Source organism: Miniopterus natalensis, chromosome 13 (assembly GCF_054644295.1).
Source record: "Miniopterus natalensis isolate mMinNat1 chromosome 13, mMinNat1.hap1, whole genome shotgun sequence".
Taxonomy (NCBI): domain Eukaryota; kingdom Metazoa; phylum Chordata; class Mammalia; order Chiroptera; family Miniopteridae; genus Miniopterus; species Miniopterus natalensis.
The window spans coordinates 39,451,462-39,507,952 of NC_142093.1; the positions used below are offsets into that span (position 1 = coordinate 39,451,462).

General features: G+C 42.0%; 2 protein-coding genes across 3 annotated transcripts; one reads left to right on the forward strand and one right to left on the reverse strand.

The window, feature by feature from the left end:
- The first annotated feature begins 5,538 nt into the window (after positions 1 to 5,538).
- NAGK (N-acetylglucosamine kinase) lies at positions 5,539 to 14,099 on the forward strand. 2 transcript variants are annotated; one of them, XM_016202609.2, is made up of 9 exons: positions 5,539 to 7,157; positions 7,313 to 7,411; positions 8,196 to 8,337; positions 9,101 to 9,211; positions 9,932 to 10,044; positions 11,447 to 11,534; positions 12,460 to 12,557; positions 13,030 to 13,108; positions 13,767 to 14,099. In XM_016202609.2, the coding sequence occupies exons 2-9, from the start codon at positions 7,352 to 7,354 to the stop codon at positions 13,955 to 13,957; spliced, it is 882 nt and encodes a 293-aa protein (XP_016058095.1). In that variant the 5' UTR covers positions 5,539 to 7,157; positions 7,313 to 7,351; the 3' UTR covers positions 13,958 to 14,099. The 2 variants fall into 2 exon arrangements, with proteins under 2 accessions (XP_016058095.1, XP_087679753.1); XM_087823627.1 differs by having other exon boundaries at positions 5,539 to 7,411.
- A 3,013-nt stretch (positions 14,100 to 17,112) lies between these two features.
- Positions 17,113 to 41,172, reverse strand: PAIP2B (poly(A) binding protein interacting protein 2B). The gene is made up of 5 exons (XM_016202608.2): positions 41,035 to 41,172; positions 40,334 to 40,409; positions 26,126 to 26,274; positions 23,660 to 23,836; positions 17,113 to 22,722 (listed from the first exon to the last, which is right to left on the reverse strand). The coding sequence occupies exons 3-5, from the start codon at positions 26,261 to 26,263 to the stop codon at positions 22,666 to 22,668; spliced, it is 372 nt and encodes a 123-aa protein (XP_016058094.1). The 5' UTR covers positions 26,264 to 26,274; positions 40,334 to 40,409; positions 41,035 to 41,172; the 3' UTR covers positions 17,113 to 22,665.
- Between the last annotated feature and the right edge of the window lie 15,319 nt (positions 41,173 to 56,491).

Genomic DNA, 56,491 nt, shown 5'->3' on the forward strand with positions numbered 1-56,491 from the left:
GAAAAGTCTTGAGCCAGGGAGAACTGGGTTCGAACCCCAGCTTGGCCCTGAGGGCCCTGACTTCTGGGAATTTCAGCCCTTATAAAATGGGCGTAGAGTTTATCTTATAAGGTGTGGTATAGTTAGGTAACGTGATGCTCCTTCTCTTTTTTTTTCAGATTCCTGGAAACGACAGCGTGGAGGGAAAGTCCTGGAGCCTGGGAGGAAGGAAACATAAACCACCCCTGACACTGGACAAGGGTACAAGTTCCCCAAATGGCACTGGGGCCTAGAGAATCTCAAGGGCTGTCAGGAAACCGGAAGATGTTAGACCGTGGGCAATTATTAGTGCAGATGAGCAGAGGCCCTGATGGGAAAGCTGCACATCTCACCAACTGCACGCGGCTGCCCCTCCTCACGGCTGCAGTGCTGTTTGACCCCAGCCCTCAGGGGCAGAGCTGGGAGCCAAGAAGAGGGCGTGTTCAGTCTAAGTTGAAACCTGAAATGACCGAGTTCACCTATAAGTGATTAGATCAAGAGTGGAGGACTGAGTCAGAAATTCAGTTTAGTTGTAAGAAACCCATTGCATTTTTCATCTCTGAGTTTGTGGTCTATAAAAAATTGGACTGGCTACATAGGTACCCACTTTCATATTGTACTTCCACACTGATAGACACAGACCACGGACGTTCTCACATCAGTAAAACAGCTATTCAGTGTGTGTTGGGATGTGTTTAAGAGCCAGCTTTCTGGAAAACAATCAACAACCTGATTTGTAGCAGCTGATGACTTCTGTGTTGCAAATACTCCCACCATGGCCATTTTGAGCTACCAATGTGATATCACTGAATGGAAGCTAGAAAGATGCGGACCAGTGTGAGCTAGTGCGAGCCGGCTCTGGCACGATGCTGCAAAATTCCATTTATACATCTGCACATCTGTGAAAAGGTGCCTAGAGTTGAAATTCTAATTAGTACATACATTAGGACAGAAAAATGCATAAAGACATTATCTCAGATACACACACTTGTAGGTACATTTAATCACTTAGAAATATACAAAGACAAGTTCAAATATATAAATACATATACATCTACATATAAACCAACACAAGCCAAAACATGCATATAAATGCACACATGGCCACCTACGCACTCAGGAAGGGGAAATAAAGCAGCCTGATTTTCTGAGGTTGTTGGCCTATGGCCGCACATCTTTCAGGGCCACTTGGGCTCAAGGCAGAGGAGACCTGAAGGGCACATGGTTTACAGTCAGCGATCTGTAGCTGCTAGTAGACTCTGGGGCCCCCGTGCAACCCCTGTTCTTTCTGGGTTACTCCTGGCAGTCCTGCAGGTCTGGGAGAGCCCTTCCCTTGCCTTACAGTTACCAGCCCCAGAATCCCACTCCACCTCAGTCAGGCAACCCCTTACTCCTTTCTTTCATTGTGGGAAAGCCAACTCCAGCCTCTGTCTCTGCTCTCATCCCAGATCTACAGAGCGAGAGGTCAACATGACCCCGCTTGGCTCCATCCCCATGACTTCTGCTCTTCCCTGTCCCTTATTACTTCCTTGTTTATTTCTTGCCTGGGCCATTGCCCCAGCCTTCTAAATGTCTTCCTGTTCCAAGCTCTTCCCTCCCATTCTTCTTGCTACAACAAACCTGCCAGATAAATTATCCTAAAGCACAGCACTGAGGCCAGACATGTACTGGCAACTTCCCCATGCAGGACAGATTAAGGCTAGATCCCTTTGAGGTCCCCTAACCACATGTCCAACTCCTTCCCCAGTTTAATTTTCACTTCTACTTTCTTCAAATGTCTTTCTGTCCCCAGTCTGGTCTACAAATGGTCTCTGCCATAGAATCTGCTAGCTGTCTTCTTTGTTCACAGTGGGGCGTATACCACCTATTATGGTTGTGGTACAGTGCTTTTATAGTTTATAAGCACTCTCAGAACTATTTGTGGACCTCCTATCCTGTGCCCCGTACTGTGGTTAGCTCTGGAAACACAGTGGTGAGTAAAAATGGACGTGGTGATGCTTTCACAAAGCAAGACAACATAACCTGTTGACATCCTCTGCTCCAAATCATAAGTGGATTTAGAAGGGAAGTATTTTTTTCCACTGTCCCTCCTACCTGCTTCCCTACTCCCATGGAAATATGGCCTCCCTGGGGTCATGGGGACAAAGTAGAAAAGACAGAACAAGACTTTGGCCTCCAGATTCTTAGAGGACTTCACTAACCTTGTGAGCATCACAGGTGCAGTGCTGAGATGTTGCAAGCCCATTGCACAGAGGGCAGTGAGCTCTTAGAAAGTTGTATAGAAGTTAACACTTGTCTGCACTGCAATATCTTTATTTCCTTCCCATTACAGTAACTACCCATACCCATAATAAGCAACAACTATTATTTGTGTGAGCCTTTGCTAGTTACTTTGATTTCCTAGCCTTAGTTTCTTCACTTGTAATATGTGGTCAGAAATCTCTGTCATTCTCATAGTGTTGTTAGAATGATCAACTGAGTGTCTGTTTATGAAATAAATAATGGCATAGGATTGACTTAAAGAAGAAATATTCTGGTCTGGATGGATAGGAGACAAGACAGAGACCCACCACTGTAAAACAGAAATATGTGAGCCACAAATATGTGTCATCTAAAGTTTTCTAGTAGCTACATTTAAAAAAGATAAAAACAGCCTGGCAAAATTAATTTTAATAATACATAATTTTAACCCATTATCTCCAAAATATTATCATTTCAGTATGTAATTCACATGAAAATTATTGGAGCTATTTTCACATTCTGTTTTGGTACTGTATCTTTGAAATCCTGTGTGTATTTTACACATATAGCACACGTCATTTGGGACTAGCCACACTTCAGGTGCTTGACATTCACATGTGGCTGCTGTGTTGGGCAGCACACACTAATCAGTAATGCATATAAAAATTAAAGATCTCTATAGTACTTAACAGTTTCCAAAACTCTTGATATTTAAATCCCATGTTAGCCTGACTAGGCCGAGGCTTATCATCTCCATTTTGTAGATGAGCAGAAGCAGCAGCAATTATGTGTAACTGACTCAAGATCATCAGCTAGTAAATGGTGAACTCAATCCTTGTCTTCAAACTTGACACTTTCTCTTTTGCTTCCTTTTCTAAACAAGCAATACAAAGGGAAACTTGAATATTATACACACAGCTCTCAAGACTCATTTCACTAGTGCATGAAAAGGTACAATTCTTTCAAAATCCACCTATAATCTCCTCCCTTCAAAAATCATGCCCAGTTTAATCCCACTAGAATTGGTTAGCATCATTGTTCTAAAAATATGTGTGTACTGGATCAAGCACCTTTCAGCTCTGATGTGCTATGGATGTAAATAATATAAATGGGTATTTAAAAAGCCTACCTCTCTCTGATATTCTCTATGATATAGTGATTTACTTCTTAATTACCCTTGAGGATTACATTGTGGTGTTTCAGCATCGCAAATAAGTAAGAAATGATGTAAAGACTCCCTCTTCTAGTTTAAAAAGCACATACATGCCAAATGTTTACACCAAGGCATAACCAGACCCAGATGGATAACAGGGAGAGGCTCCCAGTGCAGGATTTCTCTATAAGAAGATAGCAGGCACGTGAGGGTATGGGCGAGGGGCAAAGTAGGGGACAGGCTAGCTTGAGAACTGCCCTGTTAAGGACCAGTCCCTAAATTAATGTTCCCAAAGAGGTGCCAAGGGCAACTGACCACCCTCCTGACCAGCAAAGCTGCCCCTCACGAGCCCAGAGCTGCTGGCAGGAGCTCCAGCTTGACTTCCAGACCTGGCTAGTTTCCCCCTCCCTTCACAGGGCGGTGGCTGGAGGGCAGCAAAAGGCTTGTGAAGCCGTATCTGCTCGTTTATCTGGTAGTCTATGTCCCCACAAATACCCTTGTCAAATTAACTCAAAAAGAGCCTGAGGCTTTGCTAGAAATAAATTATAGAGATTTATTCAAGGTCCTGGAGTTTGCAGACTGGGAATACAGCCAGGCAAAACCCCACAAGCATTTCAAAAAAGAAAAGTTAAAAGTTCTTATAGAACTATTAACTTGAGAATTATCAGTCCTACGTTCTGAGCCCTAGGATTGGTCCAGACAGTTATCAGACAGATGTCAGGCAGTCAGGATGATGGATGCCAGGTGGTCCAGAAGATGGGTGTCAGGAGGTCTGGTCACACCCAGTGGTCTGGATAATGGATGTCAGGTGGATATACAGGGTATCCCCCCAAAATGCATATACACTTTGAATAATTATTAACTCCAATGGGTTATATATCTGAAAAGAAGGAAACATCAATTGAGCTACCAGCTGTTAAGCGTGTATACATTTTTTTGGGACACCCTGTATATGGGTGTCCTTCAGGGGTAATTAGAGGGTTACCTGCAAGTCCAGATATGTATCCAGGCATTGATGCAGGATTAGAAAATTCAAAACAGTTTAAGTTCCCAGGGTAGTTAGAATTAAGAATGAACTCCTTTCTCATGCCTCATCCTTCATAACGTTACTAATTTTAGCAGCTTGGTTAAAGTGTCTCTATTTTATATATTCCCTATCTTCACTGCTCCCTCCCCCCTCCCCCGCCAAGAATAAGCTGGACTGGCAGTAGAAGCTAAAGGCGCCTTCTCTGGGCCAAGGACACGGACAGCCCCAGCGCTCCTCTCCTCCAGCCCGCGTCTGGGTTCTCCAGGTGACGCCTAATCACACAACTGCCGCGTCAAGTCCGCGGGGGGTTAGTGTGTGCACGTGTGACTTTTGCCATCTCCAGACAGCTGCTGGGCTGAATATTATAATAATTTCCTAAAGGCTTACGCGAGCACCTAGCCGACCCCACACTCTGCGGGAGCGGGTCTCCCGCGGCGCTCGCAGCACCGCACGTCACAGTCTACGTGGCTCACCAGCAGTGCGCACGCGCGAGGCTGGGCCGCCAGCAACTTCCGGGCGCTGAGGGGCGGGTACCTCAGTGTCCCGCGGGTCCCTCCCAGGCACACCTCTATGGCGCTTCCGCTTGGGATCGGGTGTCCCTCTCCGGAAGCAGGGGCCAGCAGGTCGGGAGGGGCCTGAGGGGCCCGAGGAGCCGCCCGGGAGCGACCTCCCCCGCCCCGGGAGACCTGCCCACTCGGCCGGGCCAGCCAAGGGCGAGCGGGCCCTCGGCGCCACGCCTCCCCACGCGCACTCGCAGTCAGCTGGACGGCGCTGGCGCTCACGTGACGCGGGGCGGGCAGCGGCGGGGGATCGCCGGCCCGAGGGGAGCAGACCGCGGAACCGGCCGCAGCGGTAACGTCGGCATGGCCGCGCTCTACGGGGGTGTAGAGGGGTGAGTGCGGCCCGGTGGAGGGAGTCCCGGAGGGGCGTCCTGGGAGGAGCTTGGGCCTCCCCCGTCCGAGGGCGGGGCGGAAGGGAACCGCGGGCAGGCTGATGACTTCCCACCCTCGAGTCCGACCACTTTGGGCTTTTGAGCTGCGGGGCCTTGCGGAGCGGGGCTCTGCGTGTGCCACGGCCACACCCCGGGGGGGCGGGGGTCCTTTGTGTTTCACGGCGGAGCCACGCCCCTTTCTCCCAAGAACGACCCACTGCTCTGTCACCTGCTGGAGATGCTCCTTGTCCCAATTCCCGATCCCATAGAGAGTTTTGCTCAACAGGTGTCAGGTGTGAAGTTGCTGGGGTGGGGGGTGGGGAGGAAGAACGTAGTGAAAACGGGGCCAAGATCTTTGCCGGAGGGTATCTGGGAGCTGGAACAGCCGCGAGCCAGAGGGCTAGCCGTCCTGATCCCTGAAACTCCTTCATTCTTGGCACTCCGGGCTCCTCACCCTAGATAGAACTCTGCTGTTCTTGCATTTTTCCTGCTTAGAAGCTTGTCTACTGGACTTTTGTAATAGCTCTTCCCCTCGGTACGAATATGGGCAAGACTTTTGCCCAGTATAGGCTTCAGTTACCACATGTGTATAAAGGAGAAGAGAGATGAAGGAGATGATCTCCAGGTCCCCTGCCAGTGACAACATTTCTGTGAATCTGGGTGCGTCAACTCAGAGCATAATAGAAAGGGCTGTGGTCTCAGCCAGGGCACTTCTGAATCTGAGATTGGATTACTTCCATGGCAGCCACATCTGCTGACTCACGGACCCCAACGTCTTTTTTTCACATGCATTGTTAAAGTTGATCTCCCCCATCCTGTAACTATTGCCCTTTTTAAAAACAACGACTAAGTACAGGAGTTTGCATTTATCCCTGTTATATGTATAAGATATGGCCTTTTTTTTTTTCTTTTCCCCCAGTTTGTCAAGAGATTCTTTTCTGTGTTGAATCTCATGCATTAATTCTCCCTTGAAACTTCTTGTCATTTTTGAGTTTGGTCAGCAGGTCTTCAGTGTCAGCTTCTGATATTCCTAAAAGTACTGATCAGTAAAGAAATATACATCACACCACCACAGACCTCCCTCCAAACTACCATTTCCCCCAGTAATAAGCATTTCACCATTTAGTTGCTTAAGTGGGTATAAACTCTCCCTGCCATCTGGTCAGTGTTTCTCACTTGGGTGGCTTGAAGACCTTGGCAGCTGGAGCTGGATCTTGAAAGGCAGCCTTTAGCTTTTGTGAGAAGCAGAGATATGCCGTTCTCTTTAGTCAACATTTACTGAGCATTGCCTGTGCTAAGCATGAGGATAGTAAATGACCTGGAGCTTGTGTCTAATGAGAGGCTGACAGAAAAACAACTAAATACTCTCAATACAGAGGAATCCTTAAAAGTTATGGGGGGCACTGACTTGGCTTAACTAATGGAGCTATGTGGGTGAGCCACACATCAGAGGTTTCAGGGACTAGCTGCTGTATAAGTAGGGCCTTGCATGATAAGTAAGATTTCCCCAGGGGAAGCTGAGCAGGGCCTTTGTACAGTCCAAGAGCACAGCAAACACCAAACCACAGAGGTGGGTTTGGGGATGGTGACTGGGTTTACTGAAGCAGTCTCCATCATACTGGGTTCTGACAAGGACTGCACCAGCTTAGCTGTATCTTCGGGTTTTTCTGAGCAATACTGAGTGCCCCCTTGTGTTCTGTAGGGGAGGAACACAGTCCAAGGTCCTTTTACTCTCAGAAGATGGGCAGATCCTGGCAGAAGCAGATGGGCTCAGCACAAACCACTGGGTAAAGTCCACACTGAGGGGACCAGTGGGCTTGGCTGTGTCTTTATTCTCTGTAGCTCCTGCTAAAGTGGTGGTGGGGGGCTAATGTAGCAGCCTGTCGGGGCAGCACAGGTTGTGCAGGCCTTTGTAACTCCTCCTTCCCTTGATTGGGGCTAGCTGATCGGGACAGACAAGTGTGTGGAGAGGATCAACGAGATGGTGAGCAGGGCCAAACGGAAAGCAGGGGTTGACCCTCTGGTACCGCTTCGAAGCTTGGTGAGTCTGGGGTAGAGCCTGGGAATTAAGTCACAGCAACACTGAGAAGGCGAGTTTGAACTAGATGAGTTTGATGATCTTGACTGCAGAGGGAAAGACCTTGGGGGCTTAGTGTCTGGTCTAGAAACTCGCATGACCTCATCTATTCTTGTGGCTTCCATTATCGTCTACAAATCACAACAATTGGAAGAGCACAGAGCTTTGGAGAGCCACTGAGATCTTGATTTGTCACTCAACATCTTTGTGACCCTAAGCAGGTTATTTACCTTCCCTAAGCCTCAGTTTCCTCATTTGAGAAGTGCAGATAACAGTAGCTACCTCAGAGTTGTTGGGAAAGTAAAATGGCATGACACATCTTGAAGTAGTTAGCAGAGACCCTGACCCATAAGCACTCATTAAATGTTCGCTATTACTCCCAGCTCAGGCCTTTCTCCCAAGTTGATGTTGCTCTGGCTACTCCCTGGACATGTCCTCAGTGAGATGCTCTACAGGCACAGCAAAACCCCATGTATTCCAGACCAAACTTGTCTCTCCTCAAGTTGCTCCTCTGCCTAATTTTTCTGTTAAGGGCACTAGCTCCAAACTTGGCATTGTTGAATCCCCTCTCCATCCATTCCCAGCCCAGATTCTTCTTACAACCACAGCCTTCTGAGGGTGGAAGGAGGACTGGGGCTGGATAAGCAGGGCCCAGATGTAGAGAGCAGGGGGCAGAAAGGAGGGGAGGGGTTGAGAAAGGAGTTGGATCTGGGGCCTTGCTCCCTCACTCACCTCCCCCGTGGCCTAGGGCCTATCCCTGAGCGGTGGGGAGCAGGAGGATGCGGTGAGGATCCTGATGGAGGAGCTGAGGGACCGATTTCCTTACCTGAGCGAAAGCTACGTAATCACCACTGACGCCGCTGGCTCCATCGCCACAGCTACACCTGATGGTGAGGAGGTGGAGGGAGGGGTGAGGTTGAGAATTGTTTTTCTTGGGAAAGCTTAGATGTAGCTGGTAGAACTTGTCTTGCAAAATATCTGGAAGGCATCCTCCATCATACCCCACCCCCTTTTAATTAGCTTAAGTCCCTGCCAGCTCAAGGACTGGACAGGAGGGAGGGCAAGAGGGTATCTTGTTGAGAAGCAAGGAGTGTAGTCAGACATAAGACTCCCCCCCCAAAGGAAGGGGGTCCTGAGTCTGGCTGAGGAAAGCAGAAAATGCTGAGCAGAAGGTGGGAGGAGCTCTGATAGGAGTGTAAAAGCACTGGCACCACAAGATTGGCATTTGAGTCTCAGTTCCTATTTTGCCAGCTGTACTATCTTGTAGAAGTTACAGAACTCTCAGAATTTCAATTTCCTCATCTATTAAATGGGGGTAATTGTATTGATAAGGTGGTTTAGGGTATTGAGTATCACTGTGAATAGGGTGTAACACCATCCCTAGCACATAGTAAGTACTCAATAAAGCAAGGAGACACAGTCTCATATTCCTCTCTGTCCCCCAGAGAAGGGCTGTCTGTGATTGGAGTTTCTCTGAGAGCCGCCCCCCTCACCTTCAGCAGGAAACTAGCTAACTCCATTTTCTCTGCAAGACTGGGTGGTGATTCCTTGGCCTGGGGCTGGTTTTTTGTACTGTCTTTCCTTAGTTGAAAGCTGTGTGCTTGCCCTGTGCAGGGCGTCAGCCACACTGAACCTCCTGTGCCCTTTCCCCAGGTGGGATCGTTCTCATCTCTGGGACGGGCTCCAACTGCAGGCTCATCAACCCCGATGGCTCTGAGAGTGGCTGCGGTGGCTGGGGCCACATGATGGGGGATGAGGGCTCAGGTGAGATCACGCCGACTGGGCCTGGCTCAGGGTCCTGGGCCCTGCCCTTCCTGCAGCTCTCTATCTTCTCTCTCTTGCCCTCAGCCTGCTGACCCCTTGGGGCTTTCTGGGGACAGCTCCTGAATCTGATGGTCCTGAGTACATAATAATGACTGAGGGATCATAGAGATGCAAATGCTGGACAAGTGGCTGGCCTTGCTCTTCAGCAGTGATTTGCACCCAGGATTCAGGTTCATGCCTCAGCATAATAGCTGTTGACTACCTCTGTTGACTTTTGGAGCCCTGGGGAGAAATCGACACTATGAAGGTTAGGGCCACAGAGGCCAGGAGATGCTATACTATTCCACTAGTGGGAAAAGGCTATAGAAGCTTCTCCTGCTAGCACCTCATTACAGGCAGCAGGTGTACATTTTCATACGGGCCCTTGGGATCCAGTTCATGGCGGTGGTTCAGTGGTTTGTGGGATAACTGATTTACCTTGTCTTTAGTTTTGGGTATCATCTGGTGTGACACATCGTCACCTGTTCTTTCTTCCCTCTCCAGCTTTCCCTTCTGTGAATCTGTCAGATACAGTTTAATTAGAGGCCCCCAGGCTGGGAATCGGGACACCTAATTTGCTGTAATAAACAAGCTAATCACTAACCTTGTCTAGGCCTGAGTTTCCTTCCTTGTGAGCCGGGGGAGATTACCCCATCTTCTAGCCCTCTCTGCTCTCCACAGCCTACTGGATTGCACATCAAGCAGTGAAAATAGTGTTTGACTCCATCGACAACTTAGAGGCAGCTCCTCATGACATTGGCTATGTCAAACAGGCCATGTTCAACTATTTCCAGGTACTTCCCCTGTCCCCCGTAAACATGCACACCTGGGATAGGGCAATGGGAGACTGAGCAGGAGTGAATGTAGGAGAGGGACTGGGTGAGCCAAAGGAGAGTCGGGGTGAGTCAGGGTCAGAGCTGGATGATAGAAAAGTCATAGGTGAGGACAGGATTTGGATTATGGGCGTTGTATTCCAGGAGGGCATCAGGCCTGAGGGAGGGGTAGGTTGGGGACAGGTGGTTAGCCAGACTTCATTCTTGGGCAGCTAGACCCTGCTGGGAGTTAAAGGCAGATGACATTCTAAGCTGGAATGAGAAATGCAGGGTGAGATCAGGAAATAGTGCTTACAGAGACAGCAGCCATTAAAAGTGGACAGGGAGAGTTCTTCCAGAGGTGTAGCCTTCTACCCAGGGTATCGGGGATTGACTTTCCTTCTTTCTGAGCCATGCTTATTTGTAGTGGGTGTGGAAACAGCTGTCTTTATCTGAGCCAGAGGTAAAAGGGGAAGACGAGAAGGAAGAGAATGTTTATGTGATAGACATCTCTCTGCGTGACAGCCACTTAGGCGAGCTGGGGCTGGGGCCAGGGAAGAAGACTAGAAATGCTGGGAGGCAGGACCTGTATTTTCAAGGCTGAGGGGTTGATAATTATAGAGAAACTGGCCTGGGCCAAGCTGAGGAACAGGGAGAGAAGTCACTTCCTGTTGCTGTAGGAAGTGGAGTTAAGGTATCCTGACTCAGCAGATTGGTTCTAAACACCAGTAATATCTACCACTCCCTCTCTTATCCTTTGGTCATTTTTATAAGGTCATTACAAAGAGTCAATGAGATAGTCTGTATAACATGCTTAAAACATTGCTATAGGTGCTCAAATTTTAGCTCCCCCTCCCCCCCTTCCATCTTAGTTTTGTATCTGGGGAATCACTGTCTGCTCAGGACCTTCAGAGATATTACTAGTGTGTTAAGTTTGTTGGGGTGGAAGAAGGACCTTCTGTGGTCAAACGAGTTTGGGGGAAACAAATAGATTTCTTGGTTCAGGACTTCTCAGAGCCTTTAACTTGCTAATGTGCATTGTGAATCTCTAAGGGACAGTTACAGGGTGCAGTAGTCTTTAGATTCCTTTGACCAAAGAAATCTTTTCATGAGCACCTCAAGGAACTACAGAACACACTTTGATGAGCAGAGATATGTGTTCTGTCCAGTCTAATCAGTAAGGAGCCATGGAGTTCATGTTGGGAAAACAAAGAACTTTTCTTGATTGAGAAATCTCAAATCCTCGTACTCTCTAGAGCTTAAAAACAAACATTATTTTACCTTTTCAAACAGTAGAGACATGAGGAAGGCCAACTTGGGTGGGAAGACTGGGAATTTTCCTTTGCTTCTGGTGACTATCTTGTACCCTTTTTCTGCCTCTCAGGTGCCAGATCGGCTTGGAATCCTCGTACACCTGTATAGGGACTTTGATAAATGCAGGTTTGCTGGGTTTTGCCGGAAAATTGCAGAAGGTACTGTAGGTGGGGCAAGGTTTTATCTGGCTTTGTTCCCCAAAGACCCTCCCAGATGGGAAGAGGGGTGTAGTGGAGTAAGGTTCAGATGGGGCCTGGAAGCCAGTTTAATCTCCCTTTGACCAAGTGACCTCAGTTCTCTGCTACCATGGGTCTTGGTACTGGTGGCCCTTGAGGTGGAGGCAGAAGGACACGCGGGTTGTACTGACAGTTGTTTTATAGTGCCTATGTTTCTCTTCTTGGCAGCTATCATGACTTATGCAGGCTGTATGTCTGCTTCTGAAATTTATGAAGCAGTTGTCCTTTGGGTGAATCTGTAACTTTTTTAAACTGATGATTCCCAAAGAACTAGGGGATCCTGGAGAGGTTAGGCATATTTGGTCGGGTGCCAGGAGAGGCTGAACCATAGGGCCTACTTGTCTGCACATTACTCTTTCTCCGCTGTATGGTCCACACTTCCTTAATTTGGATTCCTGTAGCCTCTGGGCACTGGAGGGACTGAGGCCCCTTCAGAGCAGAGCTGGGAAGGGGCTGACCAATAGCAGACTGTTGGAGGTGGGGCCCTCACAGGAGCACCATCAGCTGCTCAAGTAGGTCCTGGGTCTCCAGAGCTGAGGGACCTTCCGAGACAGACTCAACTCTGTGTAAGCCGGAGTATGAACTAGGTGCCAGTGTGCTTCTCTAGTGGGGGGCTTCCCTGCTCAAGTGCATCCATACCGGACACCCTTCCTACGGTAGATGTGCCAGGTGGGGGTGGGGGAATAAAGGGTGGAGTAGCAGCTTTGGAGGTTTACTTACCCACATGCCATGAGATGGGCATCCATTCCAGATTTAGACCTAGCTGTTGCTGCCCTGCACCAGAGAGAGAACTGAGCATTGGCGGCTCCCTAGGTACTCACCACTCCTTCCCTCTTGCCTCCCCCAGGTGCCCAGCAGGGAGACCCCCTTTCCCGTTACATCTTCCGGAAGGCTGGGGAGATGCTGGGCAGACATGTTGTGGCAGTGTTGCCTGAGATTGACCCAGTGAGTTGAGATGGGAGCTGCTGGGCGGGGTTTGGCCCTTTCCCATGAAGGGTGAGACTGTCCCATCAAACTCTGTAAGCTGGATACAATTTTAAATGAAAACTTGGGTTTGAGAAAAATTTTGTAGAACGTCTATAACACAAAATAGTTCTTTGGTCCAGTGCCTTCCCTCTGGCTGGTCTGTAATCTTTCTATATATATAGTAAGTTGGTTTAATGTACATGTGCTCTCCCCTTTCAGTCATGTTTCTGCCCCCTTCCCTCTCCTTCCTCCATTGTTGCTCAACACGTTTTCCTTTCCCCTCTTCCCTCTTGCCTTTACAGATCTCCTTATTTTCCTTCCTTTTTATCTTTTCTTGAGTTCACGTCTGGTTCTTGACTAGGAGTGTAAGTGGGATAGGGAGCGCTGGTCTACCCACCACAGCATTGGAAAGACTGGTCACCCCCACTATCCATTTCTGCTCCCTGCCCAGGTCTTGTTCACAGGGGAGCTTGGCCTCCCCATCCTGTGTGTGGGCTCTGTGTGGAAAAGCTGGGAGCTGCTGAAGGAAGGTGAGTATGGGGTGGGGCCAAGGGCAGGGGATGGTGCTGGAAAAGAGGTGGCCCAGAGAAACTGCCTGCTTCAGGGAGGACTTAGAACCTGAGGCCTGGACAGGCCACTGATGCCTCAGCTCAAGGCCCTCAGCCTTCAGTCTGCCAGGGAGCCCTTTTACAAGGTCCTATCCAGGGTCTTTGAACTCTTAAAAAGATGTTCTTTTCCAAAGGATTTATTAAATAAGCACCACTTTTTAACAATTAAAGACAAATCTAACAAGATCAGAGCTTCAGACCAGCATATGGTGACATCCCTAGTCTTAACACTGTGCTAGCCTGAAGGAAAGAAATATGCCTTCTCCCTTGCCGCCTTGTTTTGGGCAACTCTGGTTTCCATTAGGCAATTAGACATTCTGAAGTAGCTCAAGGACCTGTTGCTTTCTTGAAGCTCCTGGCATTGGGTGCTGGGAGCAGCTGGCTCCAGTACCCCCGTCATTACTGGGCCCACATACTGGTGCACCACCTGTTGGGGATTTGGCATGTGGGCCCCTTTAGCACCTCTGCAGGCACACCTCAGGGCTTGGGTATTCCTTCTTTCCTCACTCTGTCTCCACTCTGGTCTCCATCACAGGCTGCTGGTCTCCTCTTATCTCTGTCATGTGCTCTTTTCCTCCAGGTTTCCTTTTGGCGCTGACGCAGGGCAGAGAGATCCAGGCTCAGAACTCCTTCTCCAGCTTCACCCTGATGAAGCTGAATCACTCCTCTGCTCTGGGTGGGGCCAGCCTAGGGGCCCGGCACATTGGACATCTCCTCCCCATGGACTACAGTGTCAACGCCGTTGCCTTCTACTCTTATACCTTCTCCTAGGGGGTTGGCCCTGGCTCCACCCCCTCCATGCCCAGTGGACATTGGGTGCTGGAAGGGAGGGGACTCTTTTTTCTTTTCCTTTTTTTTTTATTAAAAAAAAACACATATAAAAGAAAATAAATGCACTTTACCCACTCTCCAATTGGATTGTGTTGTGAAGCACACTTGCTGTGTACATTCAGTGCATCTGCCGGCAGGGAGCCCAGAGGACTCTGGAATGGTTTTGGCCTAGGGTTTAAAGCCCTACTCCCAGGTGCTCGGCCTGTGGATTAGAGTCTGCTTCCCTGCAGTTGGATGAATAATTGATCCGCGTGCCACTCCCCCCATGTTAGCATACTTCTGCCAGTTAACCTGTGACCTCAGTTTTCTGTCAAAGTGGGTAGTCTCTGCCAGAGCATTTTCAATGAAATTAAATGTTTTCCATGCAAAACATCACGGGGAATAACCTTAGACATACCACACACTCCTCTACTGATAGTCCCAAGTAGGATTTAGGAGACAGGGTGCAAATCTCATCTGGGAGAATTTTTACCTCACTGGATTTGGTACTTATGGGTAACCAGCACATTTTGCAGTTTTTCTGCATGAATGAGTTCTTGGAGAGGTTATGAGAATGGCTGAGATTCAAGGCCAACTAGATACAACTAGGTGGCCTACCTATTTTGGGACTACTAGCCTGGCTCTGGTTACAGCATGACACTGTATTTGTTGTGTGGCACCAGGAAAGATGAACGTCGCTGAAGAGCAGACATGATTCATGTCCTCTGGATACTGCAGTTTGACTGGTGAAGACAAGCCCAAAGCTTCCTGTTCTGCTGTCCATGCTGCTTAGTGAAGGCCAAAGACAGCCTTGACTAACAGTGGCTGCCTTTCTAGGTGTTTAGAGTATAAGTTGTTAGATGGCATGGATTATTTCCTGGACATCAGTACTCAAACTTACATGTATCAGTTATTCTAGAGCTTGTTTTAAACTGAGATTTCTGTTTTCTTCCCCCTCTATAAGGTGTCTGATTCAACAAGTTAAGGATGCGATAGGGACTTTTATTCTAAACACCTTTCGTAATTTCTGCTGCAGAGGTCCAGGATCTGCACTTACGGGAGCTCTACCCTACAGCTTTTGAGTTCTGATTAGATCCTTGAAGGGGTCTTGGGTATTTGTTTCCCAGGTCAGATGACACTTACTTCACAGAATGGTAGCAGCTCTCATTCCATCAGCTCTTGCCCAACAGTAAGGTGGAGCTTCGAGCAATAAGAACTCATGCCAAGTCCCTTCTGAAGGGACAGCTAGCCATCTTTGCATCTATGGTCCAAGTCACTGGGGTCCAGCTCTCAGCAAGTCTCCAATACATCATCTGGTAAAAGCAAAGGGAACAGAGACAGTGGAAGCGCCTTTGCTATCCCTTTGTCCTGATAACACTTAATGAGCAGTGAGCTTTGGAGGTTTTCACATGATATCAGGATCAGGATCACGCAGTATTTTGGATTTAGAATCTGAAACTTTACTGGTGAAGAATTTAAAATAGAGGCCTCACCCTCCTCACTGCTGCCTAGGCTCTACTCTTCCAACTGGACAGTGGAGGATTTTGTTTCAGTGCCAGCACGTAAGTTGAATAAGTCTTAGTTATTAAAGTACACCAGATGTGTTCCTACTTCCTTTGGCCACAGGAGTGGTGCTGAGGTAGCTTACTCATTAGTAAAGTTCTATGGCACACAGGTGGTAGTGCAGAAGTGATTTTTGATGAGTTTTTCCCTTTCAATTTTAAACTTACACTCTTCCCCAACCAAATATCAGGAGCAATTAATGGGATTCCACACTACCAAGGCATTGGAGATGCATATATTCATCTCATCTGAGCCTGTAATACGGGAGAGAGCAAGAGAGCTTAGAACAAGAACTGGAGGGCCTGGCCGGGTAGCTCAGTTGGTTAGAGCGTCGTCAGGATACACCAAGGTTATGGGTTCAGTCCCCGGTCAGGGCACATACGAGAAGCAACCAATGAAGGCATAAATAAGGGGAACAACAAATCTCTCTAAATTCAATAAATAAAATTTAAAAAAGAAAACTGGACTTGGATGAGGCCAGCACTGCCTTATCTACCTGTGTGATCTTGTGGACAGCACAGCCTCATCTGGAACATTCTTTCAACAAACATTTATCAAATTTCTTCTAGCTGTGATGGCTGCTCTAAGGATTAAGAAAGTATACCCTTACACCTTGTGCCAACTGAAAGTTGGTGAAAATTTATGGAACTGCATGTTTACAATATCTGTGCTTTTCTGTTACATACTTCCATTAAGTTTAATGAAAATTTAAAAAATGAAAACACCATTCACATCTTCAAGGATGTATTTCAGTCCCTGTATATACATAACTATAGTACCTCAAAAAGCTATAAATTGGCAAATCAGCTTTTTTTTTTGCTCTCCTGGTTTAAGGAAGGAGGCAAAGAAATGACAGCACTCAAAGCAACATCCATGGACTATGGTCTGGTCCCATGATCTTTTTTACCGCATGACAAAGCCCCTCAGAAAACAACTGGTTCAGGCTAGGTGTAAACTGAGTAATAGGAATAATTAACCTCCGAACAGCAGGGACAGCACCTTGTTACCACAGCAGCAACGGCAGCTAGGACAGGGCTTGGGACCTAGCAGGCTCTCAAACATGTTCAATAGTTGAAAGGCAGATATAGAATCCCTGTATTTTAGGTAAGAGTCAGTTTTACCCAGAAACAGAAAAAATAACAGCTAACCAATTTCTTTTCAAACCCAAGGACTTCCTGTTACCACTTCTTTGTTCAAACCTGTACATATTATTGCCACTACTGCTACCATGTATTAAGTGCCTATTATGTGCCAGGAAGTATTTTGAAATTAAATTCAGCCTAATTGTTGTATTATCCCCAGGAAGCTTTACAAATAAACTGAGGTCCAGAACGAAAGCACAAAGAAAGTGGTAGAGGTGGAATTTACTCAGGTCTGTAATATCCAAGCCAATGCTTAATACTGTTTTGTAACATTATTTAGAATGGAAAGTTATGCACCTGAAAACTATGATTGATCTTGAGACAAAAAAGTCTCTCACAAACACGCACCACATATACACAACCTGTATAATATGACCCAACCTTAGGAAAAAGGGTCCCACTGCCAGCAAACACATTTTATTCTCATTTTATTAAGATTTTCAACAGCTGCCATTTGGTTTGTATAGCAAATTTCTTAAAACATAACTTTTTTTTTCTATTTTTGACATTTTTATGAAAATTATTTTCAATTTTAAAACCCTGCCCCTCCCCCAAAGTAGTATTAATAGCTACCATGTAATGTTTATTTAGGGGGAAAAAGCAATAAAAACAGCTTTTAAACACTTGTGAAACAGGGATAAAGGTCCACAAGTCAAGACCCAGGCCAGCTGGAGGTGCTACGCTGCCTCTGGACACCATCAGCACTTCACCATCCACACCAGCAGAAGGGCAGGCGTGCCCAGACCTCTGGGGGCTTCTTGCTCCACAAGCTGCGCTCCCCTTCTATGCACTTCCTCTGCTGGCGGTCCTCCTTCGCCCAAAATCTGTCCAGCGAAGGCAGCATGATCTTTAATAAAGGTCCCGCTTTGTGTGGGAGATACTGTATTTATAAAGTTCAGAGACTCCACCATCCAGTTCAGGAGGAAAAAAATTTCCAATACAGTATTATTGATGGTTCACTTTCTTGTCCACTCAAATACATGCTCATATGTTAGAATAAATTAATATCAGATGCTATTCCTGTAGAGAGCAGGTAGTTCCTTATAAAAAAAAGTTGCAAAATTACAAAAATTTCTGCAGCAGTTCAGGCTCTTAATGCGGAGCTTCTGATGACAAAGCTGGTTCTGATAAGCATTTCCTTTGATATGCAGAGCACCTTCCCCTAGAGTCCTATGTTCTGAGGGTTCCTTTAGACCACAGGAGATTAAAGTCCAAGTTTAAAAGATTCCTTGCTGACAAAATGTGGTATATCCATCAATGGAATACTATGCAGCAATAAAAAGGAACGAACTACCAACACAAGTTAAACATCATGGACAAATCGTACAATATGCTAAGTGAAAAAAGCCAGAGGCAAGAGACCAGATTTTGTATGATTCCATTGATATAACGTTCAGAAAAGGCAAATTTATAGAGACAAAGATCAGTGTCACTTAGAGCTGGGAACAGGGATGACTGTGCTATAAATGAAGGATCTTACTGGGGTGGGTAAAAATGTTCTAAAACGGTTATGGCAGCGGTACTCAGGAAAGTTACTAAAATAACTGAATTTAACACTTGAAATGGGTGAATTTTATGATAGGTAAAATATGCCTCAATAAAGTTGTTCAAAAAAAAAAAAGACCCTGTCTTCCAAACCACCCATCCAGCACTAAACATTCCTGAGGTTCACAATCAAGAGGGCAGATTATCACTTAGTATTGAGTTACAGAGTGAAAACATTGTACCATTTTATAGTAAATTGCCTAGAATGTTTCTTCACTATTATAAAATCAAAGGTAGCCAGTAGAAGGTAGTCTCAAAAATGAGACTCCTAGTAACAAAATCTAAGGGGGCATTTTCTTTTGGAACAATAATGGTGCCTCTGTCCCTTTACAGATTTCTATCCCCTGGGGTGGGGTGGTGACTCTTGGCTGACACCTTGTGGAGTTCAGTGTACTAAGCTGTCCGATTCCTATGACTCCCATAAAAACTAGACTGATGGGGGCAGCAGTACCGGGGTGGGCAGAAAGTCAAGTAGCAAGCACAAAATTTGAGTGTTGCCTTCAGTCACCCTCCTACTGCCCTGTCCCTTGCCAACAATTACAGCTGCAAAATGGGAGAAATAAAGACAGAAGATTAAAAACAATGGGGGAAAATCTTTCAAAGTTGTGACTAACCAAGTCTGTGGATGAAATTCACATGACAGCAGAGCAGTGGCTGCAGAAAGTACTCTGTGAACTACAAAGGGCAGTGGGACCAGAAGAATGAAGGATACTGTGGGCAATGAAGGAGCAATGATTCACTTGGGAACCGCAAGCAGAGGTAGGAGGAGATGAGGGTTCCCAATGCACACCAGATCTGGGTCAACCCTCCTGTTTTCCCCACCCACCTCCTAAACTAATAAGGTTTGCAATATCCCCAAGGAGAGGGATATATAGTCTTTCCCAATAGGTGGGTATCTCCAAATCTTAGTTAAATGTAGGTCTCTTCTGCCTGTTCCCATACCTCAACATCACCTAAACCAAGAAACATTAATAACCTGTGCTGCTAGGACCCTTATTGAAGAACACTTGCCCCTTCCAATCACAGTAGGTAGATTCCTGGGCTCCTAATGTTTCTATGTGGTGTTCGCAGCAGCACTAATGTAAGAAGATTCAGTTAAGCTGTTTCCTTTGACTACTTCAAAAGATTTTCCTCTCTGATATATAACTGCCAGAGTATCCAACTGACCTTACTTCTCAGCCTCTCCAAAATCAAGACAAAACTTTGACATTGTAGCAATACACAATTGGAAAACTGCTTAGTATTTCACTAAAAACAGTTTTAAGCCATAGAGTTAGCATCAGAACCTTAATTTAAAAGATCCCAGTTATTTTGATTTTGGAAACTGAAGTGCTACAAAGGTCCAGCCTTTTATTTATGATCTTTTTCGGTTTGGCCTTATATGGCCACCAAAGTCAACTGCTACAGTCAGAAACTGGCCCAAAGACCCGAAGTTACAGGTGCTTAGGCCTAGACTGTGACCATCAAGTTTTCTGTTTAGTTCTAAGGCCCGAAGAAACTGAAAAGGCATTTCCTTTGTTTCATGTTTTTCTCCTTGAAAAGCAAGAGATAAAATAATTTTCGTCTTGGAGTTTTAGAGTTCAATAACCACAAAAATCAGAAATCAATCACTAATAAACGAACACTGAGACCAGCAGGCATTGGCAACTGTTAAAAATACATGTTTTTTTCTATACAAATTCTCCAACTTCCAGTTGCCAATAAAAAAAGTTTCAACAAAATAGTAACTTAAATTCAACATCAAAGTGGTCACTTTAAAATAACAGCCTTGCCTTTAAAGGATAAAGGTGTCCAGCTTGGCTTGCACCCAGATCCTCTCCTAAGAGACAGACAGAGGCTCCCAGCCTTTCCCAGTCAAGGTCCAATGAGACCCAAAAGCATTTTCTGCTAAGAAGTTGGCAAACTCTAAAATAGCTGAGCCTGTGATCTGGGTAACAGCTGTGCTCCCACCTCACAACAAAATGGATTGAGAAAATTTGGGCTGTAAGAGGAGCCATTGGAAGCATCAGCCTAAACATTTAAAAAGGGGATCACACTGCTAGCTGCTTTCTGATCCTGGAATCAGCACACTCTGTCCGAATAGGACTGGAAAGTCCAGCCCTCAGGTTCACTGCTCATTTGGCAGGAACATTTCTTAGTCCTGACTAAATATGCCTTGTGAAACCACACTGAAATTGACATCCAAGATGGAACCCCAAACCAGACAGAAGGACAAGCCCTTTAGACTGCACCTAGAATCGGAGCCTGCCCTGTGTCAGAAGAGCAAGTCTTCAGGATGAAGAAATGGCTAGATCTGGATCCCTGTAGCACTTTCCAGACTGGAGCCACACAGGAATCCATTGTACTCTTTGTGACGGTGATACCCACGGTCTAGAAAATGGCTCTTTCTGCAAGTGCAACACATTTCCAACAGCTTTTATAAGTCTGAGCTTGTGCAAGCTACTGGAGACCAAAGAAAGAAAAGCAGCCCCAGAAGAAAGAGATACTTCTATTTCTGTACTTCCAAGGCCCTCTCCTTATTTAGGCAACAACTGCAGCTGAAAGCTGAAGCTGGAATAAAGAATTTTCTTTGCTTATACACCTCCCTAAAAACAAGTCAGAGTTCCATTCTCTCAAGGTAAAGGCTTGGGAATCAATGTACACATCTGGCAATACAAGCTCCCTAAGATACTCTCCTATGACATGTGAACTAACAAGGAAGGCCAGTTCAAATAATGCCGTCCAATAGACTCATATAAGAAAAAGCTGTCGGTTACTATTTTAAATCTGACCATAGGCTGTGGCTGTTCAAAAAGTCAACATGGAACTCATAAGAAAAAGTAGTTCTTAAGCTCTCCAGACCCTAGTCCTTTCCTTCCAACCGCTCTCCCACATCCACATACTGAATTTACAGACTTTATTTCAAGTTACAAGATCTCGCCCTGATATACCTATCACACAACACAGCAGCAGTCACACAGAAGCCACTGTCCTCAGGCCTCTGCAAGTCCTCATCCTGGGAGAATGGTCAGGAATTGAGACACTCTTTTAGACCTGACTGCACCTATATCTCTATCACACAAAGGCAGCACCTGGTGCCCAGTTTAGTTCCTTATGAGTATCAACAAAAAACCACTGTGACTTACAGGCAGGGAAGACAAAAGGAATGTACCCAAAGAGCCCAACCTAGAAAACTCACAATCTCGCAAAGCTGGGCATGTTGGAAGAGCAAAACTTTATAGCTGCTGAAATTATCCTGGTGGGGAGCACAGTCACCTAGGTCAAGTTGGACTCACTCCACTAGGCTTTTTTTTTTTGTAGTTCTTTTGCATAATTCTATAAAGTGGGAGAAGCATCAAAATTGTGAACTGAGCTTCTTGCTAGTGTTCTAAAAAATATATATTTACTTGTAAAGGTGCATAAACCTTTCCAAGGGAAGTAAGATACCAAAAGAACAAAGTCTTCATGAGGCTGGAAAAAAAACTTGTCAAAAATAAACTTGGGACACACTAACAGGATTCAAGGATGACTTCTCCAGGCTGAAGCTGATGGCCAGCACAGCATGCCTTTCACACACCTTTGGTAACAGTATCTTTTCTTAAAATCAGAGTAGGGTGGGGATGGAAAGGGATAGGGGACTAGACACCATCAGAGACAAAGAGGCAAATCTACCTTAGTGTTTTTGTACCTTGTAAATGATGAGTTTGATGGTAGCTGTAAACAGAGGCTTAAGAGTAGGCCAACAGTAACCGTATGATTCAAGTGACAATAATCATCACAGTTTTCCCCTTATAATTTACAACTTTCATCAATCATCAAGAGTTACCGTAAACCAGTACTTTAAGTCTGTGTTTTCTTGAATGGGGTTCAAGGCAGGAAGACATGGGCTCAGCAGGCCAAGGATAATCCCAGTTCATTGCAAAAAGCCCCCAGGGGTCAGGAGAGCTAAATTGCATAGTCTGGTTTAAAACACCTACTTCTTCCACTCGTCCCTCTTCCCATCCAGCTTAACAGACTCGATAGTAGTTTTGTAGGTGTTCACTGCCCTTGCAAGTATACAGCAGGGTGTGAAAGGGCATTCATAAACACCCAGATTTTCTTGGTCAGCTTATTTTGTTTAAACACACATAGCAGAAGGTTCCTGATGAAAGGGAAAAAAAGAAGATTGCAATTTCTTTAACTCAAAAAGCCAAAACCTAATAATAATAATAGGAAACTGATCAAAATGAAAGTCAGTAGAACAAAAGAGAAATACTCAGAGGCTTGTAGAGTAAGACTGAGCACGTTAGCTACTCCAGTCACAGTGTCAAGTTAAACCACTATTCCCCTTCCCCGCTGTGCATCCCTAGCCCACCCCACCCCCTTCAGCTCTGCATTTTTGTGCAGTGATGTCCCCAGATGTGGGGACATAGAAGTCCTCCTCAAAGTTTTTCTGCCAGCTCAATACTTCACTCCTGGAATAAATTCCTTGGCATCCGGGTTCAGGTTACTTTTGCTCTGAAATAAGAACCAAGAGATAATAAATCCCATGGCAGGCTGCACTTTAAAACTTATTTTCTCCCTGCTTCCATATATTACCAGTACCTTCCTCTCAACCTCAAGGAGAGAAAAACAGAATTCCTTGCAACTCAGGCTATTACTGCTGGGCTGGTCTCAGTGGCTCCTGACATACTAAGCCCTGACCAACCTCACTTTCTCCTTCTTGCTCAGACTCTTGCTCCCTTCATGATGCTTCCATTAGGGGCTTGTGACTCCAAAAATAATTCAACTCATTAAGAGCCCTAACTTGATGAGCATCCAAGAACTCCATCAAACCAGTTTGGTTGCCACAATCCCTATACACACATATCTTTCTTCATCCTGCTGGACTCTCTCTGCAAGAGAGTCAAAACCTTAGCAAACTATGGGGCATAATCATTCAGAACATGAGCTGTGTGAGAACTACATCACTCAGAATTTCCTAAGTACACATGGAAGGCAGGGAATTCAATTATCTGGTCTTCTAATTTTAAGTGGAAAATGGCCTCTTACGAGAATGTTTCCTCCATAATGAACAATTTTTGTAACAGCATCATTCAAAATTATAAATATAGATTTGAGGGATAGTAAAAGAAAAGGACAGCAGCAAATGATAATTTAAAACCAACCCTTCCCATGTTCAAATTTTTATCCTTAATCCCAGTTCTACTTTGAAAAGCCCATTGGGGAAAATGAAAGTTGGTGATGCTGCAACATTAATGTTTTCACAGTGCTTTATGAGGTGAATGCATCTTCAATGTACCTGCTTATTAATGCCCACGTGATGAATGACGAAATAGTGGCTTACAGGGCTCCAGAGACTTGCCCAAGGTAGTAGGGCCAGAAAATAAGTCTGTGACTCCAAATCCATATTCTTCTCACTATGTCACATGTGGAACTACTTAATGGCTCTTACCAAAATATCTTCAGAATCATGGCCATCGCTGACAGACAGTCCATTTAACTGTTGTTGCAACTGTCCCATGGCCTGAGGCAGGTCTCGTGATGGAATAAACCAGTCTTGGTCTTCTTCATCCAGCATCTCTTGAAAGCACCGGTCCAAAAAGTCCTGCTCCTGCAGCTCCTCCTCAACCTGGCAAGCAAAGATGAGGAGCTCAGACTTACCGGCCCCGTGGCACTCATCCCTTCCAGGTTTTTCTCCACCTCTTTCTTTCAGAGGTTATTACTCCAAGATTAAGAATGATCTTGCATGAGATCGACTAAGAATTAAGATACTTCTAATGACTGGCTGGAGAAAACATAATTTTTAATTTTTCAACCAAATTCCATCAACAGGACTGAGAAAATAGTTATTCAAAATAATAGAAATTCTTCACAAGTCTTCTAAGACCTCTAATATGTGACACAGATATTTTCCATTCATGTGGTACTTACTGAAAATCATTTTTAAAGCATAAAATTATTTTCTCAATCTTGTTAAGAAGCAACTCTTCCTAAATTTCTCATTTTACAACTATGAAAAAGGTACAGGTACTATGTAACTAGACCACTACCTGGATAGCAGACATTAAATCAAAACCAACTCTCAGCTTCTGGCCCACTTTGCAGGTAAATGAGGCCTCTAAGGGTGAAAAATACTTTCAGAACCTTAGAAAGATATAAAGAACACCTTTTGGCATACCAATAGAAAATGATGTCATCAATGTAGTATTCTTTCAAAACAAGGAAAAATATTAGCCCTGGCCAGTGTGGCTCAGTGGGTTAGAGTGTCGTCCTATACACCAAAAGGTTGCAGGTTTGATTCCTGGTCAGAGCACATACCCAGGTTGTGGGTTCAATCCCACGTTGGGAAGCAGTCAATCAATGTTTCTCTCACATTGATGTTTCTCTCTCTCTCCCCCTCACTCTCTCTCTCAAATCAATGAAAGCATGTCCTCGGGGGTGAGGATTAAAAAAGAAAGAAAGAATATGAATATTTAAACAACTCCATATTTCTTAAAGATTGCCCTAAACTAAAGCAGTATGTATCTAGGATATCTTATACCTGTTTGCAGGCACTGTTAGCTTTTACGAAAGAGTTCATTCTGCACATTGTGATTTTTAACAGGCCTCCTGCTTCACATTTGGCCATCCCTTTTCTCAAAGCTGGCCTGGTGACATATTCACAGCTCACTCAGGCCACCACCAGGGTGGTCAAGCAAAAATAATCACCCAAACTAGCCAATACAGCTAACCTCACAAATTCAAGGAAAAGTCAGTGGGGTAGCAAGACTCAAAAATAGTATTTCAACATTATAATTAGGAACATTTAAAAAAAAATTTTCAAATAAATTAGAAAGTTATGAAGTACTTAAACTAATAATCACAAAATATTTCCAAGCCACGAGATTTACTGTGAGTGCTCAAGATCTGCTCCAAAACCATAAAAGTGTGCTCCCCTTATTAAATTTACCCTTGCCTGACCGGTGTGGCTCAGTGGTTGAGCATCCACCTTTGATCCAGGAGGTCGAGGTTCGATTCCCGGTCAGGGCACATGCCTGGGTGGCGAGCTTGATCCCCAGTATGGGGCATGCAGTAGGCAGCCAATCAATGACTCTCTCATCATTGATGTTTCTATCTCTCTCCCTTCCTCTCTCTGAAATCAATAAAGACATATATTTTTTTAAAAAATTAACTTTATTCATAGGCACAACCCTAAAAAATGGTGACCTGGGCATAGGGGTGTGACAGAAGCATGGTATATATGCTATTCACACAAATCACAACACAGTGAGTCACTGGGAGTGGAAATTGCTGGCTGCATCCCCACAGCTTTTCTTCTTCCCAAAGCAACAGGCTGTTCAGTTAATACTGAATTTCCAGTCTCCCATGCTAGATAGACTTCTAGTTATCCTTCAGCTACTCAGCTGATAAAAATGCCCTGGAGGTGGCAAAGCAACACCATGGAAGGAACTATGTGGTCACACCTGTCTACCTGGAATGGCTTACCTTGGGCTATTAACCTTACAGAGAAAGAAAACAATGAATCACTCCTCAATCTTTGTTGAAGCTGTCTAGTCTTCCCCCACCTTACTACGCACTGTCTCAGGCTCACATTCTGCCAGTCCCTGAGCTGCTGTTTGGGGCATGCCAAGCTGGCCTGTCTGCACAAAACTACTGTTTCTCAGCAGTCTATACCAGTTCACCATGCCATTAGACCCTCTTTTAAAACAATATGGTAGAAAAATATCACGCTCTTCCTCTAAAGTATTGTCTGGTCTCTTACCAGTTGAAGGTGCTTCCTGGTCAGCTCAGACCAGGCCTCCATGTATTTTTAAGTTATTCTAAAGCCAAGGAAACCATTTCTTTTGTAACAGAAGTATTATAAAATATTATAGCTGCTGAGTTACAGACATCATTGTCCTTCTACTTCCTTCTTCACCTGTCTGTTGAAATCCTCTTCATTCTCCATCCACATGTACTCTGCAAATGGGTTTTCCTTCTCATCGTGCCCATTTAACCCCTGGTCCTCTTTGGCTTTTACACTGGGTGATGTATTTGCCACACTGGATCCATTCATTATGGTAGAACCTAAACAGAAGCAAAAGAAAGGACAAAATGTTACAAGGATTAAGGAAATGAAACCTATAATATCCAGATTCTTCCAGAAGCTTCTGAAGTTCTAAGTCAAAGTTATTAACTATACATGAACACGAACTGCTAATCTGTACCTGTTACAAAACTAACAATATCCTGTAGTTATCAACTATACAGATGTACAATTCTTTAAGAGTTAAAAGAAAAAAGAAATCCTCTTTTTGCCATCTTGGAGCCTGTGGAGGCTTCTGGGAACAGGACTTCTATAATAGAAATCTATGTCTGGAAGGCTGTGGTCCAAGACCATTTTTGCTGGCTGTAAGTGGGGTCTCCGGAACCAGAGGGAGCATACAGCTCTTAAGATTGAAGGTATTTATGCTTCAGGTGAAACTGAACTATCTAGGCAAGATATGTGCTTATGTGTACAAAGCAAGAACAGCACAGTGACCCCTGGTAGCAAATGGAGCAAAACCAGAGTAATCTGGGGAAAGGTAACTCATGGAAACAGTGGCATGGTTCGCACTAAATTAATTCCAAAGCAACCTTCCTGCTTTGACTATTGGACACAGAATCTGTGTAATGCTATACCCCTCAAGGATTTAAATTTATTGAAATATAAATGGATTTGTTCTCTTGTAAAAAAAAAAAAAGAAAGAAAGAAAAGAAAGGAGAAAAAAAGAAAAACCTGTCTAGGGTTAGTTAGCATTTCTAGGTAAGTGGGAGGGGGGTGAATCCTTCCAAGGCAAATTCTGTAGGTTCTAGAACCTAATCAAGATCACATGGCTTTCTTGATACTTAAATAAGCAAAGAAAATGCATTCTTAATGAACATTGTAAGCGACTATCTCTAATTCTGATTCTCAAGCTTGTTTTTCTTCAGAACGTATTTCAAAAAATAATACATGTTCATTGTATTGATAAGCAAAGAGGAGAAAATTAAGGTCATCAGTTGTCCAACCAGCCAGAGTAAAGAATGATTAATAATGTGGTGCATATAACTTTCCTGACTCCCCCTGCCTGTATTTAGAAACACAGGCACATACACATTCCCCAAGTCTCCATTCTTAATAGTAACAGCATGGTGTTCCATCATTTGCTTTTTCTCATTTCTATGTTAATACAGCCATACTGTCTTTTGGGGTGTTTCTAATGTTTCTGTATTATAAACGTTGCTTTTATATTCCAAATCCAGCTCCATAATAATTCACTACGGCTACAGCAGAGAGAAAACCAGTTCCTTATTCTTACCACTTCCATTTGCAGCATAACGTCAAAAGCAAGTCTGTTCTAAATGCCAGGGCAACTGTGTAAGTAAGTGGGCTATTCCTTAGCACAGCGACTCTTAAAGGTCCTGATCCTTGCTGAGTAGCAGGTTGTACAGTATTATAGTTCCAAAGATTCATTTGGCAATTGTTTACAACCAGCACAACTTGTCCTTATCAATATGGAAATCATTCTCAGAGACTCAGAGCTTAGTTTTCTAAAACATCTGCCTTTGTCCAAAAAATAAATCCTGAGTGCACATGACCATAAGGAAAACAGGAAGGCAGAGGAAGAAAGAACAGAATAACCCTTCTAATTCAAGAACAAGGCAGAACACAGAGAGCAAACTGCAGGATGCACTTGTTCATGAGAAAGGGAATGGAAAATTACCATAATCTCAACCTGGGGATGTTCCCCAAATTAACACACTTTAGAAAAGTTGAAAACTTTCCTATGATATGGGACTGCTGATACTAGGAAAGTGGTTTTCTTACAGTGTTGATTTGTCCTCAAAATATTTTTGAAAATTTACTGGCCTGTGAAATCCTGAAGATTGAGTTTCTCTGATCTAACCACTCTTGGAAATTGTTTGTGATGTGCAGCCAGGCTTTAGAAGCACTGGTCTAGTCTGCAGATCTAATTCTACTCTTCTTTTCCTCATTCAAGTCTTCTCTGAGGGGAAAGGGGGGAACAAAACAGGAATGCAACCATGTAGGGAGTCTGCCCAACCCACTGTTTGCAATACCAGTTATCCTTCAACAGTCAATGCTGGACCAGCTGATCAACTTGAAAACTGAGGCTGTTAGCAGAACAACAGAAATTAGGTAGCAGATGAGCGAGTAAAACTTGTTGAAGCAAATCTCTGTGAAAAGGTGTGGCTTCCAGAGTTTGCTTTCTCTTCAACTTGAAGCTTCTAGATGATGCCTAAGTTCAGAACGGGTATCTCTGTCTTTATTAAATAAATAAATAAATAAATAAATAAATAAATAAATAAATAAATAAATTTAAAAACATATGAGTGTATGTATATTATATATGTATATATGTGTGTACATATCCACCTATTTATTCCTTCATAGTTGTCTCCTGTGCCCAGCTTCTATGCCAGGTCTATAATTCTGGACTTCATCTTTCATCTTCAGAGCGATTACAAGAATTACTACTATTATCTCAAACAATGCAATGACAAATCACTAAAACAATTAAAAATCCATAGCACTTCTGATGTTTTATGCACATTATATTCTCCAACATTCCAAGAAGATAAAATAGTTCCAGTGATTTCTTTTTTGAAAAAGTTTCTTTTTCTCTTAAGTTACTATTTTTTTTAAATCTCAAGAAAATCTTTAAAAAAACACACAAAACTTTCCATTTAATAAGCACTCAAAGTTCTTTGACATTTAAAAAAAAATTACTGGACCAAAGCAATAGGATTAATCACTAAATCCTACCTGACCAGAGTCCCGTAGTCTCTAAGCCTTGCAAATGAAATAATTTCTCACTTGATATTTGGCTAGGACTTACAATTATGAAGAGAGAATTGTGTTGTGTCACTGTGTATTACTAATTACCTGAACACAACACTACGCTGGCAGCAAAAGGTTGAATCTTTCTTGATTTGCTCCATAACCTATGCAATACTCCCAGACCAAATTCAGCTTTCTTCTAGAACCAGATTTCTAGTATTTCCAGTGAGTATAAAGCAGTGGTTCTCAAAATATAGTTCCCTGGCCCAGCAGCATCAGTATCACCTTAGATGGGAACTTATTAGAAATGCAAATTCTCAGGCTCCATCCTAGACCTGTTGAATCAGAAATTCTGGGTGGGACCCAGCAATCTGTGTTTTAATAAGCCCTCCAGGTGATTCTGAAGCAATCTCAAGTTTGAGAACCACTGATATACAGCAAGTAGAAAAATGTGTTTCCTTTTGTAGGTCTAAAGCCAGGGGATTGTATATTCTATCTTAATATGAAATAAAGACATCCAATTAAAAAACATAATCTTCTCACAACTCCCACCCTCAATCAAATGTGTTTTATTTTTATGGTTTAAATAAGAAAACAAGGTGCAATGAGAGATTTCATCTGAAACATATACTTAGGCATCGGTTCCCATCCAGCCTGATTACATACAATACATTTTCATACATCTAAAGTCCAAACAAGGATCTTTATAAAGTGAGCCTGACACTTTAGGAATTCTGTAACAAAGCATCAACTAGTCTGAATATATCAAACTTACCAGAGAAGTAAAATGGAATTATTTGCTCCATCTTTGAACTGCACTCAACAGGGGTTACAGTTTAGGACTGTTTTCACCTTTATACTTCTAAGTTAATAAAATTAAACGGAATATCTCATTCTTCAAAAGCTTCTAGCACAGCAAAATTTTACTGCTAACTTTTTGCTTTCAGTGAGAATAAAGCAGAACCCTGGTAGGCACACTGCAAATCTTCGAGATTGCAGAACTAAACAGTTATATGGGTTCAATATTAAAACAAAGGTCTTATAAACTCTCAGATGGTGAGTGTAATACCACCATCAGTAATAAAAAGACACCAAGAACACCACTATTAAACTAAAGTCAGCTTTCACTAGGTAATTACATTCTGCTCTGCTCCTATTTACACTAAAATCACTATGTTAAAACTCACTACCCCTGAGATTATGACATTTTAAATATTGGCCAAGAACTGTCTATAGTCCACACAGCACCTACTTTCAAAAAGCAGGTAATTCCCATGCAACTGTTTCAGAGCACAAAAAAACGAAAAGAGTTTTCTAATGGTTAGTATACAGGTAACTCAATACATTAAAAATAACAAAAATAGCACAAAAGAAAACTACAGACCTATTTTTAGGCTACAAACATATAAGTTTAAATAAAATGTGAGCAAATAAAATCAAGCAATTTATTTAAAACTAAACCACTTTGATTAAATAGGGTTCAGCCCAGAAATGCAAGATGGTCTAAAACTGAGAAATATATAAATGTATTTTATCATATTAGGCAAAGGAAAAAAAGCTACACGAGCATTTCAATACTTGCCAGAAATGTGTTTAATAAAATTGAATACCCATTAAAAAAACCAGTTTAGAGCCCTGGCCGGGTAGCTCAGCTGGCTGGAGCATCGTCCTATACACCAAAAGATTGCAGGTTCGATTCCCAGTCAGGGCATGTACCTAGGTTGTGGGTTCAATCCCAGGTCTGGGTGCATACAGGAGGGAAGCGACTGATCTCCGCCCCCCCTCCCGCCCTTTCCTCTCTCTCTAAAAAAAAAGTCAATTAAAACATATCCTCAGGTGAGGATTTAAAATAAAAATCATTTTAGGAAGGAATACAAATTTTTAAAAAAGAAATAAAATCAAGTTTCTTTAATGCAATCAATATACTCATATAAGCATGTTAGGAATGTGCACTATCATGACCACTTGTAACTTTGAGTGCTACCATCCAATGCAATCTGTCGAGAACACAAGATAAGAGGTATAACTATCATAAAGAGTCAAGATTATCCTTCTTTGCCAATATGACTTTCATTTTTCAGCAAGATTAAGAATCAACTGAAAACTATTAGAAACAGTAAGAGAATTTAGTAATAAGACTGCCCTCGCTGGATAGCTTAATTGGTTAGAGCGTCGTCCTGATATGCCAAGGTTGAGGGTTCGATAACTGGTCAGGGCATATACAAGAATCAACCAATGAGCCCTGGCCAGGTGGCCCAGTTGGTTAAAGCACTGTCCCCTACACCAAAAGGTTTCAGGTTTGAGTGATTCCCCATCAGTGCACATACCTAGGTTGCAGGTTCGATCCCCGGCTGGGGTGCGTACAACAGGCAACTGATTGATGTTTCTCTCTCTCTCTCTCTCTCTCTCTCTCTCTCTCCCTTCCTCTCTAAAATCAGTGAACATGTCCTCGGGTGAAGATTGAAAAAAAAGAATCAACCAGTGAATGCATAAATAAGTAGAACAAATCGATGATTCTTTCTCTCTCTAAAATTAAAAAGGGATGGTTGCAAAATAAACATACAAAATAAATAGCTTTCATATAAACCAACAATCAAAAAAAAGAAAAAAAGACCCAAATTATAACACCATATACACAAAAATCTACACTTCTACACTTCTTCAGAATAAACCTAATGTATAGAACATAAAACCTAAACAAATGTATAGAACATAAAACAATTTACTGAGACAATTTTCAAATGACTTGAATAAATGGATGGATATATTATAAAATATAAACTCTTCTCAAATCAATCTAAAGCCTTTCTTAAATTCTGATAAAACTTTCAAAGAGAATTTTTCAAAAACTTGACAAATTAATTCTAATTTCAAGTGGGTTAATAATTGCATAAGAATAGTCAACAGGATGTTCTTTTTTTTAAAAAAAGGGAAATTTAAAAATCAAGTAAAATAGTGTAGAATGAGCATAGAAATAAACATCAGCCCTGGCGGTATTGCTCAGTAGTTAGAGCATCAGCCTGTGCACCAAAGAGTCTCAGGTTGGATTCTGGTCAAGGGCATGCACCTCGGTTGCAGGTTTTTTTGTTTTGTTTTAAATATATCTTTACTGATTTCAGAGAGAGGAAGGGAGGGGGGGACAGAGAGAGAGAGAAACATCAATGATGAGAGAGAGTCATTGATCAGCTGCCTCCCGCATGCCCCCGACTGGGGATCGAGCCTGCAACCTGGGCATGTGCCCTGACTGGGAATTGAACCTTGACCTCCTGGATCATAGGCTGATGCTCAACTGCTGGGCCATGCCAGCCGGGCCCTCGGTTGCAGGTTTGATCCCTGGCCTGGGTCAGGGCTGGTGCGCGAGGCTACCAATCGAGGTGTCTCTCTCACATTGATGTATGTGCCCTCCCCTCATTGTCTCTAAAAAGCAATGGGAAAAAAAATCCTCAGGTGAGAATTAATTAAAAAAAAAAAAAAGGAAAGAAACAAACGAATCAACAGAACAGGAAGCCCAGAAAGAGGATTCTGGTTTATGTTATAAATTGTATTTTAAATAGCAGAGAAAGAATAATCATTGGGACAACAACTAGTCAGCTGTTCAAAACTGTGGGAGGGCAAATAAAAAACAAACTGCCTACCTTCACACAAAAATAAATTACATACAGATTAAGGTTTAAAATGTTAAAAAAATGCAATGTTCAAATAAATAATTTTAACTTTAGGATGGGAGAACGTCTTTCTTAATAAGGCACCAAAGTGAAAAGTCACAAAAGAAAAAAAAAGGATGGATGTGAGTACAATGCAGGAAAAAAATGCTTTCATTCAGGAAGACAACAAAAATAAAGTTAAATGGCAAATTAGTTTCTGGGGGAAAGTATTTGCAATCTCAACAACTAGAAGGCTTATATTCTTAGCCTATAAGGAAATCTTAAAAATTACTGTTAAAAAGACAAATGCTTCGATAGAAAATAGACAATAAGAAACAGGCAACTCTCACAGGAATAAAAATGGCCAATAAACATGTAAAAGACAGTCAAAGGCAATATAAATCAAAGAAATGTAAATTAAAAGTGAGATTTTTCTGCTTAAAGACCAGTAAAAAATAGCAAATGTAGGGGAGAAACTGGAGTTCTCACTCAACTGTGGGTGGAAATATAAATGGAAGCAATTTTTCTACAGGATAATTAAAAAATTTATATTAAAACTACTTTGGCCCGGTCAGGCCTGGCCTAGCGGTTGAGCATCGACCTAGGATCCATGAAATCGCGGTTCGATTCCCAGTCAGGGTACATGCCCGGGTTGCGGGCTCGATCCCTAGTCAGGGGCGTGCAGGAGGCGGCCGATCAATGACTCTCTCATTATTGATGTTTCTATCTCTCTCTCCCCTTCCCTTCCTCTATCTGAAATCAATAAAGATATCTCTAAATAAATAAATAAATAAATAAATAAAACTATTTTGTATTCTTTTCCTCAGGAAATTCCACTTCTAGGAACTCAGTCCAAAAATACTTGCTCAAGTCTGCTAAAATGCATGTACAAGGAATTTCACTATAGTTAGTTAACAATGAGTGTCCAGCTATTAAAAATGATGCCAAAATGTATTTAACTGTCATGGAAATAGAACCAAAATATGGTAGGTAAAAAAAAAGACTACATATTTTTATTCTTTTTAAAATGTTTACATGCAGCCCAGCCGGGTGTGGCTCAGCGGTTGAGCGTCGACCTAGGATCCAGGCGATCAGGGTTCGATTCCCGGTCAGGGCACATGCCTGGGTTGCGGGCTGCAGCCGATCAATGACTCTCTCATCATTGATGTATCTCTCTCTCTCTCTCTCCCTCTCCTTTCCTCTCTCTGAAATCAATAAAGATATTAAAAAAAAAAACCTTTAAAAAAATAAAAATAAAATAAAATGTTTACATGCATTAAAAAGGTATAAAAAGCAAAACAACTGCAATGTTTTGAGTGGCAAAATTAGAGATCATTTTTTTCTTTACTTTTTTCTGAATAATTACAAAAAAGAAAAAAAATGATCTCTAATTTTGCCACTCAAAACATTGCAGTTGTTTTGCTTTTTTTTCCTCATGTATGTGTGTCACATGTAGACTAGAGGGCTTGAATACCTGCTTCTTGAGGTAGATAAGCCCACTTTTGCGACTGTACTAGACAAAGCTTCCTTACCTTGATTTTTTTAAAAAAGGTCCTCCTGTGAAAAAATATAACTAGGTTAAGTTTAAAAATATGAAAAGTGTGATTACAACAGACAATAATACATGTGCATGTGAAAAAATTCTACAAGTGAATATGAAAAAGAAAGCAGCTATTAAAGCAATGGGAACTGCTGTCTGGAAACATTTTAAATTGTTTTATTGTTCTCAAATTATTTTTAAAATACACAAAACTGAGTAAAAGAAAAAAAGGCTACCAACCCCTTCCTGGGGCCACTCTTCCAATCTTTGCTACTGTCTATCTTTTCACTAGGTACCAAAAAGATGGGCAGTCCCTCAGATCCTTTTATCTTCTCTCTTTCTTATAACCCCATGCATTCATTCATTTATTCATTCAATTTATGAAAAGGTAATACAAACACATGATTCAAAAAGTTTTTAAAAATATATATGTAAAGGCATATGGTGAAATCTCATTTCCACTTGTAATATAACACTTCAGAATTTCTTTTTGCAATTTTAGGCAAATATGAATGTGTACTTTTATTTTACCCTTCTTTCTCAACACAAAAAGCATACTAAACACAGTTCCATACCTTATTCCTTTTGTAAAAATCACAACATATCTTAAAGCTCTTTTACATGAGTACAAAGTCCTTCCTTATTCTTTTTTGAAAACGATATATAATATTCCATGGTTTGGATACACCAAAGTTTATTTAACAAGTGCCTTGTTAACAAACACTAGAGTCATTCCTACCATGCTATTACAATGCCAAGCATAACCACATATATACATCAAGTTCATTTCTGAATGTGTCTTTGACGAAGCTCTGGTATTAGATTACCACAAGGTCATACGTTCATCAGGCTGAGAAGATAGAACCTTTTCTAGTTCTCATTATATACAGTAACATATAGCAAAAGACTTAATAACTCCTTGAACCAAGCAACTGTACTCTTAGGGGATTTATCTTATAAAAATAAAGCGACTAAATAAAACACCCAAGATGAACCAATTTCTATAAAAATGCATATATATGTCTATATATGCATAGACAAGAATATGCAGAGAGAGTATAAAACATATCCATCAAAATGTTAACCACTGTCTCCTTATGATGGATCTACGGAGGGCTTTACAATCCCCCCCCCCATTGCCTATCAGTGCTTTCGAATTTTACATACTATTTCTGTAATATAAAATTAAAAACTAAAAATAAAATGTTAAGTCAAATTAAGCTGGATATATTTGTCTGTCTTATATTTGTGTAGTGCTTCAGAGTTTATAAAGTATGTTTACATGCGCCACTTAATTCTTACACTGACCCTATGTATCTTCATTTTACCAAAAAGGAAATGGAGGCAATAGATGGTTAGGTAGTTGTGCCCAAGGTCATTCAAATAGAAAGCTGGCAGAGACAAATTTCAAATCCAGGTCTTCTAACTTCAAATTCAGTGCGTTATCAAAAACATGATCATTGCTTCCTTAATTTTAACAATTCTTCGGGAGTTAATCACACAATCAGAATTGACAAATGAGTTAAAATTACAGAGTATAAGGCCTCAGTCCCTAATACTCATATAATCAGATCTTACTAAAAGGAGAATATTGGCATACACCCCCCGAAAGTCCAGAGTCAGAAGAGGGTGTGGATTTTCAGTATGTTCCCAAATAAAATACATAACTGGCAAAATATATGTCTAATATGGCCTAATATGAATGCATAATAAAAGCAGCATCCTCTCAAATTTCAAGATTCTCACTTTCAAGACAACTTTTGCCTTTGGTCCCAGCATTTACTTGTGTTCTGGTTTTGCCATACCCCAGGGTGTCTCCAATGGAATTTTAAAATATGAATAAGCTATACTTTTCAACGAAGGTGTGTGTGATTATGTAACTTTCTTAAAGTTTGGAACTTATTGACCAAGATGATAATAACCTGGTTAGAATATATTTTTTCTCTCCAAATGTCTCTCCTTCTTCCTATAAGATTATACAGGTTATTTTACAATGCACATGGAGAGCAAGGATAAATCATGGTTTGGTAGAAATATATTTTAATTCATCATTCCTCAAACTATGTCTCATATAATTCTGTTCCAAAAGATGTTTAGGTATGTTGCAGGGGCAGGGGAGCAAGAGGGAGGGAGGAGAAGCCATGGTTAAAAGCAATGTACTCTTTTTGGAGATACACAGTTCACAATGGACAATAATATAATAAGGCTCTAGAGAAGTCTAGCATTACAGAAACCTTTGTTTAAACCAGTTTATTTTGACACAAAATTCTTCTACTATAACTATTCACATTTTGTGTTCAGAAAAACTGTTTGAATAAATGTAACTATTAATTAAAACCCACAATAGATGTGGCAAAAATGCATAATTCTTAAATCTCTACCACAAAATACTAACTCTTCAAAAAGTCCCTAATTTCAGTCTAGTGAATTTCCTCTTCACCCACCAATGTCTAGCTCAATTATCACCTTATTTGAGAAATTTCCCCCCAGTGCTCCTTTCTCCTTATTTAGATAGCATTTTAGTTATATATTACCTCACTTATCATATGATAAATCAGTTCATCTGTCTCCTTGCTCACTTGTTAGCTCTTTGAGAATAAAGTTTGATTATATTTTGAGTACCTTGAACAATGTGGGACACATATGAGCTTCATGATGAAGTAAATAATTTCACTGCAGCATAATAGTTTCCAGAGTTCAACACATGTATTTCTAAACTGTTATTAATACCGTGCCAACAACTTGAGAAAGTTTCTCCCTAAAACTTACATTTATAACTGTGAGCAGCTGTGGTCATGGTTAACTCAGCTGTGACATGCCCTCTACTTAAGCCCACTCGTTTTTTCCCTCAGGTGATTTTTGTTTGCTTGCTTTTTGTTTTCTTAGCCTACTAGGAGTATTCAGTAACCTTCATTATCTTTTTACATCTCTGTGCCTTTGCACCTGCGGGTCCCTGCTTAGCATGCTGTCTCAAGGTTTTATTCACCCGGAAGACATTCCTACTTATCCTTTAAGAAGCAGCTTAAACAATACATTCTCTAGGAAGCCTTCATATCTTCCCATCTTTTCAGGAAGAGTTAGGAATTCCTCAAGTCATACATTTATGCATCTATTACTATATAACAGGCACTGAACTAAATGCAAAGGATAGAAGAATGAAGCTGTGGATCCTGCCTCGTGGACCTCATAGTCTAGGAAGGAAGACAGCCATATGAACACATAACCACACTATAATAATATTATGTGCAACACCAAAAGGAAGATTTATGGAATATTGTGACATGTGTCAATTATTTTGTTAGGTGCTTTATTGAACATTATCTATAATCATGTGATAGGTATTTGAATTAGACAGATGTTCAGGAAACTCTAAGGACTGCTATAGTCTCAATCGTCTTCTGAAGAAACTGTCTCCAAGGGGTTCTTTTTGTATATACTATAGTCTGTGGGACAGATATTGCATAAAACCAATCCTACTTCTTTGATCACAAAAGACTGGACCAGGACTCAGAGCCCTAACTAAGGACAGGTTAAACTTGAAGGAGATCACCTAGGACATGGCTGGGCTCAAAAGGAAATGTTTATGCACAGAGCAGACCAAGAATGTTCTGGAAGTCAGTATTCCAAGGGATGTGAAGTAGGAGGGGGCACACTAGGTTTCACCATGATCAAATTAATCTATAATTCCAACCTGGACCTCTCCCCTGAGCTCTAGACTGCTATCTGTCTGTCCCTCTTACTTAAATAACACATCAATAAAGGCAAGAGCTTAATCTCTAGTTTGTTTGCCACAGCCTAGAACAGATACTGACTTATATAGTAAATGCTTAATTTAAAAAATGTTGAATAAATGAATAAGTGAACAAACTCTCGAAGCTAAGGAATCTACAGTGGATGGGGGAGGGGGGGTGTTAGGGAGGAGGGTTACCACGAAATAAGACTCCAGGGATCACTTACAAGTACAGTTGATCCTCATTATTTGTGGATCCTGTATTTAAGAATTAGCCTACTTGCTAAAATTTATTTGTAAATCTAAAATCAATACTCATGGCATTTTAACAGTCATTCACAGATATGCATAGAATGGCAAAAATTTTGAGTCACCACTCACATTTTCAGCTAAGGCAGAACAAGGCAATGCTCGCTGCCTTCTTTCAGCTCACACAGAGATTACTAAAGGACACAAACGGTAGGGGGCAGTGCAGTATAGTGCAAGAAGCTTTGCCACTGGAGCCAACAGAAAAGGGTCTGAATCCTAATTCTGGCACCTGTTAGGGAGCAGCGTCAAGGAAGTCACTTAACACTCCTGAACCTCATTTTCTTTTTTGTAAAAATAAGAAAACAGAATCTACTACAATGAGTTGTATTTAGTTAATTTAAGATTATTTTCCCTGGGAGCAATGGTTCAGTATTTGCTAACTTAGTGACCTAGGTGACTTTATAGACCATGATTACTATGAATAATGAGAATCAACTGTAATTTATAACAAAATAAAATAACAGATTATTTATAACAAAATAACAGATATCAAAAACAATTATTTTGATGGAGTGGAAGCCAGTGGCAAGCTTCAAGAAGATTTTGAAAGAGAACCTCACTAGGCACATATGCTGTGGAAAGGGCTTCAAGAATAGGGAACAGCACCTACAGAGAGAAGCCAAGGTGTGTGAAATAAACAGGTTCAGGAATATGGCACTTCAGAAAGTCTAGAACAGCAGGAGATGTGACAGGGTTCTGGCACGGGGCCACAGTGCTTCTCTGGGTCCTGTTCACATCCTGTACTGCAGAACCTTTCCCTCGACAGTTAATTCTTGGTTTACAAGTTTTCCTTCCATCAAACTGTGAACTCCTTAAAGGCAAGATCTCCACAAAGAAATCATAACTATAGTCCTTTAAATTTGCAAACAAGTAATTATAAGTACAAATCCACATGAAAAGACTGTACAAAAATAACTTTGGTTTCCAACTGCAGCCTATACCAACTCGTAATAGTGACCCGCTCACAGATTTGCTGTTTGCCCAGGACTTTTCTTTTTTGACTGCTAGTAATTCTATTATAATTCTTTTTATTGTTCTAAACACCTGGGAATTTGTTGAAATAGCTTTAAGATCTTCCTCTTTTTAGTATGATTTATTAATAGGGCTCAAACATATGGTCCATTAGACCATGATACCTCCTCATAGCAAAGATTCCTTTTAACTCACTCTACTAGACTTACTTCTCTATACATAAGATATAGTATTACCATGGCAAAATGTAAGGAAGCACACATATGTTACAAATAGAATAAGAAAAACAGTAAGAATTTTTCACAAAAGCTTGCAAAATTCTGGCCAAAACAGTGTGGATGTGATATTAAATTCACTGCTTACAATTCATCACTGAGAACTAGGAAAAACAATTCCAACTTATGTAAAGTCATGAAACTAAGCACTGTTAGAATCTACAAGGTTTTGTACACGTACATTTTCTCTCTTCCACGTGTACTCTCTTATACATGCACAGCCTAAGGGGCCCATCAGGCTTATCCCAATACTTCAATTTCCCCTACCCCCAAAAACAAAACCCTGTTACAAAACCCTCCAATATCTAGGTTAATATTTTTAAAACTCTAAAGTTTCAATCAAATCTAAGTGTAGTGAGTTACTTTTCCCCCATAAAATTCTTGGCATAATTTTATTTAGGCACAACATAGTTTGTACAATTATCTAGAACATATGGCTGCAATCAACACTGCTGAAACCCAAACAGATATACTATGAAGGTGAATACAAATTCTCTGTGAAAGGGGAATAGAGAAAGTTATTTTTAAACAGTTTCAATGCTATACCATCCATAGGTTGGATGTGAACAAATCATACTGTGCTACACAGCTAAAGTATGTTCCATAATTTATGACAAACTAGAGTGATCAGGCCCTCACACTGCAAACTCTCTGCTACCCCAGTTAAGCTGTTTAAAATGTAATCCAATTCTGTCTACTTAAAAAAATAGTAATACATTTTAAATTTCCTGCTGCGAGTAAATCCTTCTCACCTGCATTTTCAGAAATTATCACCAAAACAACTGTTTTGGGACAAAGATTCTAGAGAGGATATAATGACCCAATGCTATTTTAAGTAAGACAAGAATGGTTTACCTTGAACAAAACCGATTAAGGTTCCCAACCTTGTAAAGAGTGTATTCTGCTGCTCTGGTGTTCACCTTCCAGCTGCCTGGTAGGGGCAAGTGGAAAATGTTAGTTTCCATGACATGAGGATGAAATTTACGGGGTGGGAGGAGGGTAAACGACTCATTTTCGGAAGGGAAGGCAGAAGAGAAGTGGGCAAGGTCCCTAACCCAAATTAGGTATAAAGAATGAGAGGCTGGAGAAAAGGGGGTGGGTGGGAGTAGAATAAACGCAAAACTCGCACAGGAGCCCGCGAATGGGGGAGGGGCAAAAATGCGCATCTCCTCCCCCTTCCCGCCAGGGGAAGGGGGGCAGGGGGACGCAGCGCTGGTTAATGTGCCTAGCAGTGCTGCACTGAGGTAGTAAAGGGCTCGCAAGCCAGAGATTTCAGTCCGAGTGTTAGAAGGGGGCCGAGGGAAGTTGGGGGGAGGGGGATTAATAGCGAGCCTTTGCGGGGGGGAAAAACGACTAAGAATCCCCGCGCCTCCAAGGGGCTAAGGGACTAAGGGGCACCGCAGTGGACGCGACATGGGACTTGCCGGCTTACCCTCCCCACTGGAGCTCGGGCAGCCCCGAGGGCGGCGGAAAGGGAGGCGCAGGGCGCCCCCAAAACCTGGAGAGCGGCGCTTCCCCTGGGTCCCCTCCCCGGCAGCCCGGGAGCCCGAGCCCACCTGGGCTGACCAGAAGTCCCTCCTTCAGACCCTACTCCGCCGCTCTTCCGAGAGCCTCAGCCGTCGCCGCGGAGGTCGTCGCTGCCGAAACAGTCTCGGCCTCTAGCACCCGAGCGTGAGCCACAGCACGGAGAAGCGCCCCTACCACTAGCCAGGTTGCCTCTTACAGCACACTGACTCCTCACCCCGCCCCCGAACCCAAGCCATTGGTTGCTGGGCACCGCCCTATTCGTCTATTGGACCAAAGAGGATGCCGCTCAGTCACCTAAAAGGGCACGTGTGGTGCTTATTGGCTTAAATGTGAAGTATTTCCCGCCCACACCCTCAGAAGTTCCAGCTTCTGATTGGTATGAACAACTGTCTCTTCGCTCCCTTGGTTCTTTCCCTCCAGGTGGAGCGCCCCTTTGCGGGAGACCCCGGCTCTGATTGGCTGAAAGGGCGCCGTGCGAGTCCTGGATAGGCATTGGGCCAAAGCGCGCGGCGTCCTGCTGGGTGGAGCCCAGGGAGCAGCACCTCCGCGTTTGTTTACACAGGCTCTCGTTCCCCCTCCCTTCCATTGGTCGATCCAGCAGCCCCTCCCACGGGCTGTGATACTCAGCGTATCGGGGGTGGGGGGACTGAGTGGGATTTCCCTGCTATCAATTACCAAGGGAGGAGCTTTGAGCGAAGCTGGCGGGGAGATGGCTCTGGCGGAAAACTGGAGAGTTGGGCTCTCTGGAGGGGCTGCAAAGCAGCAGAGTGACTCTTACACATTTATAGAAACAAACCTAACTTCTCCAGTGTTTTTAAAAACAGAAAATCCTATTTTCCCTTTGGGTTTAGGGTGTCCACTCATTGCTCGCTAAGGACTTCTAATTTATTCATCAGGAAGTGGGGACTTGTTTATGGAAGTATTACTTTACACGTTTTTGTCTCTCCCCACCTCTCTTATACATAACACAAAGCAGAGGCTTGGTAAGTGATTGCACAATAAGTGGATAAATGATAAAAATGAAAACGACAGTTAATGTCAGATTAAATAATAGTGAAATAAATGATATATACTCTTTATATAAATAATGTAAATACATAAATAATTAAATAAATTCATTCAACAAGTATCATTGAGCATATGCTCTGATCTATGCTCTGTATTCACGATATGAATAAAACAAGCACCCATGGTGCTTGTTTTCTAGGGGAGGAGACTGACGGTAAACAAGTAACCAATAAATAATAAAATGTCATGCTGTGATTAAGTGCTACAAAGAAAAATAAAGCAAGGTAAAGGAATGTTTTAGGAAATAGCTATTCTGGGTAGAATGATTAGTTTAAGAGCTGTCTGAGGAAGGAGCATTGAACAGAGACGTGAATAATGTGAAGTGAAGGGTAGACAGGTGGTTGATAAGCAGGGCCAGTACACTGCACAACACCAGTAACACTAGTCACATTGCTTCATATATTTCCGATCCTTTCAGGATTGCCTGCTCTTGTTTTAAACTTATCTGATTAAATAATTTAAATGGGTCCAACAAGATACACATCTCTTTTAGAAAAAAACAATTTGTCTCCAAGATAACTTCCCCATACCATCCACTGCTTCTTTTCCTAAGGTGGCCTTTAGGTGTATGGTGCAATAGGGGCTTACACTATCTCATAGCTTTGAAAAACAGGGTCTTCAGGTTCATATGGGATCCTTGGACAACCAGAAATACTCTTCAAAGATGAAGATTTATTACCGGGAGAGCAATGAGATGTGGTTGGTGGGCTCCTGTTGTTTCCCTCCCTACCACTGACACTGTGTCTTATAAATTCATTACTGGATATCACCAATGATAAAGAGAAAATCTTAAAAGCAGTCAGAAAAAAAAAGGTATATTACATCCAGAGGGGGAAAAAGATAAGAAATACAGCAGACTTATCAGAAACTATAGAAGCCAAAAAAGACAAGGAGGGAAGTAGCCATGTGGATATTTGGTAGTAGTATTCAGAATAATTAGAGTCCAAAGGGCCAGACAGGAGACAATGACCAGTCATGAAGTCATAGGGGATGGTATCAGTTGGAGAGAGGGAGACAAGAGGAGTTCATCAACCTTTCCCCACATCCTATTGCTGTCATGGTGATAAGTCTTCTCCTTGAAGAGTGTCTTTTATTTTTATTGTGGTAAAATACACATAACATATATTTTACTATTTTTGCCATTTTAAAAATCACAGTTCACAATTACATTCACATGGTTGTGCAACCATCACCACTATCCATCTCCAAGACATTTTCACCCATCCCAAACTGAAATTCTATACTCATTAAGCAATAACTCTCCTTGCCGCCTTCCCCCATTATCTGGAAATCACCATTTTACTTTCTGTCTCTATAAATTTGACTACTGTAGGTACTTTATAAGCAGAATTATACAATATTTGTCCTTTGTGTCTGGTTTATTTCACTAGGTATAATGTCTTCAAGGTTCACTCATGTTGTAGCATGTATCATAATTTTATTTTATTTTAAAGCTGAATAATTTTCCTCACTATTTATATATACTGAATAGTATATACGTATGTATATATTCCACCTTTTGTTTAACCATTCATTCACTAATGGAATTTGACTATTGTGATTAATGCTGCTATGAACATTGGTGTACATATTACCTGTTCAAATCCTTGCTTTTAGTTCTTTTGGGTATGTACCCCAGAAGGAGAATTGCTGTAGCATATGGTAATTTCATGTTTAACTTTTTGAAGACCTGCTATACTCTTTTCTTCAGCAGCTGCACATTTTACATTCCCATCAATAGTGTACTGTACAAGTGTCCCAATTTTTCCACATCCTCACCAACACTTATTTTCTGTGTTTTTTAAATAATAGCTGTTCTAATGAGTATAAAATGGTATCTCATTGTGGTTTTGGTCTGCACTGTCCTAATTATTAGTGATGTTGACCATCTTTTCATGTGCTTATTGGACATTTGTATATCTTCTTTAGAGAAATGTCTATACAAGTCCTTTGTACATTTTTAAATCAGGATGTTTGTTTTTTTGTTTTTGAGTTTCAGGAGTTCTGTATATATTCTGGATATTAATCCCTAATCAATATATGATTTGCAAATATTTCTTCCATTCTTGATAGTTGAAGATGACCAAATGGCTAGTTAAAAACAGGAATCCTGCTATTAATTAAAAAGAGAATGGATTTAAAGATCACAAAAGAGCTGGAAGATAAATATGAGGAAATGTCCCATAAAGCAAAATAAAATGTGATGGAAAAAAGGAGAAAACTTGAGAGAAATGTTCTAGAAATAGAGACTAGAGGGGAGGATATACATTAAATATCAAAACTATGTCTCATAACTGAATTAACCTGAGTCCTTTAATTGAAAGGACTCAAGCGGCCAAAACTTTGAATAAAAAACGTTCACACCAGTAATAACTAACACTTGTTGAATTTTTGCTATGTGTCAGGTACTACTTTAAGCACTTAATATGTATTGACCCATTTAACCTTTAATACAACAGCCTGAGTGCTGTTATTATCCCCATTTTACAAACAGAAAACTGAGGTGGAAAAATATTATGTAATTTACCCAAGATCATTCAGCTAGTATGTGGAAGAGCTATCTTGTGGTCACTCTGCAGATGAGGAATGGAGTTGAATGTCAATACTAATGACACCACATACATACTGAGAAGACATGAAGAGATTTATTATTTGTACAAGGAGGTCTTCCATACCTCTGGCTCCCAAGCAGGGCAGGAAACATCCACCTCCAAATACCATCACATTGGGGATTAAGTTTCAACATATGAATTTTAGAAGGAGGGAGGGAGGGAGGGAGGGAGGGAGGGAGGGAGGGAAGAGGGAGGAAGGAAGGAAGGAAGGAAGGAAGGAAGGAAGGAAGGAAGGAAGGAAGGAAGGAAGGAAGGAAGGAGGAAGGAAGGAAGGAAGGAAGGAAGGAAGGAAGGAAGGAAGGAAGGAAGGAAGGAAGGAAGGAAGGAAGGAAGGAAGGAAGGAAGGAACATTCAGCCTATGGCACTAGAAACTATACCTAGCCATACTATCAATTAAGTGTGAGGGTAGAATAAAAAAGTTTTCAGACAATCAAGTTCTCAATAAATTTACCTCTCAGGTACCCTTCATCAGAAGCTATTGGAGGATGTTCACCACCAAAATTAGAAAGTAAATCAAGAAGAGGAAGACACAACTATACCTCAATGAAGTCCAAGAGTTAAATTTAAAAGTTTCAATGAGCTAAAATCAAGGAGTCTGCAGGCCTGCATTCATCAGGAGGCTTTGGGGCCAAATCCATTTCCTTGACTTTTCCATCTTCTAGAGGCCACCTATGTTCCTTGACTCCTGGCCCTTTCCTCCATCTTAAAAGTCAGAAGCTAGCATCTTCTCTCCCTCAGGCTTCTGCTTCTAACCTTACATCTTCTCTCTCTAATTCTGATTCTTCTGCCTTTTTCTTAATAGGACCCTGGTAATTACGTTGGGCCCACCTGGTAACCCACAATAATCTCTCCATCTCAAAATTCTTACCTTAATCACAACTGCAAAGTCCCTTTTACCAAGTAAAGTAACATATACATAGGATCTGGGGATTAGGACGTGGGCATCTTTGAGGTGACATTATTTAGCTTATCACACACAGCTAGGGGTGGAGGCAGATTTAAAATCTATCTCCTGAGTTCTTACTGTTATTCATTATGCTCTGTTGTTTCTATGAAAATACTTAGAGTCATAATCATGTTAATACTTATAATGGATTTAACAAAATTTGGGATATAACCACATTGGGAGGATAGGGAGAGGAAAGTATGTAGTGAGTAGCATAAGAAAGCTAATTCCCCATATTGCACAACAGAAAGGTGATATACTATATAATCTAAAGCTAAAAAAAAAAAAAGACTAAGAATAAATATATAACCAAGCTGTTAACATATGAGGAAACATATACATACACATACATATATATGTTGTCCCCCCAAAAAAAACATATGTATATACTTTGACAGCTAATAACTCAATTTTCACACCTTTTCAGGTTTCACTGATTTAAATAATGGGTGAAGCGAGGCCAAGCTTTGAATAAAGAAAATTTATCCACTAGACAATTACGGTACAAAACCAGTAACAGTTGATGAATTAAGGGCTCACAAATACCAAATGAAATGACTCTTGGTGTTTGCCATTCCATTACTTCAGAAAGGTCATCAGTTTGAAAACAGGTGTTGACAAAAAAAAAATTACTCAATTTTGTAGATTCTTTTAAATTTTGAAAATGAACTGTATGCTAATAAATACTGACTTTATAACCATTCAAAGTGTATATACTTTTGGGGGGACACCTATATATGAAACAGTTTACAAAAAACTGAAAAACTTTGTTTCAAAGGCAGAGAAGACGAGGGGTGATTTTTGTTAAAAAGCTGGCTAAAAAAAAAAAAAAAAGCCTGGTAAAGCCAATTGATTTTGTAAAACATATGTAGCATTATTTTGATTAAAGGCATTCAATTAGAAAACCCTAAGGTGTGAATAGGGGACCATGTTTATGGAGTTTCTATTTGCAGCTTCCCCTCTTCTGGTCTTTACTCTCATGTTCCCCAGCTCCCTGACCTTGTCTCAGGATCTTGTTACTTGCCTCTGGCTCCTTGAATGATGACCAGATTTGGCTGAGTTCCTCAGCCTTGGCACTCTTCCTTGGACACAGCTTTGGTATTTGCCCTCCAGTTGCAAGTATGGAACTCTGGGTGTCTAAAACACCCCTGTCAGAAGGGGGTCAGACAAGGACTAATCTGGTTTTGGTGGGTTCCAGGCATAGTATGTGGGCAGGGCACCTCTTTTGCATGTTAATGGGGCCTGAAGCCAGAAGGCAGAGACCAGAGTCAGAAGCAAAAATAGAGATCATTTGCCAGGGAGTTCATCTTAGGGGCAATGCAGAGAGCAGGAGCCAGGTTGTAGAGCCAATGTGGGATGAGTGAATATGGGTGAAGGAATGGATGTTTCTTCCAAGAACAAGGAGTGACAGAAGGGACTAGGGCACTGAGGGTGACAAGCAAATAATCCATAACAAGTGGGTCTTGTGCCTGTCATTAGAATCAGTACCAAATACCCCAGTATTTTTTCTAGACTCATGGTAGATTGCACTTTATGTGATTTGCTTTGGCCAATGCAATGTGAATAGAAGCAATGTGTGTTATTTCCAGTTATCTTAAGATTCAGACATTATATGCCACATCTCCTTCCTACCACAGTGATGTGTAGCAGGTGTTTAGATGGAGCCTCCATCAGCTTGGGTCCCTTGGTAACTACAATGAGCAGACCGCACTGCTGACTCACATTTGACATGCAGAATGAGTAACAAATTTGGGGGGATTGTTTGTGACCACAACCTGACTTAACCCATTGTGACTGATGTACCAGAGCAGTGAATACAATGCAGGGTCTTTAAACACTCGATGGGTCAAGCCCAGAAAACCAAGTTTATTCAGTGAATACAAAGAGCAAGAGCAGAGCCTCAAAGAACGGCAAAGTCAGGAGCTGAGGAGAGCTGCACGGGGATAAGAACACATTGGAAGTAAACTCAGAGGATGCTAGTTAATTCCTAGGGAAAAAGTTGAATTAAAGTGAGCAATACTTGTCTTTATTAGTCTCTCAGATCTGATCCACAGGCTGGTTGGTGTGTTTGAAGACTCAAGGTCAAGTGGACATGAGAGTGGTTGAAGCATCATTGCTATGAAGCTTCTGGAGCTTCAGGTTGGTAGCACAGGGAGATGTGGGAATGTGGTGGGGGTGCTCTGATTAGAGAGGGAGCCAACTGTTAACCATAAACCCTGCATTGATGAGACACTCTGCCAAGCGATGTTGATGATAGGCTCCTTTTGAGTCTTTGATGAGATGTGCTGTTTGGTCATGGCTGTCTGTTACACAGTATCTGGGTGAACAAGGATATACTCTTCTAAACTGGGAGGCACACTAGAAGCTAGGTCAGAAGTGAAATGACCGTGGAGGAAGATGAACTCACTGATGAACAGCTTGGTTATGAAGGTGCAGATAGAGGTTAATAAGCAAAATGCCCAGAATAGGAAGTTGGATCAGAAACATGCAAGGAAGCACTGGGATTTGGAGGGGACACATTAAATCCTCAGGCTTCCCAGGTATTCCTTAACTTCATGGTGGAAGTCACACATAGCAGTCATGTGAAGGATGCTATGTTTGATTCTATACCTTGTAGAACATATTTAGGGCTTATTAAAACTAGTCAAGAAGCATGTGACAGAACATCAACCTGAACACATGCTCCCTGAGCTTTAGAGAAAGTGTCCACCTGGCAGTTTTGGCTGTCTAGAGTTATGAGATTGAAAACTCAGAGCATTAGAAAGCAGTAGCCTGACTGATGTGAACAGAACTTCCCTTCATGTGGCAGTTGCTACAGGCTGTGATGGGATGTGTGCCCTAGCCACAGATGCAGAGCCCTTAGGAAACAGTGACTAAAAGCTGATTTAGGCTGGAATTCCCATTTCCTGGAATCATATTTGACCTCAACTGGAATCATCTTCTATGAGAAATGGGCATAGGGTTGAGGTTACTAGACTTGATGTCCCTCTGAGATACAGTTACCTCCATAACTTCATTATAAGCTAAAAATCTAGAAGACTATAAAATGCCAGACAGGCTCAGATAAGGTAAAGGCAGAGAAATACAAAGCCTGCAGCCTCTGGATTACAGAGCAACTACCAGGTTGTTATGTTGTGGTGTTTTTAGGGTAGGAAAGGGATGAATGAGCATTAATAATATCCAATGCCACCAGATATAGTGATGAGCTATGTTAAGGCCTTGGTAGTCCTGGTAGGAGTTCTTTACAAAGGTTACTTGGGTCTTGCTAGGGAACTGGTGTTATGGTTTGTGAGAACTTCAACTTCAGGCTAGAATAGAGAATGCAGCTTCTTGGCATGATCCCAGGCTGGGCATATGTTCAATAAGACACTTGTACTAAGAAAGGAGGTGATAACATGGCACTCTTCAACTACCCTACAGGTGGTATACATCTGGAATCTCTGACATTGACGTGGCAGGAGAGCTGAGGCTCCTGGGGCCCAAGTGATGCTGGTGGGTGGCAGGCATGAGTCCTTCAGGAGATGCCCTGATTGTAGGCCTTCAGTCTGGAGAGTCCCAAGAACTCAGACAGTGTGGGCAGCAAGGGACTAATAGCAGCTGGCTTTGCACACATTGTACCCAAGGACAGTTGGAATGAAGTCTTCTGGGTCACTGACCTCTCTCCCTGGCCCTCCCTCCATATCAACCTCAGCAACATTGCTTCCTTCTTCTCCCCAACTATTTTTTAAGAAGAGTGAGTCCAGTTACCTGCAAACCTTTGCTTTGCTGAGTCAAGTATGTGAGTGATATGTGACCACCTAGAGTCTTTCTCCATGTCTGCCCACATAGTGCATAACTTTTCCTCTAAAGAAATGTTGAACAAATATTCTTTAAGCATTGACTTAATGGAACATCAAATAATTAGCTTTCCCAAGTCAGTGTTCTGATCCAGCCCTTCTCTACCTACCCTAAGAAGGAAGACTCTGCCCAAGCACAACTGGAATGCAAGAAAAACCTTGTAGTTGAGATCTGAAGCACAGCATCAAACATATATGTAGTTCAATGAAGCATCAATCTGAAGATGCCAGGTGGAAAAATGGGAGCAGGAATGAAGCCATGGAAGAGTGGTCAGCACAGCAAAGACAAGGCAACACTTGCATGGCTGAACTATGATAGTCAGATCCTCCATGGTGCTTGAAATCCACCCCTCCCACCATGGGCTAAATGTAAAAATGTTCTGTCTCCCCTACCTAGGGATTTTAATAGAACTCAAAGGCATAGTTTGGCTGATGTTGGCACTAGTTTCGTCAAGTAGAGTAGAACAGCTGAGAAAAAGAGATCCAGAAAGGTTCAAAAACTGTCTACGAAAGAGCCAAAGCCAAGACTGGAGAGAGCAATGGTGTCAGGTCTGAATGATGACAAAAAGCAGATAAAGCTAGAAAGCTGGGAGCCAGGTAACAGGAAGGTGAGGAACAAAGGCAAAAAGGGGGAAAGGGTCTACTTAGGACTTGTAAAGAGGGCTGAAATACTCAAAGTCATTTTGTGTTAAGTGTTCAGCCTAACACAGAATTGGAGGGGACATTATGCAACTAAGAATATAAGTGATACTAATGTAGTTATTTAATGGTAAGAGTGATTTCAATGACCATTTAAATAACAAGCTAAAACAGCTGTAAAATACATTTGAAATAGTTGGGGAAAGAGAAATGTGTACTGGATGTTAGTATTAAGGAATCATTTTCATTTTGTTGGTGTAATGGTGGTATTGTGGTTAATAGGGAGAATATTCTTAGTTTTTCAAATCTACAAAATGAAATATTTAATGAACTGTCATAACTGAAATTAGCTTTGAAATGGTTTAGTAATACACACATATACACATAAAGGCAATATAACAAAACGTTAACTAGTTAATGAGTTCAGTGTACTATTCTTTCTACTTTTCTGTTTAAATATTTTTCTTAATAAAACTTAAAAATAAGAAAGCTAAATCATTAGCTTTTCTGAATAGCTCAATCAGAAACTAAAATACAGCTATGTAATAAATGATTAAACTAATGAAAAATCAAGACCATGTGGGTGAGAATATGTTATCAATTATCAATGTTGACCAGAAACATTTGGCCAAAGGTCTTTTACATAAAGAGACTTTGCAGTTAAATGAACCAAGAAGTTCCCTTTTCGCTTAAGGGAATTTGGAGTTGGGTTTCTGTCAGTTGCATCTAAAGACTCTTGACGAGCAAAAGGCACTACCCTTGATCCTTCCCTGATGTCTGTATCTTGAATTCTGGGAAGGGATCCACATTAATTATCTACCTGTATCTGGACAAAATATATTCATTCTTCTGAGCTCTTGATCATCCATTCTAGGAGGGGGTAAGAAAGACAGGGTAATTGTCTTCATTTTTCTTTTTAATTGTTATTTATTTTTGAGAAAGAGAGAGAGAAAGGGAGGGAAGGAGAGAGAGGGAAATCTATTTGTTGCTCCACTTATTTATGCATTCATTAGTTGACTCCTGTATGTGGCCGGACCAGGGATCGAACCCACAACCTTAGCGTAACGGGACTATGTTCTAACCAACCGAGCTACCTGGCCAGGGTAATCTTCATTTTTCATATGGAGTATCTGAGAGGTAGAAAGAGATGAGGAGCCTTCTAATAATTCAGTAACTTCAATTCAAAATGTATAGTGAGTAGCTATTATATAATTAGCACTATCCTTGCCATTATGTGAAAGTACAAGATAATCACCATCAAGTAAGGGTTTTCAGGAGACAAGATTTATATATATGTAACACCTAAATAGCTATCACAGGCCAACACACTCTACAGGCCCAAATAAAATGCACAAATAGCATGTACCATAAAAACTTAAGGAATTTCAGGGTTTCATGCTCAGATGATGGAAAATCTTAGAAGAAGCATGCTGAAACTCCTTAAGACACAGGAGTAGAAACTGTGGAGACCCACAACTTATTCCATTCCTATACATATGTTCTCTCTTTGCACCATAAAGTTGGAAACCCATTGTGCTCTTATTTATACTTTGGTCTTTTCCACTCACTGTGTGTCCCTCAAAGACAAGAACCATGCATATTCACCAGTTAGTCCGTGGCACCAAGATCAGCAGTTAGTATATAAAAGAGGGTCAGTAGGTGGGTGTTGAATGGAGGGATAAGAGAATGGAGGAGCAGCATCCAGATCTGAGCCCTTGGAGACCCACAGTCCATTCCTGTTCTTCTTTCCTTCCTACATTTCCAGTCTAACTTTCCTCTCTACCATATAAGTGTGATTTAATACATATGTCATTTGCTAGGACATAACATGCAAATGTGTAAGGGCTGGGGAAGTAACAAATTAAGAGTCACTTCCCTACCTATGTCCCTAGGTCCTGAAGTCGTGTCTCTGCCAAAGGCTCCCTGCCTGGGAACAGCAGCTGCTGTCTCTTGTTATCTTGCTGAGCTGACAGCTCTAATTGCTAAATGAACAGTCTGTTTTCTAGTGAGGAGAGAGGTTCTCCAAAGAATTTTTGGGCTCTTGCAGCCCTGGGACAGGAACACAATATTTTGCAATCAGAAACTACCACCTCAGCAGGAGAGGTCAGCACTGGATTTTCCATTACAGGTGGAGTAAATTTGGAACCTGGAGGCATCTTTGGAATTTTGGCTCCCAGACTATAGTGGGACCATTCTGATCATTGAGAATGTAGAGGAGCTCTGCTTTCAGGGTGCAAGCTACTATAATAAAAATAATGGTTTGCAAAAGATAAATTGGGTAGTGGTGGTGGAGTTTATGGGCTCTGCAAATGTATTCACAGCATGAATCTTTGAAGTTCATCCATAAATAAATGTTGGTATGTGCATGTGGGGTAGAGAAATCAAGAATTCTAGAACATGACACTTGAAGAGGTGGCAATTTTCCTGAGGAATAAATCAGGCAGTCATGATGACATAATTAAAATGCTAGACAAGAAATGATAAGGATCTCATAACAGATACAAGCACTCAGAAGAAGAAAAAATCATTACTCCCAATGTTCTTAAAATAGATTAATTTGCAAATGAATATTTAAATTATCGAAATCAGAAAAGACCTAAGAAACTGCTGGAGAAATTCAGAAACTATTTTATCAACCATTCTAATCTTAGATTTACTCTGTAAAGTTAATGAAAATATTATTTTAATATTTTAAAAACAATTTTATTGACAAAATGATATGCTGTATTAATAAACATCCTATGACTAAGAAAGATATGAAAAGAAACCCATTAATAGTTCCTTCTACTTACCTCTTTTTGTTTAACCTCATGTGTGTACACACACACACACACACAAAATCACTCACACGGGACCATTGTACACATAATGCTCTCTAATCTCATTTCATTTGAAGAAATATTGTGAACATATTTTCATGTTAATATCTCTAGACTAACATCATTTTTAATATACATGAAGAAGTCCATTGTTTGTATGTATGTTGTAATTTATTTGACCAGTTCCCTAGTATTAGGCTTTTGTGCTATTTCCAATATAAAATACTGGTATTAACATTCTTGCAAATATATCTCTGGGAATTTGTATTATTCATTCCATAGCATAATTTATAGAAGTAAATATGCTGGGTAACTTTCTCTGCAAAGGTAACCATTTTAACAGAATTTTGTGCTAATCATTCCCTTGTTTTTCTTTATAATTTATCCCACTTGCATGTATTCCTAAATGCCCACATCGAAGCTTTTAAAATTCTTTTTTTCTCTTCTTCATCTTACAGCAGGCCCTTTAATATTTCTTGGAATACCAGTTTGGTGGTAACAAACTTCTTTAGCTTTTTCTTGTCTGGAAAGTTCTTTATTTCTCCTTAAATTCTAAATTATAGCCATGCTGGGTAAAGTATTCTTGGTTGTAGGTCCTTGCTTTTCATCACTTTGAATATTTCATGCCAATCCCTTCTGGACTGAAATGTTTCTGTTGAGAAATCAGCCAACAGTCTTATGGGAGCTCTCTTATAGGTAACTAACTATCTATCTCTTGTAACTTTTAAGATTCTCTCTTTGTCTTTTACCTCTGCCATTTTAATTATGATATATCTTGGTGTGGGCCTCTTTCGGTTTATCTTGTTTGGGACTCTCTGTGCTTCCTGGAGTTATATGTTGTTTTCCTTCACCAGGTTAGGGAAGTTTTCAGTCATTATTTATTCAAACAAGCTCTCAATCCCTTGCTCTCTCTCTTCTTCTGGTACCCCTATGATGCAAATGTTGGTGAGCTTCACATTGTCCCAAAGGACCCTTAACCTATCCTCAATTTTTAAAATTCATATTTCTTTTTGCTGCTTTGATTGTGTTCTACTACCCTGTCTTCCAAATCACTGATTGAATCCTCTGCTTCATTCAGCCGACTGTTTATTCTGTCTAGTGTATTCTTCATTTCAGATATTGTATTCTTCATTTATGATGGGTTCTTTTCATGGTTTCTATGCCCTTTTTCATGTTGGAGTTCTCACTAAGTTTCTTAAGCATTCTTATAACTGCTCTTTTGAACTCTGTATCTGGTAAATTGCTTGCCTCCATTTTATTTAGCTCTTTTTCTGGAGGTGTCTCCTTGTTCTTTCATTTGAGGCATGTTTCTTTGACTCCTAATTTTGACTGCCTCTTTGTGTTTGTTTCTATGTATTAGGTAGATCTGCTATGATTCCCAGTCTTGGTAGAGGTGGCCTTATGTAGTAGCTGACCTGTAGGACACTGTGGTGCAGTCTCCTTCATCACTTGCACTAGGTGTTCCAGGAATGACCCTTATGTGGGTTGTGTGGGCCCTCTTGTTGTAACTGATTGCTATTGGCCCATTCATGTGTGAGATCAATCCTCAGGCTGGCTGACTGAGAATCAACGCCAACCATAATGTATGAACTGCTATGCAGGTGCTGATGTGGGTCTGGTGCCTGCTGAGATCTCCTTTTGAATATACTGCTTGTGAAGCTAATTGGATCCTGTTCTGATGTTGTCTGAAGCTGACCAGTGGGTGTGTTGGTTCTGGGTCCACTTGGGAGGACTTTGGTGCAGGCCAGTGTCAGATGTTGCCTGTGACTGGCCCTGGGCAACCTGTTTGGAGGTACAAAGCAATCCAGTTTGTGGCTGCCACTGCTGGGCCTTGGTGCATGTGGGAAAGACAAAGGTGCACACTAATGCCAGCTTTTACTAGCACTGTCCTGGGAGTAGGTGAGCAAAAGTCCCACTATCCGAATCTACCTGCCTCTGGCTGCCTGTTAGGTTTAGTCAATGAAAGAGCCTCTCAAGTTGCATGATGTAGGCTCTCAGTGAGTCACCAGGTAGGGATGAGTGGTGTTCACCAGGCTAATAAAGGTTCAAACTCACACCTGTGCTAGATATGAGGCCACTCAACAAATGTCCTAGGGTATTCTAAGTCTAGCTGCCACCTGCTGGGTGCTCACATACTTTTGTGGTATGGTATGGTCTCAGGGAGTCATCAGGGTGAGGCTAGCAGAGTTTATCAGGTCCTAACAGACCAAGATTTGGCCATGTGAAGGGAAAGCTCTGCACTGGTCAGGTGTGAGGGGAAAATTTCTCCTGTCCTAGTGTCACACAACTCAGTCTGTCCCAGATTCTGCCCAGACCTTGGCAGGGTGGAGCCACCAAGAGTGGAGATAGTGGGGCCACTGGGAGCCCCAAAGGTGGGGCTAATGGATCTCCTGTGAGGGGAGGTGCCAGTCAGGATCATGGGAAAGTTGGGGGAATGGCCGCCACCCCAAAGCCACACAACTCAGTTACTAACACCCCTGAGTCTGCCCAGATCAGATCTCTACACTTTGGTCCAGGCAGCTGACTCCTTAATGGGGTGTGAGCTCTGCAGGGTGGGGTGACAGGGAGTCCAGAGGGTGGGGCTACTGCATTCCACCAGGCTGATGCTGTAAAGAGGGGTGAGCTCCACCCAAGAAAGATGGTATCTGCGGTGCCGTAGACTGACTCAGCACAGGGGTGTCCAGCAGTTGTCCCCTCAGCTCTCTCCCCAAAGCCACAAACCACAGTTTCTCTTTCCATTACTCTAGCCTGCTCTGCTCTACCTCCGCCAGAGCCCAGGGTGAGTGGCTGTAAATGAGATATTGGCATTGGCCCTTTAAGAGGGCACCTGTCTCTCTAGCAGACTCCTCCCTCTCCCCGGTGGACAGAATCCCCATTGATTTTCACAACCAAATATTATGTGGGTGCCTCTTCCTGGCTCTGGTGCTCTGGGACGGGGAGCCTGGTGTGGGGTTGAATCCCCATGCTACTCAGGGGGATACTTTGCAGCTGAGATGTCCCTCCTGGATCTTAGCAGCCATACATGGGAGTGGGGATCAGCCCTTTTTTGTCTCTACCACTTCCTACAAGTCTCAATGTGGCTTTTTCTGTAAATCCTTGATTATAAGACTTCTCTTCAGTTAGTCTTCAATTGGTTATTCAGGTTGATTGCTCTATACTTTAGTTGTAATTCCAGGTGAGTATAGCTTCCACCGACTCCATTGCCGTCTTGGATCCTCCTTAAATTCTTGTGTAGATTAAATTTATATGTGATATGATCTCTGGAAATACCAGAAGGAGTGTGGAGAAGTGAGATACATTAAAGGATACATTATCAAACAGATTACTGCTGTGGGTAAATGGAGTTTAATTGGGCAGGGGAACTCTGGGCCTCAAAGAATATACCCTGAGGGGTGTGGTTCTGAGATATTAATACACTGACTCCTGTTAGTCATCACCAAATAAGGGCTGTTTCTCAGGTATTAATTTTTATGTACTTCTGGCCTGATGGGCCCACTTGTCCATAGCCATACCATGTCCTGGCAGCTGAAGAGAGTCAACAGGCAAAGAGTTGTAGATCCTAATAA

Coding starts and splice junctions, on each gene's coding strand:
- NAGK (XM_087823627.1), top strand. CDS start 7,352: ATGGTGAGCAGGGCCAAACGGAAAGCAGGGGTTGACCCTCTGGTACCG. Junction 8,338..9,100: donor CGCCACAGCTACACCTGATG/GTGAGGAGGTGG, acceptor CCCTTTCCCCAG/GTGGGATCGTTCTCATCTCT. Junction 9,212..9,931: donor GATGGGGGATGAGGGCTCAG/GTGAGATCACGC, acceptor TGCTCTCCACAG/CCTACTGGATTGCACATCAA.
- PAIP2B (XM_016202608.2), bottom strand. CDS start 26,263: ATGAATGGATCCAGTGTGGCAAATACATCACCCAGTGTAAAAGCCAAA. Junction 23,837..26,125: donor AAGAGGATTTCAACAGACAG/GTGAAGAAGGAA, acceptor TTTGCTTGCCAG/GTTGAGGAGGAGCTGCAGGA. Junction 22,723..23,659: donor ATGATTCTGAAGATATTTTG/GTAAGAGCCATT, acceptor TTCTTATTTCAG/AGCAAAAGTAACCTGAACCC.